At 38.2% G+C, this 72,089-nt stretch overlaps 1 pseudogene; it reads left to right on the top strand.

Moving 5' to 3' along the window:
• Positions 1-32,792: 32,792 nt before the first annotated feature.
• LOC101059384 (glyceraldehyde-3-phosphate dehydrogenase-like) lies at positions 32,793-59,337 on the top strand (annotated as a pseudogene).
• Positions 59,338-72,089: the final 12,752 nt, after the last annotated feature.

The following is a 72,089-nucleotide window of genomic DNA, read 5'->3' as shown; positions in this document are numbered from 1 at the left end:
TTACACAAACTCTTTACTAAAATTAGCTTTGATTTAATAATGCAATAAAACAGAAAATTTAATATTCTTTTTTAAACAAGATTTTTGGCCAGGTTCAGTGGCTCACGCCTATAATCCCAGCACTTTGGGAGGCTGAGGTGGGCAGATCGTGAGGTCAGGAATTTGAGACCAGCCTGGCCAACATGGTGAAACCCTGTCTCTACTAAAAATACAAAAATTCACTGGACATCATGGTGGGCATCTGTAATCCCAGCTACTTAGGAAGCTGAGGCAGGAGAATAGCTTGAACCTGGGACACGGAAGTTGTAGTGAGCCAGGATCATTCCATTGCACTCCAGTATGGGTGACAGAGCAAGATTCCAACTCAAAACAAAACAAAACAAAACAAAAAATACAAAAATTAGCTGGACATGGTGGCACACATGTAATCTCAGCTACTCAGAAAGCTAAGACAGGAAAATCACTTGAACCTGGGAGGCGGAGGTTCTAGTGAGCCACAATAGTGCCACTGCACTCTAGCCTGGGTGGCAGAACAAGACTCTATCTTAGGAAAAAAAAGATTTATATAAAGTATTCACAAGCAATAATAAAGGACTTTGATTCATCTTTTGAGTGAAATGTGGAAAATAAAAATGACCAAATATCTTTGTTAATTGAATTTTTAATCATGACCATTTTAAATATTGATCAATTTTTTTGTGGGGTACATCTTTCTGAGCTTCTGAGCTTCACAGAGACAAACACATTTTACTGGGCAAATAGTTTATTCTAGTTTTACATATGGGTTTTTTTTTTTTTCAAAAAAAAAAACACTTTCATCCTGCGTACCTCTGTTTTCTAGATTGGCAAAATGCACAAATGGATTAATTTAAAAAATTGAAAATTTGCAGAAATTTTAAGCTTCCTGGCCTAAGGCTCTTTTATTGGTATTATATAACCTATGTTGTGTCTAATTTGGAAAATACTAGGTTTCCCCCTTTAGAATAATAATAGCAAGTTCTATGCACCTGGATAAAGTAGCCTACAAAGCAGCTCTCCTTAAAGGTAATTTTTTTTTTTGCAAGACCTTATAAAGTTCCTTACTATAAATTTTAAATTGATTCAAGATTTTTTAAAAGCAATATTCCAGGAAAATAAACATAAAAAATAATAGCCTTTACCTGAAAATTCTGTTTATTGCAAATACCATCAAATAAAAAATCCTCTCTACTTCTGCTGGAGGAATCCAGATAAGCTATTTGTGGCCAATCCTCATGCTGTTAAATTGAAGAGCCATGTCTTTTAGGTTATTTCTCTAACTCTCTGTCTATACACAGCTCTGAAGTAACCCAACACTGGAATAGTTCTTTCAAAATTTTCTGTAGGCTTAACCACCGACAATTTCAGATAGAAATTCTCCTCAAAGAAAACTTCCTAATTATCTCTCTGGTCATCAAGTTAGTTAGTTTCTTCCACATTATTGGGAGAATGCTTTTATTTTTAAGTGATGTAACTTTCCATGATTGGAAATAATTTAATAGCCTTAGGAAAAATTGCTGATAAAGCTGAGATCTCCATTACAGTTTACAAAAAAAGTTATGGTTCACTGCCTGAGATAGCAGTAGACAATGACATTGCTTTACATTATGTGTTAGCTAAGCACAGAGGTGTACGTATGGTGACAAAAACTTCTTGTGTATACGTTAATACTTCTCATTATGTAAAAATTTATCCAGGAAAAATGAGAGAAGAAGCCACTTAGCTACCACAATTCTCTGAATATAAACCTGTCTTTAATCATGTTTGTAATGTTCTTAATTACCTTCTTAATGGATTAGGTTTTGGGTCTTGTTGTTCTGGTATAGAAACTACTTCTTCATAGTCTGAATGTGCATTGCATTTCTACTATTAATATTATTGATAATATGTATCTCTCATTGTTATACTTCTTCTGAAAGAAGTAAAATTATACTATTCCAAAGATGAGATAATAAAACAAGCAATAGAAACTATGTAAATAGATGACTTGACTGAAGTCTTATTTTTGCCACACTGTTATGACATCCCTATTTAAGTATTCAGGCACTCTTAAAATTTGTTGCTGAGACATCTCTTTCTTCCCATCTGACATGAGATAAACTTGTCAGAGAATGAGCCTTTTTGGACAGGGGAGATGCCTTGACACTTAGACTTAATTAATTATTTTTTCAAAAGTAAATTTTTGATCAAAAAAGGGGACACAAGAAAAAAATAAACTGTGTTATTTGAAGAGTGCAAAACTTTTCTAAATTACAGGTTCACAGAGGGAAAAGAATAATAAAACTGTGATGTACCATTTTCTATGTAGACCAATGGGTTGAGTAACTATTTTTTGAACTGGCTTGCTATGTTGGCTCTAGACTGACACAGCTATAATTAATCTAATAAATACACTTGCTGGCTACCATAAGTTATTACCGCAGAGTATAGCAATGTATAGCCAATCACTAATCAATGTTATTTCTGTGTAGTAATGAGAAGTCATGACACAAAACTTCTACTGGTTTAACCCTGTTTTTGTTTTTGCCTTTGAAAGCCTGCTTATAACAAAATTCAAACAGAGTTTACATCCAAGGATACACAGGTCTGAAACCTACAGGTACCTACCTTCACCTTATCTAGAGTAAACTCTATAATATTTCATTTTGTGTCTCAGTTTTTTTCTTAGATAAACAAATTTGTAAAAAAAAGACAAAAACAATGTCAGTAATAATATTGTCAACAAAAAAATTTAAAAAACACAAAAATTTAAACAACTCAAGTTCCAAAAAAGTAAAATTGGTGAGTAAATTGTATGACTCTCGGCCTCAAACCTCAGTATGTGTACAATAAACTGAGGCAAACAAACAATAAAATACAATTTCAGTGTAATAGTAGTAAAGTTTTTAAGACAATATAAGTTAATCAAAACTCAAATAGGAAAACCAAGCAAAACTCTTCTTCATGATAGTTAAGTTGCAAAAAATAATAAAAGTAATTAGTACTGTGGTCAACCCTGGGTACGAAAAGTAGATGAGATCAAAGAAACACTGTAACTGCTCAAGCCCTATTTATTTACCTGCTGAGTACATGGAAAGTTATATTCTTGTTATTTAAACTAAGAACAAGTTGATTTATGTTGAAATTATCTTTGTTTCCTCAAATTATATCACAAATTTACTCTTACTTTCAACCTAGAAAAAATAATTTTACAAAGTTATGAAATCAAATTATTGAATTGTGGAAATAAGCTGTACTTACATAGCAGTAAGATTTTATAGAGTAAAGAAAATGAAAGCAACTACGGGAAGTAGCTTATTTTATTGGAAGTTCGTAAGAATCCACATACTCAGCAGGTTAAACAGATTCCTAAGCTTGGTGGAGAAGTTGCTCAGTGTAATTTGCTCCTAAACAGTAAGTAAAAAACCCTGAGAAGCTGACAAATGTAATTCTGAGAGTCCCACACATTTCACCATTTCTGACATGATGAAAACACTTTCTTTGTCAGGGTCTTAATTCTCACTAGTGTCCAAATTCACTTGGAATCAGTTTAAGGTTATCGCCTGTGATGTCTTTTTTTTTCTTTTCCTAAAAATATGTCTGACACAAAATGTCTGAAGTTAGCTGTACATCAACTAATTCTTTAACACCAATTGACTGTCCAACAATTCAATTATGTTACATTCTAGATTAGCACAGAAACACAAGTTCAGGACTCAGTCCTACAAACCGCCCCTAGTATAGTTGCCAGTCACAAGCTTTGGGAGCCCATCATAATTCTGAGCAATTTTCTGTGAATTACAGGATCCCATAACCCATCAAGTCTAATAATTTGATAGAATTACTGACAGTAATAAAATAAATATTTGATTTATGTTCACCAGCTTATAACAAGTAATTCAACTCAGAAAGAGCCAGGTAACAGAGATGTATAAGACAAGAAAAAGTGGTGGAAGAAGATGGAAAAATTTGATAAATACTGGTTAAATAGCTCTGGTTTTTAAAATCTCTTAATTCTCAGTGTTCTGAAAGAGAAACTTACTGCAAAGAAACACCCTTCCATTATAACTTAAATAATAATCTCTTATTCATCTGTCACAACACTAGACAAAGAAACTGCAAATTCTCATTTATTTATTATAAACCATTAGCTTTTGTTTTCCATGGTCAGATCAAAATACTTGTTGACCAAATTTTACTTAAATTTATCTATTTTCTTCAGGCCCATGTACTCCGATCCATGCTCACAAAAACCAGCATTCAACCCTCTCATTCAACCTTTTAAGAGCAGGCTGACTTCTGGATGAAACAGTCTCTAATCTTAAATGTGATCTTGACACCCTCCATTCTTGTTTGCTTCCCATCCCAGACTCTGATAACCATGCTTTTATTCTCTATGCCCATCCATTTAATTGTATTGATTTCAAGTTTAATTGCTCTCAAAAAGTATTTACAAAAAATGTTTGTTTCTCTGTGCCTGGTTTATTTTCCTTAACATAATAATCTTCAGTTTTGTTCATGTTGTTGCAAATGACTGAGTCTCATTGTTTTTTATGGCTGACTCTATTGTTTACAGGTACCACATTTTCTTTGTCAGTTCATCTGTTGATGACCACAGGTTGCTCTCAAATTTTAGCTATTATTGCATATCATGCTGCAATAAACACAGAAGTGGAGACCTCTATTTTATATACTTTTTTTCTTTTGGGTATATACTTAGAAGTGGGATTTCTGGGTCATATGATAGCTTATTTTTAGTTTTAGGAGCAATCTTCAAACAGTTCTCCATAGTGCTTGTACAAATTTACATTTTCTCCAACAGTGTACAAAGGTTTCCTTTTCTCCACATCGTAGGCAGCAATTGTTATTGTTTGTCTTTTGGATGTTTTTAATTGGGGTTAGATAATACCTAATTGTAGTTTTAATTTGCATTCCTCTAACAGTCAATGATATTGAGCACTTTTTTATGCCATTAGCCATTTGCATATCTTTTTGAAAAAGGTATATTCAATTTTTTCTCATTTAATTTTCTGTGGGTTGTTCGAACTTATTACATATTCTGGTTACTAATGTCTTGTGAGGTATACAGTTTTTAAATATCTTTAAAGAGATGAAAAATAAAATGAATAGATTTCAAAGAGATTAAAGAATTCTTTAATTAAAGAATTCTCAAAGAATCTCTTCATTTTATTTATTGTATGGTTTTGTTTGCCAGAGCCTTTTAACTTGATGGTATTCTATTTGTTTATTTTTGGTTTAGTTTGCTGTGCTTGTGGGATATTCTTCAAAAAAATCTTTGCCCCAGTAAATATTGTACAGCTTTTTTCCAATGCTTTATTATAGTAGTCTTATAGATTTTTATCTTAGATTTAATTTTTAACTAATTTTGATTTCTTTTTTGTATATGGTGAGAGAAGGGATTTAGTTTTATTCTTCTGCATATGGATATCTGGTTGTTTGAGCATCATTAATTGAACAGACTGTCTTTTCTCAGTGTATGTTTTTGGCATTGTTGTCAAAATGAGCTTACTGTAGGTATGTTGGTTTGTTTCTAGGTTCTCTATTATTTTTCATTGGTCTATGTGTCTGTTTTTATTTTAGTACCATGCATTTTGTGTTACTGTAGATCTGTAGTGTAGTTAAAAGTAAAGTAATGTAATTTGTTGGTTTGTTCTCTTTGCTTAGGGCAGCTATAGCAATTCTAGATTATTGGTAGCTACATATTAATTGTAGGATTGTTTTTTCTACTTATGTAAAGATGTCATTGATATTTTGATAGAGCTTGCATTAAGTCTGTAGATTGCTTTTGGTGATATAGACATATTAACAATATTAATTCCTTCAATCCATGATTAGGGAATATTTTCCAATTTTTTATGTCCCCTTAAACTTTCTTTGTTATTGTTTTATAGTTTTTATTATAGAGCTCTTTCATTTTTTATCAGTTAATTTCTAAGTATTTATTTCTATATGTGGCTATTTTGAATATAATTAGTTTTTTAATTTCTTCTCAACACTGTTTACTGTTGGCATATACAAATGCTACTAATTTTTTTCTGTTGATTTTGTACCTCAACTTAGTAAATTAGTTAATATTTTCATATTTTTCTCACAAAATATTTACAATGTTTCCAAAGTCAAAATTATATGATCTAAAAACAAAGACAATTTTACTTTTCTCATTCTGATTTGAATGCTCTTGATATTATTCTTTGGTATGAATGATCTATCCAGGAATTCTACTTCTATGTTGAATGACAAATTATGTCAGTGGACATCCTTGCCATATTCCTGATCTTAGAAAAAAAGCCTTCAGTTTTTTTCATTCAGTATGGTACTAGTTGTTGGTCTGTCATATACAGTTTTTATTATGTTGATATATGTTCTTTTCATTGAAGTAGGATAATTTAGGAATCTGAGAGACTGAGGGGTTGAGGAGGATACTTATTATTTATTAGTTAGGTGCACTGGCCCAGTCAGATTAACATCTAAAGGACTGAGCCCCCAAAAAAGAGTCAAGCTACTTTTTAAGCATTTCATGGGGTTGGGGAAGATCTGCGCAGGGGAAAGCATATTACAGAAGAGAGAAACAAAGACAGTTATTCAATTGAGATATGCATTACATCATTTCTTACTTTTCAAGGAACAACATGTTTTACGACTTGAGATTATCTGCCTAGTGACTTTGCAGCTGCACAGCTAGAGAAACAGGGTCTTCACAATACCTGGGAAAGGGAGAGATAAGGCTCACTAGCCACAGAAAAACAGGCAGTTAATTTTTAAAAGACTTCAGCTCTTCCTCTTCCTCAGGGGGAATTGGGTTTTCTTACATACAACTGAGATTTTGCTTACACATTCTTTAATTTCTTTTAATTCCTGTTTCATTATTAAGAGATTTTTGAAGATTTTTGGCATAAATAAATGTTGAATTTTATCAAATGTTATATTCACATATGTTTACATGATTTGTACAGTTCCTGTTCTTTATTCTGTTGATATTTGATAAAGACAGGCTCCAGAGAAACTTTTGGCAGAAAATGTGGGCCTCTGGCAAAGCCCCACCCTCAAGTTTCAAAGCTTAAGACCACAGCTCCAAGTGAGAAATTATGTCCTCTTTTGTTTTGTTTTGTTTTTCCTCAAATTTTACCTTTTTCTAAACCATCCATTGCCCTTCCCCTCTCAATCCTGGGTCTATGGAGGCTGTGGCTTAATATTGGAGACGAGCAGATAGACTTCAGAGGGACTCCTCTCAAAAAACAAACAAACAACAACAACAACAACAAAACAACAGAAACCCTCAGTAAGATTTTCCTTTTAATGAAAGTAGCACACAAACTATTATTTTTCTAAGAAACAGCAGCCTGTAAAATTAAGCTGCAGACACAGATAAGCAAGTTGGAAGCTTGCAGAAGTGAATGCCAGCAGCTGTGTCAAAAGAAAAAGGTTACTTGGGGTCCAGGCATTTTTAACATGGTGACTCCATATTCACTTTTTTTTTTCCATTTTTGTCAACCATGTGTACAGTAAGAAACAGACCACAGTGTGCAGGCCAGGTAGAAACCCCATCTGAGTAATAAAACATTAGGGTGAGATGGCCAGTTACTTTGCATGCTATGCAAATATCACACCTGGTTTGACAAATCTACTGGTTCCTATATAAATCACACACCACCTCTTCAAGCTCATCTATAAAACCCTGTGCATTTCACCATGAAATCAGAAGAGTTGTTCCGGTGACCCTCTCTCTCTCTGAGATGGAGAACTATTCTCTTTTCTTATTCTTTTGCCGATTAAACCTTCACTCTTAAACTCATGTTTTGTGTATTCGTGTCTTTGACTTCCTTGGCGTGAGAAAACAAAACTCAGGTGTTTACCCCAGATGATAATGCCACCTGAAGTCCAACCGAGGAAGTTTCTCCTAAGAAGAAGATGACATCATTGGCATAGACATCTTTCTTATAAGATGATAAACCGCGACTTCTCTGCTACTATTAGATTTTAGCTTTTAGATTTTCCCTTGCTTATGGCTCTATAAACAACAGAAATAAAAACAAGTCTTGTGTACTCGTGGGGTGTATTTTTTATGTAGAGGATTCTGCAGCCAACCATGCATTGATAGATGAAAAATGAAGAGTCAACATGAGTGAGAAATTTTAATGAGATATGTGTTGTTTTATAATGTCAGAAACACAACACTGGGCCACCTCTTTTTTTTTTTTTTTTTTTTTTGAGTTGAAACCTTGCTCTGTCACCCAGGCTGGAGTGCAGTGGTGTAATCTTAGCTTACTGCAAGTTCCACCTCCCAGGTTCATGCCATTCTCCTGCCTCAGACTCCCGAGTAGCTGGGATCACAGGTGCCTGCCACAATGCCCGACTAATTTTTGTATTTTTAGTTGAGATGGGGTTTCACCATGTTAGCCAGGATGGTCTCAATCTCCTGACCTCCTGATCCACCTGCCTTGGACTCCCAAAGTGCTGGGATTACAGGTGTGAACCACCGCGTCTGGCCTGGGCCAGTTCTCTTAATCTACTGCATAGGTTAAGGAGAACATTGCAGGCATAGGTTAAAGAGCATTTCCAGGATGTCTTCACTCTTCTTAATGGATATAAATTATTATGTGTTTGTTTTCATGCTTTACAGTAAATCAAAAAGTTATTCATCATAATAGGTTCTATAAAAGATTCTACTGTAAAGGCTATGGTTACACAATAGACTTTAATTTTTTTTGCAAAAGTTTTACCAAATAATATAATTTCTCTAGATTACTTACTGAATAAGCAGAGAAATATCTGTGCAGTTGCTTACAGCTGCAGTTACACATAAAGGAATACATTGGGTATTATGGACATTTAGTTGCAGGGAATTAATGAACGGGCTGTTTAGATGAAATGAGTGGACACATTACCTATTTTATTCTTTAGACTAGGTTCCAAAAGATCAATCCATTCCAAAATTGAGTCAATTATGCTAAATACAGTGTAATCAAAATGAAAGTTTAAGGACATAAATACAAAAACAAACCATGTATTTCTTATTTTCTATAAAAATTAGATTCCAACACAAGGAGATCACCCTATTTAATTGTTTTAAAGAATATTAAGGTGAAGTTTGTCCTCAGTTTACAAAACCCACAGTTCTGCAATTTTACAGTGTCATTTGAGATCAAGTAAGCATAAATACTATGGAGACAGAGTAATATCAATGACTGAAGTTTGGGTCTACCTATCAAAATTGACAAGACGACCAAGGGAAATAAATTTTTTAATTATGCTGTACCTAAATCTGCCTCCTAACATGTTTAATTTTAGAAAATTGTTTTTGTGCACAGTAAACTATAACTGAATGTGTTGTCCATTGAATAAAATGGTGAGACCAGTAATAATCATGTTGGGAGATTTATTTGCCAAAGGACATGTCCAGAAGACAACTCTATGACATTCCCCAAGGACAATTTTGAGTACTCCAAATTTGAAGGGAAAAATGCAGGATATTGAGAAACACACAGCTTTCACAAAGATGAAAAAGGGCAGAGAAAAATATGAGGAATCTACATTTTACATAAGATGACACAGACAAAATGGGGTAGGGAAACAATCAGTTACACATTTGTGTCTGGCTCCCCAGGGTGACTGCACATGTAAAGAAAAGCTATCAATTTGCATTGCCATGGTAAAGTTTTAAGAGCTCATCAGAAATTTTCTTGTGGGAAAACTATGTCATCTGCAAACAGGGACAATTTGATTTCCTCTTTTCCTAATTGAATGCCCTTTACTTCCTTCTCCTGCCTGATTGCCCTGGCCAGAACTTCCAACACTATGTTGAATAGGAGTGGGAAGAGATGGCATCCCTGTCTTGTGCCAGTTTTCAAAGGGAATGCTTCCAGTTTTGTCCATTCAGTATGATATTGGCTGTGGGTTTGTCATAGATAGCTCTTATAATTTTGAGATACCTCCCATGAATACCTAATTTATTGAGAGTTTTTAGCATGAAGCATTGTTGAATTTTGTCAAAGGACGTTTCTGCATCTACTGAGATAATCCTGTGGTTTTTGTCTTTGGTTCTGTTTATATACTGGATTACGTTTATTGATTTCCATATGTTGAACCAGCCTTGCATCCCAGGGATGAAGCCCACTTGATCATGGTGGATAAGCTTTTTGATGTATTCCTGGATTCAGTTTGCTAGTATTTTACCGAGGATTTTTGCATCAATGTTCATCAAGGATATTGGTCTAAAATTCTCCTTTTTTGTTGTGTCTCTGCCTGGCTTTGGTATCAGAATGATGCTGGCCTCATAAAATGAGTTAGGGAGGTTTCCCTCTTTTCTATTGATTGGAATAGTTTCAGAAGGAATGGTACCAGCTGCTCCTTTTACCTCTGGTAGAATTTGGCTGTGAATCCATCTTGTCCTGGACTTTTTTTGGTTGGTAAGCTATCAATTATTGCCTCAATTTCAGAAGGTGTTATTGGTCTATTCAGAGATTCAACTTCTCCCTGGTGTAGTCTTGGGAGAGTGTATGTGTAGAGGAATTTACCCATTTCTTCTAGATTTTCTACTTTATTTGCATAGAGTTGTTTATAGTATTCTCTCATGGTAGTTTGTATTTCTGTGGGATCGGTGGTGATATCCCCTTTATCAGTTTTTATTGCGTCTATTTGATTCTTCTCTCTTTTCTTCTTTATTAGTCTTGCTAGCGGTCTATCAATTTTGTTGATCTTTTCAAAAAACTAGCTTCTGGATTCATTGATTTTTTTTGAAGGTTTTTTTGGTGCCTCTGTCTCCTTCAATTCCGCTCTGATCTTAGTTATTTCTTGCCTTCTGCTAGCTTTTGAATGTCTGCCTTTGCTTCTCTAGTTCTTTTAATCGTGATGTTAGGGTGTCAATTTTAGATCTTTTCTGCTTTCTGTTGTCAGCATTTAGTGCTATAAATTTCCTCTTCACACTCTCCTTAAGCAGATAAGCAACTTTAGCAAAGTCTCAGCATAGAAAATCAACGTGCAAAAATCACAAGTATTCTTATATGCCAATAACAGACAAACAGAGAACCAAATCATGAGTGAACTCCCATTCACAATTGCTTCAAATATAATAAAATACCTAGGAATCTGACTTACAAGGGATGTGAAGGACTTCTTCAAGGAGAACTACAAATCAATACTCAATGAAATAAAAGAGGATACAAACAAATGGAAGAACTTTCCATTTTCATGGGTAGGGAGAATCAATATCGTGAAAATGGCCATACTGACCAAGGTAATTGATAGATTCAATGCCATCCCCATCGAGCTAACAATGACTTTCTTCACAGAATTGGAAAAACTACTTTAAAGTTCATATGGAACCAAAAAAGAGCCCGCATTGCCAAGTCAATCCTAAGCCAAAAGAACAAAGCTGGAGGCATCATGCTACCTGACTTCAAACTATACTACAAGGCTACAGTAAACAAAACAGCATCCTACTGGTACCAAAACAGATATATAGACCAATGGAACAGAGCAGAGTCCTCAGAAATAAGGCTGCTTATCTACAGCTATCTAACCTTTGACAAACCTGACAAAAACAAGAAATGGGGAAAGGATTCCCTATTTAATAAATGGCACTGGGAAAACTGGCTAGCCATATGTAGAAAGCTGAAATTGGATCCCTTCCTTACACCTTATACAAAAATTAATTCACGATGGATTAAAGACTTACATGTTAGACCTAAAACCATAAAAACCCTAGGAGAAAACATAGGCAATACCATTCAGGCCATAGGCATGGGCAAGAACTTCATGTCCAAAACATCAAAAGCAATGGCAACAAAAGCCAAAACTGACAAATGGAATCTAATTAAACTAAAGAGCTTCTGCACAGCGAAAGAAACCACCATCAGAGTGAACAGTCAACCTAAAGAATGGGAGAAAATTTTTGCAATCTACTAATCTGACAAAGGGCTAATATCCAGAATCTACAATGAACTCAAACAAATTTACAAGAAAAAACAAACAACCCCATGAAAAAGTGGGTGAAGGATATGAACAGACACTTCTCAAAAGAAGACAGTTATGCACCAAAAAACACATGAAAAATGCTCATCATCACTGGCCATCAGAGAAATGCAAATCAAAACCACAATGAGATACCATCTCACACCAGTTAGAATGGCAATCATTAAAAAGTCAGGAAACAACAGGTGCTGGAGAGGACGTGGAGAAATAGGAACACTTTTACACTGTTGATGGGACTGTAAACTAGTTCAACCATTGTGGAAGTCAGTGTGGTGATTCCTCAGTAATCTAGAACTAGAAATACCATTTGACCCAGCCATCCCATTACTGGGTATATATCCAAAGAATTATAAATCATGCTTCTATAAAGACACATGCACACATGTGTTTATTGCGGCACTATTCACAATAGCAAAGACTTGGAACCAACCCAAATGTCCAACAATGATAGACTGGATTAAGAAAATGTGGCACATTTACACCATGGAATATTATGCAGCCATAAAAAATGATGAGTTCTTGTCCTTTATAAGGACATGGATGAAGGTGGAAATTATCATTCTCAGCAAACTATCGCAAGGACAAAAAACCAAACACCACATGTTCTCACTCATAGTTGGGAATTGAACAATGAGAACACATGGACACAGGAAGGGAACATCACACACTGGGGACTGTTGTGGGGTGGGGAGAGGGGGTAGGGATAGCATTAGGAGATATACCTAATGCTAAATGATGAGTTAATGGGTGCCGCACACCAACGAGGCACATGTATACATATGTAACAAACCTGCACGTTGTGCACATGTACCCTAAAATTTAAAGTATAATAATAATAAAATAAATAGATAAATAATAAATAAAAATAAAAAAATTGAAAAAAGAAAACTATGAAGAAGGTATGTAGCCTTTGATCGATGTAACCACCTTATTTAGGAACCAAAATGGGGAGACAGATTTGCATGTCCCAGTTTCTAGCTTGACTTTTTGGTTTGGCTTAATGAATATGGGGCCCCAAAATTGAATTTTCATTCACTTTTTTTTGTTTGTTTTTAAAAATCCTTTGGGTAAAAGCATTTTATAAAGAAATATGCGTTTCTGGCCTCAGGTTGATTTTTTCTCCCTTTTTATTTTCCTGCTGCTTTCTCATTGCAAGGAGGGTTTATTCCTGAAAGTTTAGGGCCTACATCCCTAGGAATGCTCATTCCTAGTAGGTCATATTTCACTATCCTATGAGGGTTCATTATTAGGAAATCTTTCACAAGTCACTAGAAAGACTCATTCTAAGGAAGTCATGTTCTATGAAGATAAAAATGGGGGAAGAAAGTAGAGAAAAAGAAAAAATATTGTGTGTGTGTATATATATGTATGTGTATATTTATATACACATATATACACATATATACATATATGTATGTGTATATTTATATACACATATATACACACATATACATGTATATGTATATGTGTGTATGTGTATATATATATGTATGTATATATATGGACTTAGGCAAGATTTACAGCAATAAAAGGAAAGAAAAACTGGGAGCTAAATCAGGCTATATTACTATATGCTCAATTAGAGCAATTCTCTGGGCAATTATTACCTTAGCCTTTTCAGATGTATATTTCCTTACTTACAACATGTACCATAAAAACATTGTAAGAAAAACAGGACAGAAGACAAATTGTTATCACTACTATGCCTATTATAAGCAATAATTTCTGCTACCAATTTCCACAGGATGCAAGCCGACCATACAACCATTAGATTAGTGAGGGTTTTGGCTCTAACAGGGTGGACCTTCACCATTATAAAAACTGGCTGCTGTGTGTATATTCCAGGTGAATTGAAGAACATAATCAGACTTATGACTGATGTTGAAATTCAGAAAACATGGTTTGCATGCTTTCAGTTGGGTTAAAGATTTTCCCTGCAGGCAAGCAATAGCCATGGCAGTTAAAAAAATTCATTTTTATTTCATAAGGAGACAGTTGATGTTTTCCAAAAGGGGTGGATTGGAATGTAAGCAGCATTAGGGAGAGTGCTTTGAACCAGGGGAGGTGAAACACCTCCATGAACTTAGCCAATTATGTTTTGATTATTCCCTTGGTCCTCTCCACTATGCCTGAGGATTGGGTATTGTAGAGACAATGGAAATGTTGAAATATGTCCAAATATTACAAATATTTTGACTAAGCTGGCCAGTAAAGTAAGTTCCCCATCACTGCGAAGTTCACAGGGGACTCCCCATGGTAGCATAATTTTTTCTCGTAGAATTTTTCTAGCTGCCATGGCTACTGCTTCCCTGCAGGGAAAAGCTTTAACCCAGTAGAAAACATGCAAATAATTACTGAAATATACTTGTAACCTTAAGATAATAGCAGCTGGATAAAATCAAGCTGTGATACCTCAGAAAGTTTAGCCACAAAAGGAAATTGACCCTGGGACCCTGGAGGAGCTTTCCTGGGCTATATTTGCGATGAATAACACATCAAGATTAAATCTTTCATGTCACTGTAAAGAATGGTTTTCAGTGACATTGTTTACATCAGGATAGGATATCATTTTATTTGGATTCTAATGGGATGATGAACATATTCCATAAAGAGCACCTGACATCCCTGTGGAATGTTTATTATTAGGTACACATTATATTTCAATTTTGAAAGAAAAGTATCCCCTGCCTGTTTCCAAGTAGATTTCTCTTTTTTAGGAGTTATTCTCTGGGTTCCTTTCAACATGTTTATAAGTGCTTTAGGTTTTATGGCCATTTCCCAGTTTGGAACTGGTGGCTTGGTTGCTGCTCTTTTAGCTGTAGCATCAGCCAATTGGTTACCCTGACTTTCTGTGTTGTCTGATTATAAGTGACCTGAAATTTTTATAATGCCACACATTTTGGCTTTAGAATACCTTCTAACAGGTCTGATGCTTTTCCATTTTTTATGGTTTGCCCTGAAACGGGTAAATATTCTGTCTCTTTTTAAAGCATTCCAAAGCCATCAGCAACCTCAAAAGCACAGCAGCTGTCAGTGTAAATGTTTGCAGTCTTTTCTTATGCCAATTGACAAGCTCAGGTCAGGGCAATCAGTTCAGCCCCTATAGCTGATCTGGCTTAAAGAAAAGGATGGATTTCATTTACCTGTAGAAATGAAACCACAGCATATCCTGCTCTAAAATTTTCATCTTCTTTTCTTAAATAACACCCATCTGTATACCATTCTATCTCAACATTATTCAGTGGTGTCTTTTGTAGGTCTGCCTTGGGGGATGAGAAGTCAGTCAGTTATCAGAACAGAGTTATGGGGCTTTGTCTGATAGGTCCAGCAAGAGAGTGGCCAATTTAAGATTGTAACAGTGGAAAATAGTAATATTAGGAGATGATAGAAGCCAAATTTTATAAGACACTAACCAGTTGATGAAAAGATGTTGACTATGATGAGATTAGAAGGGTCTCAAGAGAATGTGGCACAAAAATGTTAAGCAGGAAACCCATAATTATTTTTTCCACAGGCTTGTACAGAAGGGCCGTGGCTGCTATTACTGTCACACAAGGAGTCAATTCTCAATCGATAGGGTCCATCTGTTGACTATAATAGTGTACTGGTCTCTGAAGATCACCGTGTTTCTGGGTCAGTAATCTGGATTCAGTATCTCCAGTTTCTTGTATAAAAAGGGAGCAAGGTTATTTGTCATTTGGGTGCCCTGAGGCTGGGCCATAATTTGAGTTCTTTTCATTTATTGTACTGCTGATTATTCTTATAGGGTACACATGATGGAATGAAGCTGACCATTTTTAGATATGCATTCAAAAGTTTAACCATAAGGAAGAAATTTGACATTCAGTTTCTACAATAGCCTACCAGGCCCCCAAATTCTCTAAGTTGTTTCTTAGTGACAGTCATTAAGAAAGCTAAAATTCCTTTCACTCTGTCAGAGTTTATACTCAGTTCTTTGGCTGAGATAATACATCCCAAATATTTAACTTGCATTAAGCATAGCTGAAGTTTGTCTGTGATACTTTGGGTCTCTTGTTGGCTAACTGAACAAATATAAACTATCTTACTAAGAGAAAGATAATGAGTCTGAATAAAGGAGAAAGTAATCTATGTATTGAGTCCTGGGGAGAAATTCAATCCTTAATATTTGGGAAAAGTAAGTGGGACCTTCTGTATACCCTTGGGGCATTATCATTTATATATATTGCCATTGTTTCCAAATAAAGTCAAACAAAGACTGGATGGATAGATCTACAGGAATACAAAAAAAAAAAAAAAAAAAAAAAAAGTCACTGAGGCGATCCACAACTGAGAAATAGTGAATCGCAGTTGTTATAAGTGATAGAAGGGTATGGGTTTGGGGACTATTGGGTGCCTGAGTATTATAGTATTGTTTATTGCCCTCAAGTCCTGCACAAATCTTTATCCTCTTCTACTTGGTTTCTTTACTGTGAATATAGGACTGTTGCAGGGACTTGTGCAGTGAAAAATAAGCCCCTTTTTTCAGATTATCTTGTATGGTAGGGGCAGTTCCATCTATGGCTTCATGTTGTAGAGGATATTGTTTAAAGTTGGTAGGGATTTCTTTGGTTTTATCCCTGCCTTTTTTGGTGTGGCTACGAATATTTTCCCTATATCAGTATTTGACTGACCATAAATGGGAGGGAATATCCTTGAGCAAGTCTTCCATTTCTGGTGTTAATGAGAAAATTGGAAAAGCTAAAAGGAGTTTCATAGTTTCTTGTTCTTGATTGCGATAATTTCTCTTCTCTCCTAATATTTCCTCCTCTATCTTCATTTTATTTTCATAGTCACAAGATGATGTTTTACCATTACTAGTACTAAATTGTGGCACATTGTAAGGACATTTTTTAATTTGGTATCTTTGGACCCCTGGCTCTAATTCTAAAAGAGCTTCACCTTTTGATGAAACAGAGATATGGGCATTATGAATGTTGAGGAGATCATGACCCAAAATATTGTCAGGGGCCACAGTACACATAACAAACATATGGGACTCACTGAGTGTCACACTTAGATCCTGCAGTTGTGGAACTGGAACCTGATGAAATGATAAGTTATAAGTTTTGACTTAAGACATAAGATCATCTTATTAGACATAGCCACCATGTTAATTTCTTTATTGCTCCATTCATCTTTATATCTGTCTTCTGGATTTTTGGGTTCTGATTGTTATGGCTCTGTTGGGAACAGGACCCCCAGAATCTCACCATAAACTGGCCCCAAAACTGGCCATAAACAAAATTGCTGCAGCATTGTGACATGTTCATGATAGCCATGACGTCCACACTGAAGGTTGCAGGTTTACTGGAAAAAGGGCAAGGAATGCCTGGCCCACCCAGGGCAGAAAACTGCTTAAAGGCATTCTTAAACCACAAACAATAGCTGTAAGACCCCTGATTTCCCACTCCACACCTCTATATTTCTTTGTGTGTGTGTCTAATTCCTTTAGCTCCTTTGGGTTAGGGTTTCCCCAAGTAAACTGGTCTCAGCAAGCAGTGCCCATACATGGGGGCTCGAATCCAGGTTGAAGGGTCGCTGGAGCGATGGTTGGAGAATGTGGAGCTAAGCTGGAGGACACCAGAATACTCTTAAAGTAATCCCTGTGGTGAGTAAGAGAGGGAGATCGGAAGCATCAGGATGACAATAGGAACAAGTGTGAGCTCTGGTTCATTCCACCTTGGAACATTTTCTCACTGATGATGAGGGGAAAAGAGAGTATAACCAAGTAACAGAAGAGGTTACAGAGCAGTTTTTTTTGACAGCTAAAGCTAAAGTGGCAAAGGAGGGAGAGGTTCATCCCTACCCTTCTGCCCCCCCCTCATTTTTATTTTGAAGAAAAAGTCTTTTCTGACCCTCCACATCTTTCTTTTCCAGAGGACACTGGGCAAAAAGTAGTTGCCCCAGTTTCTGTTCAAGCAGCGCCTCTAGCGACCACTCTCAGTTCTATTCAGGCGGGAATTCAGCAAGCTAGATGAGAGGGTGATATAGAGGCTTGGCAGTTCCCTGTTAGAATACACTCCCCAGATCAAGAGGGAAATATTATAGCTACATATGAGCCTTTTCCCTTTAAATTACTCAAGGAATTCAAACAAGCTATTAATAAGTATGGACCAGGTTCTCCTTTTATAATGGGACTGTTAAAGAATGTTGCTATTTCCAGTCAGATGATTACTACTGACTGGGACACTCTTACTTGAGCTTGTCTAACTCCTGCTCAGTACTTAAAATTTAAAAATTAGTGGGCAGATTAAGCTTTCATTCAGGCTGCTGGCAACACCCAGGCCCAAACTCAAATTAATATAACTGCAGACCAACTTTTGGGGGTCAGTGGCTGGACTGGTTTAGATGCACAGTCATTATGGAGGATGATGCCATAGAACACCTTAGAGGAGTGTGCATTAGGGCTTGGGAACAAAAAATAACTTCAGATGGAGAATAATAGCCTTCCTTTAGTGCTGTAAAACAGCTGTATAAGTGCTGTAAAAAAGGTGATTGCACATTCAGCTGCTCAGATATAGTGTTGTGGTTATTACCTTTTGACAATACTAATTTTGACAGCCAGGCTGCTCTGCGACTTATTAGAGGGAAAGCACATTTAATTGATTATATCAAGCCACGTAATGGTATTGGAGGTAATCTGCATAAGGCTACTCTGCTTGCCCAGGCAATGGCAAGACTGAGAGTGGATAAATGAAATACTCCACTTCCTGGAGCTTGTTTTAACTGTAGGAAGCATGGCCATACTAAAAAAGAACATAGAAATAATCAGTGAGTTAGGCCGCCAGATAGGTGAAAAAAGAAAACTGCTGAGCCTGAAATATGTCCAAAATGTAAAAAAGGAAATCATTGACCTAATCAGTGTCACTCTAAGTTTAATAAAGTTGGGAACCGATTTTGGGAAACGCCATCAGGGGCCCATCCCAGGCCCCATTCCAAACCGGGGCATTTCCAGCTCTGGCCATTCCCTCACCCCTGTAAAATGTCTGTCTGATCCCACAGCCGATAGTGCTGCAGTAGATTTATGCTGCACAAAAGCTGTGAGCCTTCTACCTAGGGAAACCCTGCAAAAGTTCCCAACAGGAGCCTGTGGATCCTTGCCAATGGGGATGATAGGATTACTTCTAGGACGGTCTAGTTTAAATTTAAAATGGGGTACAAATACATACAGGAGTCATTGATTCAGATTATAATGAGATACTCAAATTGTTATACCTGCTTCTGTTCCCTGGAAAGCAGAGCCAGGAAAGCATATAGCACAGCTCCTGATTGTGCCGTATGTGGAAATGGAGAAAAGTGAATTAAACTAATGGGAAGATTTGGAAGCACAAATAAACAAAGCAAAGCAGCTTATTGGGTAAATCAAATTACTGATGAACATCCTACCCATGAAATAACTATTCAGGAAAGAAATTTAAAGATTTGGTAGATACCAGATTGGACATTAAAATCATTTCTCTACAGCACTGGCCGTCCACGTGGCCAATTCAACCTGCTCAATTTAACATAGTTGGAGTTGGTAACTCCCCTGAAGTATGTCAAAGTAGTTATATTTTGCATTATGAAGGGACCTGATGGACACCCTGGGACTATTCAACCAATTATGACGTCTTTACCTATAAATTTATGGGGAGAGATTTATTACAACCATGGGGAGCACAAGTTCTAATTCCAGAACAATTATATAGACCTCAAATTCAACATATGATGCCTGAAATGGAGTATGTCCCTGGCATGAGACTAGGAAAAAATTTGCAAGGTTTGAAATAACCATTTCAAGCGGAAAGACAATTTTCCCACCAAGGTTTAGGATATGAGTTTTGATGGTGACTATTGTTAAGACTCCAGAACCTATGCCTTTAAAATGGTTAATAGATACTCCAATTTGGATAGAACGAAGGCCGCTGAGTAAATAGAAAGGAGAGGCTTTGGAGAACTTAAAATTGACCTTTAATAGTCATAGATTTAAAAGACTGTTTCTTTACTATCCCCTTACCTAAGCAAGACTGTGAAAGGTTTGCATTTACAATTCCTGCAGTAAACAACGTGCAGCATGCTAAGCATTTTCATTGTTTTGCAGACGGGTCTAGTAATGGTAAAACTTCTTATTCTGGCTCAAAAAGTAAAGTTTTCCAGATGCTCTATACTTCAGCTCAAAAAGCAGAGCTTGTAGCTGTAATTGAGGTATTGAGTGTTTTTGATATGCCTATTAATTGATTTCTGATTCTTCATATGTGTTTCATTCCACACAGCTAATTTAAAATGCTCAGTTACAATTTCATACAGATAAACAACTGATGACAGAAACAAAAATGGGGGAGAAATAGGGACTATGGGATAGCCCATACACAACTGAAACTAACATTATTAATTTTAAATGAGCCTGCCCAAAGGCCAGATGTTATCAGCAGCTGAACAGCATCTACAGAAACCAGCTGCAAAGACAGAATCAGAACAACTGGTTCAATGGAGATATCCAATAACAAAAAGTTGGGAAATAGGTACAATAATAACTTGGGGTAGAGGTTATGCTTGTGTTTCTCCAGGCCAACATCAACAGCTGATCTGGATACCATCAAGACACCTGAAACCTTATCATGACACAGATACCAACGAAGAGATTCCAGGAGGATCCTGAGGACCCTGTGGTTGCAGCCATGTTGAGGGTGATGCTAAGGAGAACCCCAACTGTCATGAGCAATACCTATCAAACACAGCCACCCACCTGGGGACAGATCAAGAAGCTGTCACAGATGGTGGAAGAAAACCTGAGGAAAGTGGGACAACCAGTCACAAAGAGTAATTTAATGGTAGCTATGATCACTATGATCACCATTGCTGTGAGTATTCCTTCAACAAGAGCTGACACAGAGAACAATTATTAGGCATATTTATTAATCTTGGCTGGTAATAATGCCTGGATGTAATCACTCTATGACACAGTTACACATGCTTTCTGATCTCAGTATTTACCATAATAAATAAATAATAAATACCTAAAAAAACCTATTTGTAAACAAAATTGAACCCAGTTAGAAATAATTAACATGCTTGTTTAGGATGATTGCATTGCAGAACAAGTAGAGGTGCTGCACAATGATTCCTATGGAATCATTATTGTTTGGTCCCCTAAGGGGATATTTAGCTTGAATTGCTACTCTCAGTCTGTGTGCCATGGCCACACTATGTTTATCTGGTCTGAACAAAAGAGTCAGATGGTAGAAATGATAAGAAATATGGCATGAGTTCCTATTATCTGGAAACATGGCAGTATAGAGTCACCTCAACCTCAAATGATATGGACCATTGTAGGAGCTAAACACAAGAATTTGTGGAAAGTATTATAGCTCTTAAAAAGACCAAAATTTAGGAAAGAATAAAAAAGCATCTAGAAGGAGACTCTACAAACTTGTCTTTGGGTATTGCAAAATTAAAAGAACAAATATTTAAAACATCCCAGGCACACCTGACCTTAATGCCAGGAACTGGAGTGCTTGAAGGAGCTGCAGACAGATTAGCAGCTGGTAACCCATTAAAATGGATCAAAACACTTGGAAGCACTGTGACTTCAATGATGATTATGCTTTTAATCTGTGTTGTTTGTCTTTGTATACTCTGCACATGCAGATCCTGAATCCTGCAAGAAGTAGCTCACCGTGACAAAACTGCCTTTGCTTTCATTGCTTTGCAAATCAAAGAAGGGGGACATGTTGGGAATAGGCCCTGCAAAGTCTGGCCAAAAACTGGTCCCAAAACTGTCCATAACAAAATTTCTGCAGTACTGTGGCATGTTTTTGATGGCCATGATGCCCACACTGAAGTTTGTGTGTTTACTGGAATGAGGGCAAGGAACACCTGGCACACCCAGGCAGAAAACCACTTAAAGGCATTCTTAAACCACAAACAATAGCATGAGCTATCTGTGCCTTAACAACATGCTGCTGCTGCAGGTAACTAGCCAGACCCATCCCTCTATTTTGGCCCATCCATTTGCTTTCCATAAGGAATATTTTAGTTAATCTATAACCTACAGAAACAATGCTTATCACTGGCTTGCTGTCAATAAATACGTGGCTAAAATACGTGGCTAAATGTCTGTTTGGGGCTCTCAGCTCTGAAGGCTGTGAGACCTCTGATTTCCCACTCCACACCTCTATATTTCTGTGTGTGTGTGTCTCTAGTTCCTCTAGCACCACTGGGTTAGGGTTTCCCCAACCGAGCTTGTCTTGTCAGGGCTCCATTGTGTTTTTATGCTGTAAGGCCTGACTGTTGTGCTTTTTTAAGCAATTATTTACCTTTAGCTTCTGAGACTAACATGAGCCATTGACCAGAATTAGTAGACAATTGCCATTGTTTCCCCACTTGTTGCCAGTTTTTCCTGTAGGTCTTCCGCCTTTTCTATATCTTCCAGATGAGACAACTCCCATGATGCGGACACAGAATCCTCAGTCATAGGATCCTTGAAGTGATTCCCACCTGCTTTATATTGAGAGAGTGTTAAACATGCAGGAAAAGGGGAGCACAGGTCTGATCTGGGAAGTTCAGAGAGGTCAGGCCACAGTGGAGTTATAGGTGTGGGTGGTGGGGGTGCCAAGGAAGAAGTAAGGGATTCTGAAGATTTCTTTGAGATAAAAGATTAGAGAGCTTTTGATTAACATTTCTAAGTTGCTTTTTCACCTCTTGTAGGGAGATCACATGGTCTTCACCCCTTTTGCTACTCTCCAGGTACCACTGAAAATAACCGTTCCATTCTGGTTGCTTAGTTTCTGTGCCTGCATTTTCCATACTGGTTCAAAGGTACACTAATTTGAGAACCTGAAAATAACCCCATTTAGGCCATTGTAACTTAGAATCTGCTTTTGTTATTGTTGTCCACATAACTAAGTATTTCCATGATGATTCACTGTAAGTATTTTGCATATACCCTTTAGGAGTTTCTAAAAGGGGAATGTTATGTTCTGCATCTGCTGGGATCTTAGAGGCCTTTTTCCCCATAATTTAGGGTTTCTCTTTGGATTTTACCAAGTTGCGTCTTCTGTTGGATCAAAAATGTGTTGCTTGAAGACCTAGGTTTTCAAGGCTGTCCAAACCCCTGTACTGGTTTGGTTCACCCATGTTGCAGCTACCTGGCACAAATATGTCAGGGGATCAAAGTATGAGAGAGATTGGTTTCTTATATGCACCTGCCAGCTGAGATTAGTCCTTGAGTATGTTCTTCCGAGAAAGAAAAGCTATTTAGAACCACTGCATGTCTTAGGGCGCATTTCTCCCAAATGCCCTCACATGATTTTCAGTCACCTGAGAGTGCCCCAAATGGCTAAGGAAAGCAAGGTGTTTTATTTCTCTGGATTGGAAGAGTCCACACTTCTGAGCTGAGCTCAAGTGTTCAGAGTTGGTGAAATCTCATAGGAAAGGACTGAAACATACACACACTCACACACACACACACACACACAAAACAGAGACAAACAAAAACAATTAGGCAAAACTAACAATGATCACACAAAATATATTATTTCTGACCACTAAGTGTAAGCAGGAAACTAACACCAGATGGTTGTTAATGCTAATTTTAGTCATTTGAAAGAATCAGCAAGACAGAAGCCCAAACCAGTTTCTTACCTAGTGATGGGACCCAAGTTGGAAACCAATCTCCACAAATGCAGAAGCAGACCAGCTTGACTTCCTTGATGAAAGTAAGTGGAAAAACTCCCACAGAAAAGAAATGTTTTAACAGCAAATAAACTGACCCCCAACTGAAAAACTCTGGAAGATTCGGCATCCCTGGAGATAAGAGGTCCAGGAATTTAGCAAATTGTCCTGTCAGTTTAGGCTAAAAGGTGTCCCAGCCAATACCTAGCACTGAGAGGTGAAGTGCCACAGGCTGCAGGCCACAGGCCAGGTAACTTTCACTCAGGATCCCTCTATGGTTAGCAGATATCAGTAAAGAAAAATGACAAGAAAAAAATCTCAATTATTTTAGGAGGTTTATTCGCTGAAGTTAAGGATGTGCCCAGGAGACAAGTTCTTGCCTTTTTCCAAAGATAACTTTAAGAACTCCCAATTTAAAGAAAAAGATCCTAAGAAGCACGCCGTTTTCACATAACCACAAGAGAGTATAAGAAAAATTTGGGGAATCTGAATTATAAGTCAGATAACACAAACAAAATGGGGTAGGGGAACAATCAGACAAGAATTTGTTTCCGGTGGGCTGGGGTGACTGTACCTGTCAAGATAAGCTATAATTTTGAATTGCCATGGTGAAATTTTAAGAGCTCACTAGGAATTTCCTTGTGGGAAAAATAAGGGGGAGGAATGTAGCCTTTCACCTATTTAGGGACCAAAAGGAAGAGGCAGGTTTGTGTGGCCTAGTTACCAGCTTGACTTCTCCCTCTGGCTAATGAGTTTGGGGTCCCAAGTGTGTGTGTGTGTGTGTGTGTGTGTGTGTGTGTATGTGTGTGTGTGTGTGTGTGTATATATATATATAGGAACACATATATATACACACACATAAACACACATATATATACACATATATATGTATACAGATATACACATATATACATACATATATGTATGTTTATATAATTTATATATAATTTTATTTATTTATTTATTTTGAGATGGAGTCTTGCTCTGTCACCTGGGCTAAAGTGCAGTCATACAATCCCAGCTCACTGCAACCTCCACCTCCTGGGTTCAAGCAATTCTCCAGGCTCAGCCTCCCAAGTAGCTGGGATTATGGGTGTACACCACAGCGTTCAGCTAATTTTTGTATTTTTAGTGAAGACAGGGTTTCACCATGTTGGCCAGGCTGATCTTGAACTCCTGACCTCAGGTGATCCACTTACTTGGCCTCCCAAAGTGCTGGGATTACAGACATGAGCCACCATGCCCAGCCATTCCAAAACTGAATTTCCATTCACAGTGTAAACAGACTGTAACCCACTTCTGTGCCAATCAATGAATTTAGTCCAAAAAATAAGTGGTTCTACTGATAAAACTGTGTTTAAATAAAATCACTCTTGAGGTGTAAGTGATCTGGATGTATCTGCATCTCACTTCTGTTTTCTGTATGTCATTTTGCTTTATTTCTACATATATCTTATGCTACTCCACATTAGAAAACTACTACCAAATTTGAGTCATTTTTTCCCAATTATGCTTTGTTAAATTTCAGTTTTTAATCATTTTGAACACTTTTTGCATTTCTTTATTGATAAAAAATAATGTTGAGCTTTGATTTCCTAAACTCGTCCCTCAGTCATTTCCTTAAATCGTTGTTTTTCCAAGATGTTTCTGCAATTTGTTAAAGAAATTATTACCACCAGTAAACAATACTATATAGGCAAATATTAAAAAGGAGTCTGGCTTTTATTTCAGAAGTGTAAGTGACCGGGACTTCAAAAATTTAGAAAAGCTACCTAAGTAGTATGCTCTATGGAGGTTTATTATCTTTGAAGTCAGGCAGAGTTAAGCCTGAGTTCTAGTTCAGCCACTTATTAGCTGTGGGTCATAGAGCAAGTTTCTTGACTTGGAAAAGTTTTATAAATCTCACCCCCCACCCCCCCCAAAAAAAACAGCAGAATAATACTGATTACAGAAAAGGCAGGATTTTTTTTTTTTATTTTTTCTGTACCCATGCCTATTGAAAAGTACTCATACAGCTCTTTCCATTGAGAAGCTGTATCTGTTTTCCAAACCTTGTACCTGGCTATCCTTATTTGCTTAGAGCTATAGGAACACATGAACAGTGGTGTTTGGTGGCTCACACCTGTGATCCTACATGTTGACTGGCTGAGATGAGAGAATTACTTGAGCTATAAGTTAAAAACCAGCCTAGAGAACATGGAAAGACCCTCTCTACATAAAAATATTATTTTAAGAAATCATTAGATAGGCATGGTGGCAAAAATCTGTAGTGCCAGTTCCTTAGGATACAAAAGTGAGAGAATTGCTTAAACTTTGGAAGTTAAGGCTGCCATTAGCCATGATCATGTGACTTCACTGAAGCCTGTGTGGTTGAGCAAGACCCATTTTTTAAAAAGAAACAAATAAAGAAAGGAAGAAAAATGAAAGGAATGAAGAAAGGAAGAAAGGGAGAAATGAATGAATAAGAATGAAAAAGACAGAAAAAAGAAAGAAAGACAAGAAGGAGAGAAAGAAAGAAAAAAGAAAACAAGATAGAAAGAGAAAGAAGGACAAGAAAGGACAAGAAAGAAAGAAGGAAAGAAAGAAAGAAAAGAACAAAGAGAAAGAGAAGTATAAAAATGGCCAGGTGCAGTGGCTCACGGCTGTAATCCCAACACTTTAAGAGGCTGAGATGGAAGATCACAAATCCAGAAGTTTGAGACCAGCCTGACCGACATGATGAAACTCATTTCCACTAAAAATACAAAAAAATTAGCCTACCATGGTGGCACATGCCTGTAATCCCAGCTACTCAGGAGGCTGAGCCAAGAGAATCACTACAGGCACAGGTTGCAGTGAGCCAAGATTGTGCCACTGTAATCCAGGCTGCATGACAGAGAAAGACTCTGTCTCAAAAAAAAAAAAAAAAAAAAAAAAAAAAAAAAAAAAGATAAAGACAAAAAAGAAAGAGAGAGAAAGAAAGGAAAGAAAGAATGACAAGAAACAAATGTGTGAACATGAGTGTATGCTAATGCTAGTTTGGGGACTGAATTCAAAAGTTGTTGAATCCTTCTTCACCTTGCTTCTTTTCCTTTCTTCTTCTTCTTCTTCTTCTTCTTCTTCCTCCTCTTCCTCCTCTTCTTCCTCCTCCTCCTCCTTCTTCTTCTTTTCTTTCTCCCTCTTCTTTTCAGAATACTGCCATTGTTCTGAGAGAAAACTCATTTTACCAGCTGGGGCATGAGATATAATGTGGAAATCCAGCAAGGCACCCATGTTAATAGCCAGGTCACTCTCAGGATTACAGCTGTCTAGTCAATCAGCAGCTGATTATGCATGCCTGAAGGTATTCAGCTCAGACCAAAATGATCCAGCTGAGTCCACCCTATATGTCTGAGTAGCTCAACAATGAGCTAATGTAATAAATTTGGGTTGTTCTTTTGTTCTTTTATGGAACAGTAGCTAACTAAAATGTGCACTCAATGCAGATAGAATGCCAGGATTCAGTAATAAGTTAATTGCTGGTTACCTGCAAACAATGGCTGTCTTATAGAAGTTGATTTCCTTTTCCCATTATTTAAAGTTGAATGTCTTATAAGATAATATTGAGTAATACAGAAATGTATGCAGACATGTATACAGATAATTGATGCTTACATTCTTATAATCCCCCACACAACATCAGGAAACTGACAACCACAGCCTGACAACTAGGGCCAAGGCCACATAGCAAAATAGAATTGTTTCTAGTCTATTTTACTCCATATCTAAACATTGGAGATCAAAGCTGTTAAGAAATATGAAGATACAGCATTCCTTTATTTTATGGCCTCATCATTGTTTGTTTACTCTCAGATCTCTGAAAGGAATGTGGACCGCAGGTGGGCAGCAATGTTCTACCCGTAGATATTTTATTCTTGCAGCCATCTTTTGTCTGTAAGGGTGCTTCCTCTTCCACCATTTTACTTGAGGGAAGATGCTCCTTGAGAGAGGCTGTCTCATCACCTCTAGCAGAAATGGAATGTTCAGGCCATTCACCTCTTTGATGTCAGAACTATACTGCAATGTCCTGGCTACTGGCTATGTGTGACTACTGAGTTCCTGTTGCTCATCCAACCCAAGGTGTACTAAAAAAGGGAAAAGACAGAGTTTCAAAACATCAGTAACACACACATACAGAGACACATTTTGTTAAGAATTAAAAGTTAATTACATATTTGAAGAATAGTATTTAGGATATATTCAGTTAAATACATTGTTGCAATCAATTTCACCTTTTTTAAAGAAAACTTTAAAAAACTGTGGCTACTAGAAAACTTAAAAGTCATACGTTACTCATATTTTACATCAGAGAATTGCCTGTTTTTTGAAATAGCAGGCAGCCCACTCAAAAGACCAGAAGCCAGAAATGTCATAAAATCTGAAATTTAAAATAATTGCCATTATATATAATTTTCAATGTGCGAATAACATAATATTTATAAATTGATAGGACCTTATACTCATGGTCAAATGCAAATATTCTGTGAGCTATGCTCCTGTCAGTGCAACGAATAAGCCCTATGTAAAAAGACTGTAGCCTAGGCTGTCATTCTTGCCTCATTGTGCCCAGTACCTGATAACAATGACAGAAGTGTCATTCAAGGTCTGAGGGAATGGAGGCTGAAGCCTTATCTAATCAGGACAGAGACCTGGATTATAAGGTTATGGTTCTAGGAAATCTGGCAGGGATATCCACACACCTGAATACAGGGCTCTGTGGGTGGGCTGCCAGGACACACTGGTTGTTAAGAAAGGGCCATGGAGACAGTTACAATCACAGGCAGCATTCAAAGCTGGATTCTTCAAATACCTAATTGCTCCTAACAAAATGACATGTCCATCAGCCACCCACACATGCCCTCTGAAATTTCTTTGCCTAGGACCTGTTATGCCCAGACCGTTTGTTCCCCAAAGAAGACCACCAGAGTCCAGAGTCAAAGCCAAGCGGCAAGGATCTTTACTACAAGTTCGAACCTGGTCCCTCCATTCCACCGCATACAAGAGGGCCCCGAACAATGCGAGTGTTTGCTTTTTTATAGCCTGAAAGTTACAGGGGAACAAAGGAATTCTTTTGGTTACCGCTCTTTTAGTAAAACTTTGAACGGCTGTCCCTTCATCTGTCCCCTTATCGGAGACTTTCCTGGTGGTGTTTGTACTGGGCTTGTTTGTTTTGAGCCCGGGGGAAGTTTAAGAGATATATGGTGATATGTGGTGGGATGGGAGGATGGGATGTGTTTGTACTGGGCTTGTTTGTTTTGAGCCCACGGCAAGTTTAAGAGATATATGGTGATATGTGGTGGGATGGGAGGATGGGATGTGTTTGTACTGGGCTTGTTTGTTTTGAGCCCGGGGCTGAGGAATGTGCCTGGCTCTTTTCATTCCCCCCTTTTCTTTTCAGGTATTTTTTTAGAGCCAATCTTGGGTCTTATAAGTCTGATTCTGTTTCAGTGTTTACAGGTTGGTATTGGGCTCTGAGGACCATGAGTTGTACAGTGTTAAACCTTTCTTTAACCGCAAAATTCTGTTAACAACACAAGGTCCTACGGTAAGCAGAAATAGTAGACTCAGCAGGGGTCCAAGGAAGGGGGCTAACAGAGAAAACATAGATGAGTTCCACCATTGGTCTGCAGCTGAAGCAAACTGCCATGTTCTTACTTCTGTGCTTAACTTGTGTAACTGTTGGACTCGGTCTTCCACGAGTCCTGATTTATTTATGTAGAAACAACAGTCTTCCTTTAGAAACATACACGTTCCCCCTTTTTCAGCAGTGAGTAGGTCTAAGGCCCTCCGGTTCTGCAAGGTTACCTGTGCTAGGGACGTGAGCTGCCACTAGAGGGAGGCAAGGGACTCAGCTGACTCCTCCATAGCAACGGCAAATTGTTGGTACAGCTCGTTACTTTCTATAAGGGTGTGACCTAGGGCTCCCCCAGCTAGTCCGGCTGCCATGAAGGATGCGGTGAGGGAGATTCCTGCAATGAGGGGGAGAAATATGGCTCGTGCAGGTCTCGGTCTAGGGTCTGGGTGAATAACAGCACTAGTCCAGTTACCGGTGTACCCTAGGAACTCGCCGGCAGTAAGTAGAGTTAACCGGGGAACTAATGTGACAGGAAGACACAGTAGGTTGGTAACAGAGGGGCTTGATAGGTTTTTAGATAATGTTCCATTACACCAGAAGAATATGCCTGACGGAGCCCTTAAGGTGATATTAGGGGGCGTTGCAGTGATGCTGCAGAGGCTGGAATTAGTTCCTGAGAAGCAGTAGGGAAACTTTTCTTGACTGGGGTTTAGGTATAGTGGCACGTTAGGGATAGGGGCATATGAGAGGTTTCAGTGGTTGTTAGCTTGGGCAGAGGTGGAGGATCCCCATGGCAGGGGGCAGCGGTTAGTGGTGGACGCCCTAGAGTGGCACATAGAAAGCAGCCAGACAGGCTGTGAAGTCCTGTAAGGTTGGCAAGTTCTAATCCTTCTTGCAATAATTTTAACCAGGAAAATGGACGTAAATCTTGTGTCAGGCGGTTTTCCTGTCGTTGGATATTTCCATGGACCAGGGGCTGTACCTGCACTAGACCCCGTCACAGATAGAGGTGACTGCTAGGCCATGTGGAGGCGGAGGAGTAGTATACAGCCCCGTGTTGAGGCGTGGTCCAGCGGGAGTTCCAGGGGTCTCTAACTATCGGTGTATATGAAAGGTCTCTATCTCGTCTGCGATGGAAGGGCCATCTGGGATCTATCTGTTCTTCTCCACACCACTATTGGTATTTATGGATGTTACAATAGTTATAAGGGCAGCCGGCACTTTGGTGCCACCAATAGTGCTTACAATTGTATTCAGTCTGATCATACTAGAAGTATATTATTGGTGTCACTGGTTTGGCTACTGGGAAATTGGTAAAATTTAGTAAAATTGGGCTATTGCACCCTGAGGAGGGGCAATCTGCACTGGCCACTAATTTCCTGGGCTTATGAGGTTGCCCAGGGTGGGTTTGGTTTTCATAAAGCCAGAATCTCCAGACAAAGGGATTAGGAGCTGGCTTTATGTTTTCCCCAGCGGCCACTAGGGTGACTAATGTTAGAGTTAGACTACCTAACTGCATGTTTGCAGTGAGTTGTGCTGCCGGCGCAGGGTGAGTTTTAAGGGGTTGTTCTTAGCTCTGTCCACAGTCCACGTGTCTGGTGCTTCAGCCGCCGCCACCGTGATTGGCCCCAGAAGGTCGGAGTTTGGGTCCACTGGCTTGACGTGGGTGTAGTGGATCCACGACGCAATGCCTTCTACCTTAAGGGCGGTGGCTGTGGTCAGGAGTACTTGGAGTGGTCCTTTCCACCTGGGCTCTAGGGTCTCTTGTCGGTGTCACTTAACCAGGACCCAGTCTCCCGGCTGGTACGGATGGGGTGTCGGTGGGGGACTGGTCTCATATAGCTCTCTCAGCTTGGGCCAGATTTCTTGGTGAATTTTCTGTAAGGCTTGTAAGGAAAATAAGAATTCAGAGACATTTTCTGTTTCAGACTTAAGCAGGTCATCTTTTAAGCTAGGAACCAGGGGTGGAGGTCTGCCATACATGATTTTGTAAGGGGTGAGGCCCAGTTTGTAAGGGGTATTACGGGCCCGGAACAGAGCATAGGGGAGAAGGACTACCCAATTAGCGCCAGTCTCTATAGTCAATTTAGTTAAGGTCTCTTTTAAGGTCCGATTCATCCTTTCTACCTGTCCTGAACTCTGGGGCCTGTAAGCGCAATGTAGTTTCCAATTTGCCCCAAGGATGGAAGCCAAGTCCTGACTTACCTTAGCGACGAAAGCGGGCCCATTATCTGACCCTATCTGGACGGGGAAGCCATACCTGGGAAGGATATCTTCTAGAATTTTCTTTGCTACGACCTGAGCAGTTTCTCTTTTGGTTGGGAATGCTTCAGTCCACCCTGAAAAAGTATCTACAAAGACGAGTAAGTACCGGTACCCGTACTTTCCTGGCTTTATTTCAGTAAAATCTACTTCTCAGTAGATACCGGGCCTGGTTCCCCTGAGCCTTGTTCCTGCTGCAGCTTGAGATTGGGGGTATGCGTTGTTAAGCTGGCAGACTTTGCAACTTGTCACGATACTGCTGGCCATCTCAGCTATATGTCTGATTTTGAGCTTGGAGCGTCTGATCAGGTCTATCATCCGCCGGGCCCCCAGGTGGGTGGTTCAGTGGATGTGTTCTAACACCTGTTGTCCTAATTTTTCTGGTAGGATTGTTTGGTCATTAGTATCAGTCCACCACCCATTCTGGATTTGTTTCAGGGGAAGTTTGTCAATCCACTGGAGATCTTGTTCTGAATATTCAGGGAAATATGGCAAGTCCCGGGGGCCCGGGTCAGGGAGCTGGAGTGCAAGGAGTTGGCTGGGAGCCTTCGCCACATTTCTTGCAGTTTGGTCTGCCAGAAAGTTGCCTTGAGCAGTTGGAGTAGTTAGTTTCTGATGCCCTGGGCAATGTACAATGGCTAATTTTTCTGGCCTCCATAGGGCTGTTAGCAGGGCTAGGATCTCTTGCTTGTTTTTTATCTCTTTTCCTTCAGCCGTCAGTAACCCTCGCTCCCTGTAAATGGCCCCATGTATATGCGCCATTGCAAAAGCATATCGGCTGTCTGTATATACTGTCAGCTTTTTCCCCGCCCATAAGGTAAGAGCTTGGGTGAGCGCTATCAGTTCGGCCTTCTGGGCCGATGTCCCCAGGGGCAGGGGTTGCACCCAGATTACCTCAGTCTCTGAAGTTACTGCCGCCCCAGCGTACCTCTGGCCTTGATGCATGAAGCTGCTCCCATCAGTGAACCAGATGAGGTCGGCATCAGGAAGTGGGCGGTCCTGCAGGTCTTCTCGAACTCCGTGCACCTGAGCTAGTATCTTGGTGCAGTCATGGAGTGGGGCGTCCAGGTCCGGGTTGGGCAGCAGCGAGGCAGGGTTTAAGGTCATTGGGGGCAGGAAAATTATCCTGAGAGGATTTAGTAGTAGTCCTTTGTAGTGGGTGAGCCGGGCGTTACTCATCCATCGATTAGGTGGCTGTTTGAGTACACCTTCGATGGCATGTGGAGTAACGACCCGCAATTCTTGCCCCATGACAAGTTTATGAGCATCTTGCACCATGAGAGCCGTGGCCGCAATCATTCGGAGACAAGGGGGCCACCCGGCAGCTACTGGGTCTAACTTCTTTGACAGGTAGGCAACTGGCCTCCGCCAGGGGCCTAAGTTCTGAGTTATTACCGCCTTGGCGACACCCTTATTCCCATCCACGTATAAGTGGAAGGGCTTGGTAACATCAGGTAGTCCTAGTGCAGGCGCGGAGAGTAGGGTGGTTTTAATCTGTTGGAAGGCCAACTTGGCTTTGTCTGTCCAATTAAATGGCTGTTGCCCCCATGTTGCCTGATACAAGGGTTTAGCCAGTTCTGCGAAGCCAGGTATCCATAGTCTGCAAAATCCCACCGACCCCAGGAATTCTCTCACTTGTCGGGTGGATTGTGGCCTGGGGATCTGCAGAACAGTTTGTTTCCGGGCGTCTGTTAGCCAGCGCTGCCCTCCCTTAAGCAAGTACCCTAGATATGTTACCTCTGGCTGTAGATGCTCTTTCTGTACCACTGCTGCCAGGACCTTGGTCATTTTTTTTTAGTGGCCTTAAATTGCTTTTCCTCTGGAGTATCTCTGTTATTGTAAACCCGCTGGGCTATCTGAAGGAGGTCCTGAATCCGCTTTCCCTCCAAGTCTTCTAATTTCTGGAGTTTTCTCTTAATATCTGGGGCTGCCTGATTTACGAAAGACATTACAACAGCTGCCTGACTTCCTGGAGCCTCTGGATCTATGGGGGTGTACTGTCTAAAAGCTTCCATTAATCTTTCTAAGTAGGTAGCTGGGCTCTCTGTCTTTCCCTGCAGAATAGAATATACTTTAGCCAAATTAGTGGGCTTGCGAGCAGCTGCCCGGAGACCTGCCATTAGAGTCTGGCGATAAAGGTGTAGCCATCCCCTACCTTCTGCCGTGTTGTAGTCCCACGCCGGCCTGGTCAGAGGAAAAGTTGCATTTATGAGGTCGGGGTTGGCAGTCGGTTGACCGTCGTCCCCCGGGAACAGCTTTCTAGCTTCTATCTGTATTCTCTCTCACTCTTCCGTGGTGAACAAAATTCGGAGGAGCTGCTGACAATCATCCCAAGTGGGCTGGTGGGTGAACATGACACTATCTAGTAAAGCCAGTAAATCTTTGGGGTTGTCTGAAAACCGAGCACTCTGAGTTTTCCAGTTATACAGATCACTGGTGGAGAATGGCCAGTACTGGAGCCTGGGGATTCCTGTGTCATCTGGGGGTCCTATTTCCTGAAGGGGTAAAGCCACCATGGAGTCAGGCGACTGAGGGGGGCTAGTCCGCGAAGTGCCCTCGTGTCCTCCCCGCCGGCCCTTCAAAGTTACTTTCCCTTTCAGCGGGCCCGTGTGTGCCGGCCGCCTCCCGTCCGCCTGCTCCCTCCCGCAGCTCAGCCAGGGAGGCTGGGGCCTGGGGCCCGGAGGGGTACGGAGGGGGTTCTGTGAACAGTGGGTCCCCGCTGTCAGGTAGAACAGGATGGGGGGGCAGTTGGTTGCTTGGATTTTAGTGGTCGAGCAACCAGTGCCTTACAGGGTTCAGAGGCCAATTGGAAAGGGGACAGCCAAGGAGGTGGGTTCTCAACAAGGTCCTGCCATATGAGGATATATGGGATTTGATCTAAGTGGCCCGCACGCCCAGGTAGGAAAATCTTGGACTTTACCCTAGTGATGACAGCAAGTCGGAAGGTCCCTTCGGGCGGCCACCCCACATCAAAGGCAGGCCATTCAGAGCGACACAGAGTAATTAGCTTTCCTTTCCTGATTTCTATACCAAGATCATGGTCCCTTGCTCTAACTTCTTTGAAATTATTCGTAAGGAGAGATAGAGGAGTGCTCTGGGTATTACCCATCCTGTAATAATTTGTAGTCTCTTCCTGTAAAGGAATGTGGGTTTGAATCCCTGTAAAGGAAATCTGATCTGACTTATTAATGATATCTAATCGCAGGCACACTTTGGCAGCCCTGGTCAGAGGCAGCTGCTGCCCGCCAAACCGGGGCAGCTCAGATCAGAGACAGATGCTGCCCAATCAACCGGGCAGCTCAGATACGGCTGCTGCCCACCAAACCGGGGCAGCTCAGATCGCAATATAGATCAGATGAGAGCCAGGAGACGTCTCCCACCGGTCTCCGCTGGCCGTCCTATAGCGCGTCCACCAGGACTGTGCCTGCTCCAGTTTCAGACCTCGCGAGTCACAGATTCGGATTCAGAACAGACACAGACAGACAAATGGAGACGAGCCAGCTCACCTATCAGTAGATCGATCCTAGCAGATCCATTGACCAGGGGTCTGGTGGGCTTGGGGAATCCCAGACGAGCCCCCAGATGTTATGCCCAGACCGTTTGTTCCCCAAAGAAGACCACCAGAGTCCAGAGTCAAAGCCAAGCGGCAAGGATCTTTACTACAAGTTTGAACCTGGTCCCTCCATTCCACCGCATACAAGAGGGCCCCGAACAATGCGAGTGTTTGCTTTTTTATAGCCTGAAAGTTACAGGGGAACAAAGGAATTCTTTTGGTTCCCGCTCTTTTAGTAAAACTTTGAACGGCTGTCCCCTCATCTGTCCCCTTATCGGAGACTTTCCTGGTGGTGTTTGTACTGGGCTTGTTTGTTTTGAGCCCGGGGCAAGTTTAAGAGATATATGGTGATATGTGGTGGGATGGGAGGATGGGATGTGTTTGTACTGGGCTTGTTTGTTTTGAGCCTGGGGCTGAGGAATGTGCCTGGCTCTTTTCATTCCCTCACATTTGTTTACCCTGAATGTTTCACTGTCTGCCTCCAGAGATAAACTTAAATGAGTAACACAATAGACTTCAAACAAAAAGCAAACAACAAAAGTATTATAACAATTTCAGGAAAATAAAAAGGAGATTTTTTCCAAGACTTGTCTTACTTTTTAAAGAGCAATAGAAGAGAATGCTATTAGCTGCTACTGTTTGTTTTCCTCCTAAGACTCTGAGGCAACTACTGTTTGTTTTCCTCCTAAGACTCTGAGGCAACAAAAAACAAAATGAAACAAGCAAAAATCCATTAAGGGTAGAGCTTTCACATGCAGATGTAGTTGACAGGCAGAAAATTGAGACATTAAATACATTATTGAGTGATCTTTAATGCTTACTCAGGCAGCTGTTAATATCAAACCTCAAAGTATTATTTTGCTCTTTCTTCATTTTTCTATTCAAAATATCGAGTTTAAAATACATAAAGTACAAAGGGAAAAAATATCAGGTTCTCCAGAAATATCTTCATTTAGAAATATGACTTATGAAGGGTTGGTGGGATAGTCACTAGGATCCAAAAATGTTGAGTTTCATTTCTCAGCCCAACTTTCCATATTTAGAAGTACCAACATTTATCAACAAAGTCAACATCCACCAGAAATAATATTAAATAAAGCTTACAGTTTTGGAACATGACAATAATACACACAGACCTCACTCACCAATTCTTAATCGGCAGAAACAAATACTTGCATTTAAACTCTTCTAAAATGTCAAATTAGCATATCCTCTTCTTAATGTAAAGTTTAAATAAGCTTGATTCAATCTGCTTTTATTAAAATACCTATGGAAACCTGTATTTAATTGTTGAGAAAAGTTAATTGTGTGCTGTATTCAAAGATAAAATACTTTTACTGTATAGCCAAATACAGTTGTATGTTTTCTTTTAAAAATTAATTTAAGATGGATTAAAGACTTAAATATTAGACCTAGAACCATAAAATCCCTAGAAGAAAACCTAGGCAATACCATTCATGACATAGGCATGGGCGAAGACTTCATGTCTAAAACACCAAAAGCAATGGCAACAAAAGCGAAAATTATCAAATGGGATCTAATTAAACTAAACAGCTTCTGCACAGCAAAAGAAACTACCATCAGAGTGAACAGGCAACCTACAGAATGGGAGAAAAAAATTTTCAATCTACTCATCTGACAAAGGGCTAATATCCAGAATCTACAAATAACTCAAACAAATTCACAAGATAAAGCAACCCCATGAAAAAGTGGGCAAAGGATATGAACAGACACTTCTCAAAAGAAGACATTTATGCAGCCAACAGACACATGGAAAAATACTCATCATCACTGGACATCAGAGAAATGCAATTAAAAAAGCTTGGCATTAGAGTAGTTAATACATCACAGTTACACTGTTATAATATTCTGTGTTTTTCTGTTTACTTACAATTATCACTGAACTTTGTACCATCAGGCGATAATTTTTTTTCTAGTTAAAGTACTCTCTTTAGCATTTCTTGTAGGACAGATCTGGTATTGATAAAGTTCCTCAGCTTTTGCTTCCATGAAAAGTCTTTGTCTCTCTTTTATATTTAAATAATATTTTCATCAGATTATTTTATTCTAAAAGTTATTTTCTTTCTTCAAAACTATAAATACGTCATGTCACTTTTTCCTGACCTGTAAAGTTTCTACTAAAAATTCTGCTGCCAAATGTATTGGGTCTTCATTTTACACTCTTTGTTTTTTTGCTCTTGCTACTTTTAGAATTCTTTATTTATTCCATCCTTTTTTTTCTTCAACACTTTAAATATGTCATGTCACTCTTTCCTAGCCTGAAAGGTTTTCAGTAAAAAGTCTGCTGTGAAATATACAGGGTCTTCATTGCATGCTGTTTGTTCCTTTGTTCTTGTTACTTTTAGAATCTTTTTTTTTTTTTTTTTTTAATTCTAGCCTCAATGCCTCAAGATAGCCTTCTTTGGGTTGAAACTGCTTTGTGTTCCACAACTTTCTTATACTTGGGTGTTGATATCTTTCTCTAGGCCTTGGATGTTCTCTGTTATCACTTGGAATAACTCATAACCCCCATTTTCTATATCTTCCTTAAAGCCAGTATCTCTTAGAATAGCCTTTTTGAAGTTATTTTTAAAATATATTTTTGGCATGCTTTATTTTTTATTTTATTGACTTATCTGTGTATTTTGAATTAGCCTGTTTCCAAGCTCACTTCCTTTTCCTTCTGTTTGATCAATTAATCTGTAAAAAAACTCGATGCATTTTTAAGATATCAATTGCATTTTTTAGCTTCAGAATTTTGACTTGATTTTTAAAAACATTTTAATGTCTGTTAAATTTATCTGATGAAATTTTGACATTCCTCTCTGTGTTATCATAAATTTCTTTGAGTTTCCTTAACACTGTTGTTTTTTTTTTTTTTTAATTTTCTGTCTGAAAAGCCACATGTCTTTGTTTCTCCAGGATTGGTTTCTAGTAGCTTAGTTAGTTAATTTGTTTAGAACATGTTTTCCTAGGTGGTATGGATTCTAGTAGACGTTCTTCAGCTTCTGGATATTGATGAACTAAGTATCTTGTGTAGTCTTTACTCTCTACATTTACTCATAGCCATTATCCTGTGGACACATCAGATATTTGAAAGACTTTGGGTGTTACAATCCAAACTGAATCTGCTTTATGGGGCACCCCAATCTCAGTAACACTATTGTTCTTGTAGCCTTGTAGAGATACTTTTCTGATGGTCTTCAAAAAGATCTGAAATAATTCTCTGGACTGAAGAGACTCTTATTTCTCTCCTACTTTCTTCCAAATGTAAGAATCTTCCTCTCTGATATGAGCCACCTATAGCTGGGGGTTGAGTCGCACAGTAACCCCTGTGGCCACCATAACTATGACTGCACTGTTTCAGACCTTCCATCATCACAATGCTGGATCTCAGCCATGGCCTGCTATAATCTCTTTATGTCTATTGCCTATATTCACTCAAGGACTCAGGGCTTTATTAGCATCAAGTGTCAAAGAATCCAGGCCCATTAATTTAGGGTAGCAAGATTTCCCAAGCCCCAGATGGGTTCAGAAGTGCCATCAGCAATTAGGGACTAGTGTCATAAAACGTAGATGTCTACCTTGTTTTTTATTGTATTGTGGCTGAGCCAGCATGCAAACCACATAATGCAGTCTTTCCCTCTCTTTCCTCTTCTTTACAAAGGGAGAGAAACCTCACCCTGTAGTCAGCACCAAACCAGACCAAGACGTGTACTGCCTGACTACTGCTGATGTTATACGAAGGCCCAAGGTTCCTTAAGGCAGTTTGTTACAAATACTACCTGGTCTGGAACTCACCTTTCAGGGAAGCTGGGTTCTGTCTAGCTCAACGCAGGTTCAGCAATAGCATTGTTAAGTAAAATCCTGTAATTGGGGACCTTGATTTTCTTCTTAGTGCTCTACAATACTGTGGCTCTGCTGCTACTTAAGTTTCAAGTCAAAGTTTCCCTTACTTTTTTCCTCTGCTTTTCTAAAGCAGGAGTTTTAGCCACATAGACACAACAGCTGGTTACTTGGAGAGGATCACAGAAAGACAAAAATTCTGTTTTATCCAGCTTCTCGATCTTGTAACAGGGCATTGCTGCTGCTTATTCAGAGCCCATGGGGTTGTGGTCCTGGTAAATTTCAGGTGGTATAGGCGATTCATGACATTCTTTAAAATCTCTGTATTGCCTTATTTTCAGTGATATGAAATTACACTAGGCACTTTTGGCGCTCATTTATTTTTGTTTCTTATGAATGGGCAGATAGTTGTCAACCTTGTGTTTTTGCAGTGGAGGGATTATCAGTGGACCATTCTATTCTGCCAGCTTACTCTGCCCTTCCCATTTAATTTCTTTTGAGTGTGTAGCAGCCAATGTGATTGCTGAGTTTATTGATAGTTTTGTTTTCAGTTTCTTGAGAAATCTTTAGACTACTTTCTTAGTAGCTGCCTTAATTTCCACTTCCACCATCAGTGCCTGTTTTATTATTACTATCAGAAGATTTGTTATCTTCTAATGTTTTTCTGATTTTTCGATAGTAGCCATTCTAATTCGTGTGAGGTGGTATCTAATTTTGGTTTTTATATTTCTTATAGACACCACAAAAACCAGATATTCAGGTAGCCAGAGTGGATCCTTCCCTCCAAGTGCCTCCAAGTGAGCAAACTACCTCCCCAGAAATGGTAAACTGGTTTAAATTTTCTGAAATGACACATGTATAATTAACTATCTGAGTGTCAAATAAGCTACTTGAGATTAAGAAAAATTTTAACATTTAATCCAAGAATTTCAAGTCATATGATAAAATAATTCTTAGGCAGAAAATAAAGATTCCATTTTAAGAAAGATCCAAATTGAGCTCATTGAGACGAAAATGTACAAGCATCACATAATACAATCAGAGTTAATAACAGATAAAAGACTAAGCTAAGCAAATAATTTCAGAGCAGGTAATTCAAATCAGTAAAATTTGACAAAAATTAAAATGGAAACATATCAGGAAATGAAAACTTCTTATTAATGAGGGATTATGTACAGCAATGAAATCCATGACTTACAAACATAGTTGTTCTCAACATAACAATTATGCATTATCTATCAATGACATTAAGTAATGACTATGTAAAAAAATTTCAAAATCTCCCAGAGCTACTTCTCAATTCTATAGTGAAATAAATTCTTTCTTTATACTCTGATAGAGACCACTGTGAGTTTAATAAAGGATTATCAACAAATAAAAACCAACAAAGATGTATCATGAAAAAAATACAATGAACAGATATGCTTTCTTTCAGCTACCTGACAGTTTCTGTAAGCCAATATTTGGTAGGTGCCTCACTTCAAAATTATGTTGCCTTAAAAATGTAAGAAGATTTCTTTGTTGTTGTAGCTGGAGACAATTAGGTAACACAAATTGTCACCCTACATAACAGGGAAAATACACCTAAACTTTGTGGGAGATACATTCTTGTAAGTTCCTCTTAATTTAAAACTTATTGTAGTTTATCTGAAAAATATGTATATTCAAATAATTTCCTATAATTAACTATTGGTAAAATGAATTAATTTTTTTCTTTTTAATCTTAATAATGTGTTGCCAGAGTTGTGTATTCTAATTTGTAACTTATTTAATGATAAAATTATTTTCCTGATACACTATTATTTGAGAGACATTTTTGAATCAGTGGGAGGTTATAACAAAAATTTCTCTTACCAATGGTAGCCTAACTTCAGAAATAACTGCTTTCTGCATGCATGTTTTAGTCTGTTCTCACACTGCTGACAAAGACATACCTGAGATTGAGTAATTTATTAAAAAAAAATTTTAATGGACTCACAGTTTTACTTGATCAGAGAGAACTCACAATTATGGCAGAAGGTGAAAGGCATGTATTACTTGGTGGTGGGCAAGAGAGAATAAGTGCCAAGCAAAAAGAAAAATCCATTATAAAACCATTAGATGTCATGAGACTTATTCACTACCAGGAAAACTGTATGGGGAAATCGCCCTCATGATTCAGTTGTCTCCCACTAGGAACCTCCCATAACGCATGGGAATTGTGGGAGCTAAAGCTGAAGCTGAGATTTGGGTGGAGACAAAGCCAAAGCATATTGTTTCAGCCCCGGCGCCTCCCAAATCTCATGTCTTCACTTACAAAACAAATCATGTCATAACTTATTTCAGGATTAACTCAAAAGTCCACAGTCTACAAATTTTCATATGAGACAAGGACAGTCTCTTCCACTATGCACCTGTAAAATCAAAAGCAAGACAGCTACTTCTTAGACAAAATGGTGGTACAAAAAGTAGATAAATACAACTATTTCAAATGAAAGAAATTGGGAAAAACAAAGGAACTACTGTGTACATGCAAGTTCAAAATCCAGCAAGGCAGTGAAATCTTATAGTTTCAAGATGATTTCCTTTGAGTCCATGTCTCAATTTCAAGGCATTCCAATGCAAGAGGCCAATTTCCATGGTTTGGGGCAACTCTGCCCTCATAGCTTTGCAGGATACAGCCTCCAGCCCAGCTGCTTTCATAGGCTGCCATTAAGTATCTGTGGATTATCTTGGCACATGGTGCAAAATGTTGGTGGGTTTACCATTCCGGAGTAGGGAGAATGGTGACCCTTTTTCCACAGCTCCATTAGGCTGTGTCCCAGTGGAGACTGTGTGTGCTGAGGGCTTCAAGTCTACATTTCCTGTGTGTACTGTCCTAGCAGAGGCTGTCAATGAGGGCTTTTCCCTGCATCAAACGTCTTCCTGGGCATCCAAGCATTTCTATTTATCGTCTAAAATCTAGGCAGAGTATCCCAAACCTCAATTATTGACGCCTCTGCCCAATACCACATGGAAGATCAAGGCTTGGAGGTTGAACCCTCTGAAGCAAGAGTCTGAGCTACATCATAGCCCCTTTTATTGATGGATAGAGTGGCTGAGATGCAGGGAACTGCGTACCTAGGCTACACAGAGCAAGGAAGTACTGCATCTGGCCCACAACCTTATTTCTTCCTCCTAGGCCTCAAGGCCTGTGATGCAAGTAGCTGGCATAAAGACTTCTGCTATGCCATGACCTGGAGACATTTTTTTGAATTGTCTTGGTGATTAATATTTGGATCTTCATTACTTATGCAAATTTCTGCAGCTGGCTTAAACTCCTTCTCAGAAATTTTTTTTCTTTTTTTTTATAGTCAAAATTTTAATGAAGAATTGGAGCAATTCAGTGGAGAAAGACAAATCTTTTTATTTTATTTTATTTTATTTTATTTTATTATTATTATACTTTAAGTATCAGGGTACATGTGCACAACATGCAGGTTTTATTCATATGTATACATGTGCCATGTTGATGTGCTTCACCCATTAACTCATCATTTAGCATTAGGTATATCTCCTAATGCCATCCCTCCCCCCTCCTCCCACTCCACAACAGTTCCTGGTGTGTGATGTTGCCCTTCCTGTGTCCATGTGCTCTCATTGTTCAATTCCCATCTAGGAGTGAGAATATGTGGTGTTTGGTTTTTTGTCCTTGTGATAATTTGCTGAGAATGGTGGTTTCCAGCTTCATCCATGTCCCCACAAAGGACATGAACTCATCATTTTTTATAACTGCATAGTATTCCATGGTGTATATGTGCCATATTTTCTTAATCCAGTCTATCATTGGTGGACATTTGGGATGGTTTCAAGTCTTTGTTATTGTGAATAGTGCCGCTATGAACATACATGTGCATGTGTCTTTATAGAAGCATGTTTTATAATCCTTTGAGTATATACCCAGTAATGGGATGGTTGGGTCAAATGGTATTTCTAATTCTAGATCCCTGAGGAATCATTACCACACTGACTTCCACAATGGTTGAACTAGTTTATAGTCCCAACAACAGTTTAAAAGTATTCCTATTTCTCCACATCCTCTCCAGCACCTGTTGTTTCCTGACTTTTTAATGATCACCATTCTAACTGGTGTGAGAGGATATCTCATTGTGGATTTGATTTGCATTTCTCTGATGGTCAGTGATGATGAGCATTTTTTTCATGTGTTTTTTGGCTGCATAAATGTCTTCTTTTGAGAAGTGTCTGTTCATATCCTTTGCCAACTTTTTCATGGGGTTGTTTGTTTTTTTTCCTGTAAATTTGTTTGAGTTCATTGTAGATTCTGGATATTAGCCCTTTGTCTGATGAGTAGATTGCAAAAATTTTCTCCCATTCTTTAGGTTGCCTCTTCACTCTGATGGTGGTTTATTTTGCTGTGCAGAAGCTCATGAGTTTAATTAGATCCCATTTGTCAATTTTCGCTTTTGTTACATTGCTTTTGATGTTTTAGACATGAAGTCCTTCCCCATGCCTATGTCCTGAATGGTATTGCCTATGTTTTCTTCTAGGGTTTTTATGGTTTTAGGTCTAACATATAAGTCTTTCATCCATCTTGAATTAATTTTTATAAGGTGTAATGAAGGGATCCAGTTTCAGCTTTCTACATATGGCTAGCAAGTTTTCCCAGCACCATTTATTAAATAGGGAATCCTTTCCCCATTTCTTGTTTTTGTCAGGTTTGTCAAAGATCAGATAGTTGTAGATATGCGGCCTTATTTCTGAGGGCTCTGTTCTGTTCCATTGATCTATATCTCCGTTTTGGTACAAGTACAATGCTGTTTTGGTTACTGTAGCCTTGTAGTATAGTTTGAAGTCATGTAGCATGATGCCTGCAGTTTTGTTCTTTTGACTTAGGATTGACTTGGCAAGGCAGGCTCTTTTTTTGGTTCCATTTGAACTTTAAAGTAGTTTTTTTCCAATTCTGTGAAGAAAGTCATTGTTAGCTTGATGGGGATGGCATTGAATCTGTAAATTACCTTGGGCAGTATGGCCATTTTCATGATATTGATTCTTCCTACCCATGAGCATGAAATGTTCTTCCATTTGTTTGTATCCTCTTTCATTTCATTGAGCAGTGGTTTGTAGTTCTCCTTGAAGAGGTCCTTCACATTCTTTTTAAGTTGGACTATTAGGTATTTAATTCTCTTTGAAGAAATTGTGAATCGGAGTTCACTCATGATTTGGCTGTCTGTTTGTCTGTTATTGAATAACAGACACTGTATAAGAATGCTTGTGATTTTTGCACATTGATTTTGTGCAGAAGATGGCTGATTTCTGCATTTCCAACTGAGGTACCAGGTTCATCTCACTGAGGAGTGCTGGATAGTGGGTGCAGGAGAGTGGATGCAGTGCACCATGCATGAGCCAAAGCAGGGCAAGATATTGCCTCACCCAGGAAGCACAAAGAGTCTGGGAATTCCCTTTTCTAGTCAGAGAAAGGGGTGACAGATGACACCTGGAAAATCAGGTCACTCCCACCCTAATACTGTGTTTTCCAATGGGCTTAACAAATAGCACACACGAGATTATATCCCATGACTGGTTCAGAGGGTCCTACACCCACAGAGTCTCACTCTGATAGCACAGCAGTCTGAGATCAAACTACAAGGTGACAGTGAGTTTGGGGGTGGGGCGCCCACAATTGCCGAGGCTTGAGTAGGTAAACAAAGCAGCTGGGAAGCTGGAACTTGGTGGAGCCCACCTCAGCTCAAGGAGGCCTGCCTGCCTTTCTAGACTCCACCTCTGGAGGCAGGGCACAGACAAACAAAAGGCAGCAGTAACCTCTGCAGACTTAAATGTTCCTGTCTGACAGGTTTGAAGAGAGTAGAGGTTCTCCCAGCATGCAGCTTGAGATCTGAGAACAGGCAGAATGTCTCATCAAGTTGGTCCCTGACCCCTGAGTAGCCTAACTGGGAGACACTCCCAAGTAGGGGTGGACTGACACCTCACACGGCCGGGTTCTCCTCTGAGATAAAACTTCCAGATGAACGATCAGGCAGCAGCATTTGCAGTTTACCAATATCCACTGTTCTGCAGCCACCACTCCTGAAACCCAGGCAAACAGGGTCTGGAATGGACCTCCAGCAAACTCCAACAGATCTGCAGCTGAGAGTCCTGATTCTTAGGAGGAAAACTAACAGAAAAGACATCCACACCAAAAACCCATCTGTACGTCACCATCATCAAAGACCAAAGGTAGATAAAACCACAAAGATGGGGAAAAAAACAGCAAAAAAGCTGGAAACTCTAAAAATCGGAGCTTCTCTCCTCCTCCAAAGGAACACAGCTCCTTACCAGCAATGGAAAAAAGCTGGATGGAGAATGACTCTGACGAGTTGAGAAATTTTTTTTTTCTATTGCATCATCAGGCTGAAAAATTTCCAAATTTGTATGCTCTGTTTTATTTTAAAAGGGAATTTAACAACACCCAAGTCACAGTTTGAATTATCTGCTGCTTAGACATTTTTTTTCAGCCAGATATTCTAAATCATCTTCCTCAAGTTCAAAATTCCAAAAATTGCTGGGGCAGAGGCAAAATGCCACCAGTCTTTTTGCTAAAATATAACAACAGTCATTTTTACCTGATTTCTCAAAAAGTTCCTCATCTCCATCTGAGGCCACCACAGCCTTGATTTTACTGTCCATGTCATTATAAATATTTTGGTCAAGTCATAAACAAGTCTCTAGGAATTTCCAAATTTTTGCACATCATCTTGTCTTCTGAGCCCTCAAAGTATTTAGGAAGTTCCAAACTTTTTCACATTTTCTTATCCTCCTCCTCCTCCTCCTTTCCTCCTCCTCATCATTCTTCTGCTGCTTCTTCTACTGCTTCTACTTCTGCTTCTTCTGCTTATTCTTCTCCTCCTCCTGCTTCTCCTTCTTATTCCTCTTTTTCTTCCTCTTCCTCCCCTTTTTCTTTTTCTTCTTCCTATTCCTCTCCTTCCTCTTCTTCTCCTCCTCCTCCTCTTTCTTTCTTCTCCTCCTCCTCCTCCTTCTTCTTCTTCTTCCTCTTCTTCTTCTTCATCATTGTCATCTTCCCCCAAACTATTGCAACTTCAAACTCTTACTCATTTCCAAAGTCACATTTACTTTTTAGTTATCTTTACAAAGCAGCACTTCAATACTTGTACCAATTTACCATATTAATGTCTGTTCTCAAACTGCTGATACACACTTACCCAGAACAGGTTGATTTATATAAAGAAAGAGGTTTGGCCTGGCATGCTGGGTCACACCTGTAATTCCATCACTTTGGGTGGTCGAGGTGGGAAGGTCATGAGGTCAAGAGATCAAGACCATCCTGGCTAACACGGCAAAACCCGTCTCTACTAAAAATATAAAAAAATTAGCCAGGTGTGGTGGTGGGTGCCTGTAGTCCCAGCTACTTGGGAGGCTGAGGCAGGAGAATGGTGTGAACCCAGGAGGCAGAGCTTGCAGTGAGCTGAGATCATGCCATGCACTCCAGCCTTTGGACAGAGAAAGACTCCACCTTGAAAGAAAGAAAGAAAGAAAGAAAGAAAGAAAGAAAGAAAGAAAGAGAGAAAAAGAAAGAAAGAAAGAAAGAAAGAAAGAAAGAAAGAAAGAAAGAAAGAAAGAAAAAGAAGTTTATGGAACTCACAGCTTTCCATGGCTGGGAAGTCCTCACAATCTTGGTAGAAGGAAAAAGGCAGTTCTTACATGGCAGCAGCCAATAGACAAAGGGAACCAAGTGTAAAAGCTTTTTTTCTTATAATACCATCAGATATAGTGAAACTTATTCACTACCACAAGAACAGTATGGGGACAACCACCCCCCTGATTCAATTATCCTTTGTTGGGTCCCTCCAAAATCACAAGGAAATTTAGGAGCTACAATTCAAGATGAGATTTGGGTGGGGACATATCCAAACCATATCAATGAACAAAAGCTTTGGTTGAGGTGAAGTCTCCTGTAAGAGATACATTGATCTAGAACTACAAGGTATCAAAAAATAGGAAAATATGACATCAGCTACACTGTATTCCTTGCAATACTAAATGATAGATTTCTCATATCTACAACATTTGATTGTCACTTTATCTGCAGACAGAAATTTTAACCAGAAAAACTAAGTAAAATGACATTAGATAGACTGATTTCAACCTAATAGTATTGTGTCTTTATAAGTACAAAAGAATAAAACTCAGTGGGAGGGGCTGAGATGACCAAATAGAAATGTCTTCAATCTGCAGCTCCCATTAAGAGAAAGGTAAACAGTGAGTGAATTCTTCATTTTCAGCTGTAGTACATAGATTCTCTCATTGGGACTGACTAGACATTGTGAGAAATCCAGAGAGAGCAAGGAAAAGCTGAGTGGGTGACAGTCCATCCAGAAGCTGCACGGGACAAAAGGACTCCCTCTCTTAAACAAAGGAGGTCATGAGGGATTGTGCTATCCATCCGGGAAACTATGTATTTTCCACAGACTTTGCAATCCATGGATTAGGAGATTCCCTTCTCGGCCCACACCACAAGGGCCTTGGGTCCTCAGCATAAACCTGTGAAGATTCATGGTAGCCACTTAAGTCAGTAGTGACTTGGGGAGCTCCCAAAAGCACAGTGAGACAGGAGATCCATACTTCCTTGGAAAGGGGGATAAAGCCAGGAATCCAAGTGGCCTCAGTCACTGGGTCCCATGGAAACTCACTACCTAAGATCTGCTGGCTTGGAATGCCCACTGGACAGAAGAGCAGCCTGGATTCTGCCTAATATGACCAAGTTTCTGAGGAGAAAGTTGATAGCCATTACTGTGCTCTAGTTGGTGGTTTTTCTCTGCAAGTGCTAGAGAATCTGGATGATTTAAACTGGACCGAATTCACCATTGTGCAGCACAGCAGCTGGGGAAAATCAAGGGCAGACTTTTTCTTTATTTGGAACCCAGATTTATCCTTCTAGAATCAGTTAGTTAACTTGTCTTAGGTAGATAGCAAAAAAAGGTCCCCAGAGGGACCCCAGCCTACAAGTTAGTGCCTCATCCCTACATAACACAAAAAGCAGCCTGTTAAAAAAAAAAAAAAATCAACCCACAGGCACCAATAAAGAAAGTAGCACATGTGTTGAGCCTCAAGACATGCCCACAGCTGCACAGATGAAAGAACATCTTCCCCCTTTGAGTAAAAACTGGAAAAAACCTCCAGGTCACTCAGATAAGAGGACTAGACCTGACATGGAAATGTCTTTGTCCTTTTGTAGTCGACAAGCTCCTAGGAAATTGTTTCTCTTCCTTCTGTGGGCATGGGCACAGTGGGCTTTGGTGGGTTCTGGTGGGCACTTTTATTTTCTTTTTTTGAACTGCTAGCATAGCCTCTATGAATCATTATTACAGCCCCAGATTAGTTGCAGACGAAGATTAGTTGTAGACCACAAGTTCTCCAAGACAGCCCACAGGCTGAGCTCATTTCTTCCCCTTTCCAGTCCGTAAACCCCTCAGAACTGACTTCATATTTGGTGCCTTTTCTGGGCCTCCCTCTCTGCTGGCAGAGAACTATCTTTTGCTTATTAAACTTTTGCTGCAACCTCATCTTTGTGTCTATATTCCTTAATTATCTTAGAGATAAGACATAGAACTCTGGATATTATCTCAGACAATCAGAGACACATCTTGGTGCACTGGTGAGACTGCATTATATTTTGGTACATTGATGAGGAGGAAAGAAATTCATCCAAAATGTGAATAACAGTGGACCTTTAACTTTGCAAATATTTACTTTCATTTCTGAGACTTCTTGTCTATTCGAATCCAGTTTTCTTTCATGGTGGGCCAACCTGTTGTGCAGGATTGAAAGAAACTCCCAGGGCAACTATAAATTTCTGGCTAAAATTACACCTCAGTGTTATCTGAAGGTCACTGGACTAACTCCAGTCCACAATAACTTATCAGCAAAAGGAGCACTAGTCTTTTTCTATCACTTTTTTTGATTCTCATGGCTATCATGCCTCATGTGCCTTCTTTGAATGCAAAGTTGTGGGTGTTTATGTAACCTAAATATATAATCTTGCTGGCTAGTTAGTCAGTGTCTTAGTAATCAGTGATGGAATTTAAAGAGTTGTTTTTATGATTTTCTGGGAAGAGGGGAAGTTCAAGATTTCAGTCTACATTTCTACCTTATAAGGATGCTTCTATCCCTTAATAATAGATATTCATGGCACCATATGGAAAGATATTTCACCCCAAGTGATTTGCCTCATCTCTATTTCATCTTTAATATAGTTGTTCAGCATTGTCCAATGAATTTAAACAGCTCATTTGTATGACAAATTAATTTTCTTTTGCTGGGGGCAATGCTATGCGGACAGCCTATCAAACCCCAGATGTTTCATTCTAACTTTTGCTTTAAAAAATTCTGGATCAGAGTTTTACATAACATTTTTAACCCTACAGCTTCATCTAGTGGAATGGGATTTATTTTCTGAATGGGTATTTTTTCAGTCCTCTTCCCCAAACCTCTAGTTTCCCAATTATTTTTTTCTTCCATACTCACCTACCAGTGAAAAGGCCCAATATTCTATATGTAGACAAAAACCCCTCCACTTTCAAGAGCTGAGAGGAAGCCATTCTGATAAGACAGGTCTTAGCTGAAATACTGTTCCCATCAAAAGAGGGGCAGCCATTTAATTTTTATGCTCTGTGAGCCAGGGGTTCTTCATTCAACTACATTGGGATTTAAACAAAAAAGAAATTATATGTTTCAAAGTTAATTAGTTCAATTATGTGAAATTTTGATTTTTCACTGGAGCCATAGCAAAGGAAACCAGAGATGATGTTAGAATACTCCTTGTGCTAATGAGTCTTGGCTAAGTTCTACTACTACATAATCTCTCCCATGTCTCTGGGAGTATTTTGGAAGTTTGAGTCCGAATAGGTCTAGGAATCCAGCAGAGTGGATAGTTGAGTCTTCTACAGAAGAGCATGACTGGTCCTACCTACTAATATCTGTAGATCCATGGGTGAAAGTCATGCTTGCATATGTGTGGTGGCACTTATGACCGTTGCTAGGATCCAGTGGAAAGGAGAAAGGGAATGCCCTTTCTCTGGTTCCATTTACCCTGAGTCACACTAAAAGGAGGAATGATACTAAGGGACACCTTGTCTTTCCCTCTTTTCTTAATGGTAACAAACAATCTGTAATCCTTTCTCCTCTCCTGGCATGCATTCCAAATAGCTATAACACCTTTAACCCTGAGGCTCTGAAAAGAAAATTACTTTTCTATTGCACAAGGGCCTTGTTACCATCTTGGGGATGAAAAAAAAAAATCTGGCTTTCTGAGGAAAGCCTTGATTCCTATAATCTTCAACAACCAGATCTTTTCTATTGGTGGGAGGACAAATAAACTGAGATTCCCTAGATACAATCTTTCTTTGTCCTGTGAAACAACCCAAATCTTAGTAAATGTTGTAAAGTTGACCCTACCCTCTTTGCAGCCAGGTCAGTGAAGCCTACAAAGTATGGTTCCCCAAAATCATAGAAAAAATTCTGTATTTTACAAAACAGACTGGAAGGAGGCCCAGGAGAAGGAGAGAAAACATAAGAAGGTAATGGAGGCTCTAGTGGCTGCATTATAGGCTTATAAAATCATGAACCCCTGAAGTGCATTTATCAATGGTACCAATGTGGCAAAGCAAAACACTCTAAAAGGGATTGACCACAGAGCATGGCGAAGCCATCTCAACCCTGTCCAGCATTTAATGGAGACTGCTGGAAGTCAAACTCTCTCCAAACATGTAGGTAACCAGGTCAAGAGCCAGTTTTTCAGATGGTCCAGCAGGACTGATAGGGCCCTGCACTCAATTCATCAGCTTCAGTGGCTCAAATTGCCATCACTATCCAGGAGCTTTGGGTATGAGGAAGGAAGATAGGCTTCCTTCTAGAAACCAGATCTAGCCTCTCTGTTCTCTTCCCCAGTCCAGGCCTTCTCTCCTCCTATAACATGACCATGGTAGGCATCTTGAAAAAGTCTTTAACCCAATACATTTTTTACAGCCTTTGTGTTGTACGTGGCAGGACTTTCCATTTACTCATGCTTCTTAAATTATGCCTGAAAGTCCCACCTCTTTACTAGGAACAGATATTCTAGTCTCTATGGGACCCTCCATTCTTATGGCTCAAGGACAGAGTCTCTATCTTCCCTTAGTGAAAATCAACATTAACCCAGAGGTGTGAGCAGGTCAGGAAAAGTTGACCAGGCTACAACTGCTATATCATTCCAGATTCACCCTAAGGATTCCACCTCGTTTGCTAACCAGAAGCAGTATCCCCTAAAGCCAGAAGCTAGAGAAGAACTAGAAACTATCATTAATAATTAAAAAACCCAGAGCCTCTTCACGTCTTGCAACAGCCCTTGCAAAACTGCAATATTAGTGGTACAGAAACTCATGAGGAAGAGGGGCTAGTTCAGGACCTCCATCTCACTGATAAAGCTGTAGTTTCAATTCATAATTTAGTTTCTTTTTCTTTTCTTACTTTCTTTCTTTTTTTTTTTTTTTTTTGAGATGGAGTCACACTCTGTGGCCTGGCTGGAGTGCAGTGGCACAATCTCAATTCACTGCAACCTCCACCTCCCAGGTTCAACTAGTTCTCCTGCCTCAGTCTCCTGAGTAGCTGGGACTATAGGTGCGTGAAACCATGCCCAGCTAATTTTTGTATTTTTTGGTAGAGAAGAGGTTCACCATGTTTGGCAGGATGGTCTCAATCTCCTGACCTTGAGATCCACCCACTTCAACCTTCCAAGGTGCTAGATTATAGATATGAGCCATCACAGGCACCATATTGGTTTCCAATCCTTATGTGTCCATAGTTTGTTCCTTCCATTGTATTCTTTGTCTCACTGAATTCAAGAATGAAGCCGTGGACCTTCTCCATGATTATTACAGCTTTTAAAGTTGGCATGGACCAAGAGAGTGAGAAGCAGCAAGATTTACTGTAGAAAATGAAAGAACAAAGATTCCACAATGTGGACAGGGACCCAAGTGGGTTGCTGCTGCTGGCTAGTGGGTGGCCAGCTTTTATTCCCTTATTTGTCTTTAGCCACGTCCTGCTGATTGGTCCATTTTGCAGAGTGCTGATTGGTACATTTTACAGAGCACTGATTGGTCCATTTTACAAAATTCTAGCTTGCCGCAGAGTGCTGATTTGTGCGTTTTAAAGAGCATTGATTGGCGCAGTTTACAAACCTCTAGCTAGCCACAGAGTACTCATTGGTGTGTTTTACAATCCACTTGTAAGACAGAAGAGTTCTCCCAGTCCCCACTCGACCAAGGAAATCCAGCTAGCTTCACCTCTCACTAATACTTTGCTAACTCAAATATCTGAGACAATTAAGTGGTTCACAATTTTAGACTTAAAAATTGACTTTTTTCCTGCATACCACGGCACCCTGACTTTTAATATTCATTTGCCTTGAAAGATTCCACCAACCAGTCTGACCAGTTTACATGGGCAGTACTGACTCACGGGTTCTAAGGAAACTCCTCCTTGTTTAGGCAAACATCCAACTAACTCTCTGAGTAATCTAATACTCAGGCTAAAGTTTTACGGTATGTAGATATCGTTCTCCTCTGTGCCTCATCTCAGGGGGGTTCTCAAAAAGGCACTGGAGCTCTTTTTAATTTTTAGCAGGCAGAGAATAAAAAGTTTCTAACTGTAAATCACAGCTGTGTCAAGCTTCTGCATGGTACCTAGGCCTAGCTTTGTCAGAAGGGACCAAAACATTAGTTGTGGAGTCAATTAAGTCTATTTTTCTATTTTTTTCCAAAATCCTTGAACCAGTAAGAGAATTTTGGGGAATTACAGGTTTTTCTTAGATTGCGAATAGCTGAGTACATTGAAACAGCTCACCCTTTATATCACCATTCAAAAGAAACTTAAGCCACTAAAACTCACTCACTGACATGGGAAACTGAGGCTCAAAATGTCTTTAATCAGCTAAGGCAAGCTTTACTTAAAGTACCTGCCCTCAGTCTTCTGATAAAGAAGTCATTTAATCTTTATGTCTCAGAAAAAAAATTGATAGCCTTGGGAGTTTTAACTGTTTCCTAAAGTAAGCCCAGCAGCCAGCTGGTTACCTATGCAAGGAGCTCAACTTGGCAGCTAAAGAATTGGCAGCTAGCTGGCAAGCAGTTGCAGTTGTGGATTTGCTGATTCCAGAAGTCACTAATGCCCAGTCTTCATTTCTGAAGGGGGAATAAAATTAGTTATATAGCTTGTCTTCAGTAGATAGAAAGCAAAGGATCCCCAGAGACCCCCCAGCCCATAGGTAGGTGCCTCATCTCCACATAAAATAAAAAAAAAAGATTGGGAAATATCAAGCTACAGGAACCTATAGAAGAACAAGCACAGGCTGTTGTGCCTGGAGACATGCACATGGCTGCACAGATAAACAAATCTGTGACCCATTTAGATAAAAACTTTCACACAACTCCAGCTCACTTAGATAAGAGAATAAGGCCTGGCATAAAAAATGCTTTTTATTTTGTATAGTCAGAAAACGCCCTAGAAAATGCTTCTTCTCCCTTTGTGGGCATGGACACAGTGGGTTCTAGTGGGCACTTTTCTTCTATTTATTTGGACTGTGAGTCTAGCCTCTATGAATCGTCACTTCAGGCCCTGAATGGTCCTAAGCTGAAGTGCCAGGTCAAGCTATCTGTGACTTGAATGAATGAATCGTGACTTGAGCCCTGATTGGTCCCGGGCCAACGTGAGTGATGGGTTTCTCAAGGCAGCTGGCAGACTAATCACATTTTTTGCCATTTCCAGTCCATAAAAATCCCAGAAGTGAAAACAAAGTTGGCAATCTTTCTAAGCCTCCCTCTCTTCTGGCAGAGAGTTTTTCTCCCTTTGCTTATTAAACTATTGCTCAAACCTCAGCATTGTGTACGTGCTCCTTAATTTTCTTGCAGGTTGAAAAAAATAACTCTTTTCTTTTCTCAGAAATGGTTAATTTTCTCTGAAACTTAGAGACAGTAACATTTTTGTGCACTGGTAGGACTACAACACCTTCTCCTTAGGCACAGCCTCTTTGTAGAAATTTTGGTAACTCCAGGAAGCAGTTTATAGACCTAACTCTAATGTTTTAAAAAAATAACACTTGAGGGGAGGGGTGGCCACAGTCTCTGGTATAGTGGACTTAATATTTTTTTACCTGCTAACTCTGAAGTGTCTGGGCCATCAGACAAGATGGATTACCCTCAATGCAGCACATTTGATTTCACTAAGAGCAGCCAGAATTCTTCCTTCAGCAAGTCTCTAATTCCATGCCTCCTGACTGGGTAAGTCATTTGAAAAGGGGTCTCCAGACACATTATACGAGAGAGTTTCAGCTGGCATCAGTTCAGTGTCCTTCTGAAACAAACTTCCAGAGGAACAAGCAACTTCATCAAAGTCTCAGAATACAAAATAGATATGTGGACAAGAAAAGCATTTCTGTACACCAAAAACACACAAGCAAAGAGCCAAATTATGAATAAATTCTCATTTACAATTGTCAGAAAGAAAATAAAATACTTAAAAATACAGCTAAAAAGGGAAGTGACGAAATTCTTCAGTGAGAACTACAAACTATGAATAGAAAAAAAGTAAATATCATGAAAATGGCCATACTGCCAAAAGCAAGTGTAGACTTAATGCTATTTCTGTTAAACTACCATTGACATTCTTCAAAGAATTAGAAAGAAATATGGATTAAAAAGCTTTGGGGCTAAGTCATTCGGGTTTTCAAGATATAGGATTATATCATCTTCAGAAAAGAACAGTTTGACTCTCTCTCTCTTTTATTAAATACCTATTTTTTTCTCTTGTCTGATTACCCTTTCAACACTTCAACCTTATGTTGAATGAGGGTAGTGAGAGAGGGATTTTTGTCTTGTGACAGTTTTCAAGGGTTATGATTCTAGATTTTGCCATTTCTGTATAATATTGGCTGTCAGTTTATCATAAATGGCTTTATCAGTTTGATGTACATGTCTTTAATTCTTAGTTTATTGAGCGTTTTTAAAATGAATGGAAGTTGAATTTTATTTAAGGCCATTTTTATGTTTATTGAGATAATTATGTGATTTTTCTCTTTTTGAGATGAATTACATATCTTGATTTGCATTTATTGAACCAGGCTTGCATCCTTGGGATGTAGCCAACTAGATTATGGTGGACAAGCTTTTTGATGTGCTGGTGGATTCTGTTTGCCAGTATTTTATTGAAAATTTTTGCATCAATATACATCAGGGATATTGGCCTAAAGTTTACTTTTGTTATTGTATTTCTGCCAGGTTTTGTAACAGGATGATGCTGACCTCATAAAATGATTTCTGAAGGAGTCCCTACTTTTCAACTGTTGGAGATAGTTCTGGAAGAAATGATACGGACTCCTCTTTTTATCTGTGCTATATTGTAAATATAAATTGTAAATCCATCTTGTCTTTGGCTTTTTTTAAATTGGTAGAATATTCATTACTCTCTCAATTTCAGAAATTATTGTTGGCCTATTCAGTGATTCAACTTCTTCCTGGTTCTATCTTGGGAGACTGTATATGTCCAGGCATTTATTCATTTATATTAAGTTTTCTAGTTTATTTGCCTAGAGGAGTTTATGATATTCTCCGGTTGATTTTTTGTATTTTTGTGGGGTCAGTGTTGGTTTCTCCATTATCATTTCTGATTGTGCTTATTTGAATCTCCTACTTTCTTATTTGTTAGTTTATTAGTAATATATCTACTTTATTGATTTAAAAAAAAAAAACTTTGGGATTTGTTGATTAAAGAGGTTTTCATTTCTCTATCTCTTGCAGTTCCACTCTGTGCTTGGTTATCTCTTGCCTTCCACTAGCTCTAGAGTTAGTTTCCTCTTGGTTCTCCAGTTCTTACAGTTGTGATGTTAGGAAGTTGATTTGAGATACTTCTACCTTTTTGATTTGGGCCTGTAGTGCTATAAATTTAGTCCTATAAATAAATAAATTTTGTGCTATAAATTTGTCTTTTAACAGTGTTTTAGCTGAATTTCAGACACCCTGCTATGTTGCCTCTTTGTTCTCATAAGTTTCAAAGATCTTCTTGATTTCTGCCTTAATTTAATTATTTACCCAGAAGTCATTCAGGAGCAGATTGTTCCATTTTAATGTAGTTGTGTGGTTTTGAGTAAAATTCTTAACCTTGAGTTTTAATTGTATTGCACCATGACCTGAGAGACTGTTTTTATGATGTCAGTTCTTTTGCATTTGCTGAGGAGTGTTTTACTTCCAATTATGTAATCAATTTCAAGGTAAGTGTCAGTGGCACCTAAAAACATGTATATTGTTGTTTTGGGTGGAGAGTTCTGTTGCTGTTTCTCAGGGCAACTTGATACAGAGTCTTAAATGTTAATTTGCTGTCTCAATTATCTATTCAATATTGAACATGTGGCATTGATGTCTCCCTCTGCTATTTTGTGGGCATTTAAGTCTTTTTGTAGTCTTTTTTTTTTTTAAATCTCTGTTGGTTTACATTCTATTTTGTCAGAAACTAGGATGGTGATCTCTGCTTTCTTCTGCTTTCTATTTGTTTGGTAAATTTTTCTTCATCACTTTGTTTTGTGCATATACATGTCTTTGCATAATATGTATATCTTTAATACAGTACACTAGTGGATCTTGTCTTTTTACCCAGCTTACCATGTGGTGTCTTTTAATTGGGTCATTTAATCCATTTACATTTAAGGTTAATATTACTCTGCATTAGTTTGATTATGTCATTGTAATGCTGGCTGAATAATTTTGCAGATTGGTTAATGTAGTTGTTTCATAGTGTCATTTGTCTGTGTACTTCAGTGTGTTTTATTCAAACAGGAAGAGAGGAAGTCAAATTTTCTCTGTTTGCTGATGACATGATTTGATATTTAGAAAACCCCATTATCTCAGCCTAAGAACACCTTAGACTGATAAGCAACTTTGGCAAAATCTCAGGAAACAAAATTAATGTGCAATAATTACAAACTCTTTTTACATCAATAGTAGACAATCAGAGAGTCAAATTATGAATAAACTCCCATTCACAATCACTACAAAGAGAATAAAATTCCTAGGAATACATTTAACAAAGGATGTGAAGAGGGATTTTTTTTCAAAGAGGACTCCAAACCGGTGCTCAAGACAATAAGAGAGGACACAAACAAATAAAAAATAATTCCTTCCTCATTAATAGAAATAATCAATATCATGAAAATGGTCTTAATGCCCAAAGTGATTTATAGATTCAATGCTATTCCCATAAAACTACTATTGACATTCCTCACAGAATTAGAAAAATAAATAAATTTGATACAGTATCAAAGAAGACCCTGTTTATCCAAGACAATTCTAAGCAAGAAAAAAATAAAAAAGCTGGAGGCACCATGCTACCTGACTTCAAATTATTCTACAAGGCTGCAGTAACCAAAACAGCATAGTATTGGTACAACAACACATATATAAACCAATGGAACACAACAGAGACCTCAGAAATCACACCACAAATCTATAATCATCTGATTTTCAACAAACCTGAAAAAAACAAGCAAAGGGGAAAAATCTCCTATTCAGTAAATGATGCTGGGAAAACTGGCTAGCTATACATGGAAAACTGAAAGTTGGCCCATTTCTTAGACCTTATACACAAATTAACTCAAGATGGATTAAAGACTTAAATGTAAAACCCCAAACCATGGAGGCCCTAGAAGAAAACATAGGCAATACCATTTAGGACACAAGCATGGGCAAAGACTTAATGACAAAAACACCAAAAGCAATTGAAGCAAATTCCAAAATTAACAAATGGGATTTAATTAATCTAAAGAGCTTCTGCATAGCAAAAGAAACTATCATCAGAGTAAACAGGCAACCCACAAAATGGGAGAAACTTTCTGCAATCCACCCATCTGACAAAGGTGTAATATCTGGAATTAATAAGAAACTTATGTTAATTTTGAGAAAAAAACAACTCCATCAAAAAGTGGGAAAAGGATATAAACAGTCAATTCTCAGAAAAACACATTTATGTGGCCAAAAAACATATGAAAAATGGTTCAACATCACTGATCATCAGAGAAATTTAAATCAAAACCACAATGAATTACCATCTCACGCCATTAAGATGACGACTATTAAAAATTCAGAGGCCAGGCAAAGTGGCTCACATCTGTAATCCCAGCACTTGGGGAGGCCAAGATGGGCTGATCATCTGAGGTCAGCAGTTCCAGACCCAGCCTGGCCAGCATGGTGAAACTCTGACTAAATATTACAAAACTTAGCTGGGAGTGGTGGCATATGCCTATAGTTCCAGCTGCTTGGGAAGCTGAGACTGGAAGATTGCTTGAAATTTTGCTATTTGTCTGACAATGGTCTAATTTCCAGAATCTACAAGAAACATAAAGACATTTACAATAAATAAACAACCCCATTAAAAAGTGGACAAAAGACATGAACAGAAACTTATTAAAAGAAAACATACGTGCAGCCAAATAACATACCAAAAAAAGGCTCAACATCACTGATTATTAGAAAAATGCAAATTAAAACCACAATGAGGTACCATCTCAAAATAGTCACATGATTATTAAAGTCGGGAAACAGCAGGCTCTCTGCTCCTCCCATTTGACACACAGCAGCATCTTCTTGTGCTTTACCAGTTACATCCCTGAGATGCCATGATGAAGGTAAAGGCAAGAGTCAATGATTAGGCCATATTGGGCACCTCATTGTTAGGGCTGCTTTTAAGTATGGTAAAGTGAATATTGTTACCATCAGTGACCCCTTCGTTGACATCAACTATGTGGTCTACATATTCCGGTATGATTCTACCCATGGCAAATTCCATGGCACTGTCAAGGCTGAGAAAAGAAAGCCTGTCATCAATAGAAATCCCATCACCACTTCCAGGAGCGAGATCCCTCCCAAATCAAATGGGGCAATGCTGGCACTGAGTATGTTGTGGAATCCACTGGTATCTTCACCACCATAGAGAAGCCAGGGGCTCACTTTCAGGGAGGAGTCAAAGAGTCATCATCTCTGTCTCCTCTGCTGGCACCCCCATGTTTGTGATCAGCCCGAACCATGAGAAGCACAAAGGTTGTCAACAATGCCTCCTGTGCCACCAACTGCTTAGTGGCCCCATTGGCCAAGGTAATCCATGACAATTTTGGTATCATGGAAGGACCCATATTCACAGTAACTGCCATCACTGCTACCCAGAAGACTGTGGATGACCCCTCTGGGAAGCTGTGGTGTGACACCCATGGGGCTCTCCAAAACATTCTCTCTGTCTCTACAGACACTGCCAATGCTGTGGGCAAGATCATTTATAAGCTGAATGGGAAATTCACTAGCATGGTTTTTCGTGTCCCACCACCTACCTGTTGGTCATGGACCTAACCTGCCATATGTAAAAACCTACCAAATATGATAACATCAACAAGGTGGTGAAGCAGGTGCCAGAGGTCCCCCTCAAGGGCATCCTAAGCTACACTGAGCACCAAATTGCCTCCTTTTAATCCAAAAGTGACACCTTCTCTTCCACCTTTGATGCAGGGACTGGCATTGCTTTCAATAACCACTGTGCCAAGCTCATTTTTTTTTTTTTTTGGTATGACAATGAATTTGGATATACAAACAGCCTGATAGACCTCGTGACCTATATGGCCTCCAAGGAGTAAGATTCCCAGACCACCACCTCCAGTGAGAGAATGAGAGGAAGACAGGCCCTCACTGCTAAGGATTGCTTACCAATCTCAGTTCTCCACCACATGGAGAATCTCCCCTCATAAAAGTTTTCATGAAGACTCCTTGAAGAAGAAGAGGCCTAGTGAGCCCCCCCTTGTTGTGTTCCACCAATAAAATCTCCTGTATAAAAAAAAAGACATAAACAGTTGCTGGTGAAACTGTGGAGATATATGAACACTTCTACATTGTTGATGGGAATATAAACCAGTATATCCATTGTTTAGGACAATGTGATCATTCCTCAAGGATCTAAAACCAGAAATACCATTTGCCCAGCATGATTACTGGTTATACACCAAAAGATATAGATTATTCTATTATGATGATATATACACATATATGTTCATTGCAGAACTATTCACAATATCAAAGACATGGCATCAATGCAAATGCCCATCAATTATAGACTAGATAAAGAAAATGTAGTACATATCCACATGGTATATACTATGCAACCATAAGAAGGAATGAGGTAATGTCCTTTAGAGGGACACAGATGAACCTGGAAGTCATTATTTTCAGCAAACTAATACAAGAACAGAAGACCAAACACAGCATGTTCTCACCTATAAGTGGGAGCTGAGCAATGATGACAGATAAACATGGGGAGGGAAACAACACACACTGGGGCCTGTTGGGAGAGGACAATGTGGGGAGGGCATCAGAAAAAATATCTAATGGATGCTGAACTTAATACCTAGGTGATAGTTTGGTAACTGCAGAGAACCACCATTGTACATATGTAACAAATCTGCATATCCTGCACATGTACACTGGAAAATATAAATAAAATAAAATAAATAAGAATAAGACTTAAATAATAAAAAGGAGTGATCATTTGAAGAAATAGAAAGAATATACACATATCAATTATGAGAGTCACATAACAAAAATCTCAACCAGTCAACTTCATCATCCTGCCATTTTAGCCTCTAGAAGTGAGTTTCTGATGTTTAAGTCATCCAGTAAGAATTCCTTTACTATGAAAATATGATTACACTTATACCATTACTTATAAGTGGTCTTGCTTTTTAAATGTATTATTGCATCTCTCTTTCTTAATAATAGCCACAGAAAAACACAGCTGATAAATAATGTTTAGGTGTATTTTTACAAGTCACACAAACTTCTGATAATTTCTAAGATAATTATTGTCTACCTACCACTGATAGTCTTACAGCACTGATTTGTTTTACAGGGAACATAAATCTATACCCCAAAAACACTATGACTTATTCAAACAGTAAAGAATGGAAAGCGTGAATGATCAACACAATCTGTTGGAATAAAAAGACAAAGGCTGTGATATAAAATAACACTGTTGGTGCCTACAGCAGAAAATGGTCCCAGGTGGTAATGCAACAGGTGGAGATACAGAACATGAGGATAGTAAACTAGAACAAGATAGGATTCAGATATTTTGGATGGTGGTAATTCTAAACTGGCTTCATGTCATGGAGACATATTTTACTATGGAGTAAAGTAAAGAATTGTCCTACTTTGTACAGGTGGAAAATGCTTCCATTGTACTTAATATTGAGTAAATAGTTCAAGGAGGTAGGCAAGACTAACTTCAGTGTGGCTGCTGAGAAATTCAGAAAATACCATTGTTCACACGAATATATCTGTTTTTCATATTGTTAACATCAGCAGTAGCATTATATCTGAGGCCATAGTTATATGGACTTCATTGTTCATATTACTATTAGCATTTTAGTCACATCATTCAACCGGTTTCTAGAAAGTTCTAACCTTTCTCAAAAACTATTTCAATGTTCTTCTGAGCCCTCCATACTTTCTCAACTTTTGCCCATTATCCAGTTCCAAACTGGCTTTCACATTTTCACGTGTCTTTAGAGCAATACCCCCACTTCATTGGTAAAAATTTTCTGTATTAGCCTGTCCTCCCACTGTTGTAAAGAATGACCTGAGCCAAAAAAAGAATATAAATAATTATCTTATTAGTATAATAATGACTTCCACAGTTATTTCACCTTTAATTTTTAGAATCTGTAAATATGTTACCTTGCAGGGTAAAATATGCCTTGCAGATGTGATTATAGTTATGGCTTTCAGATGCAAAGGTGATTCAGATTTATCAAAGTGAAATCGATATAATCACAGAAATAATTATGTTTTTTTTTCTGCTGTTGTCAAAAAATAACAATAACCAAAGCTTAGTGAGATATAACATGAGAGGACATTTATACTTCATTTGTTGTTTAAACATAAAAATAGGCCTCAGTGTGTATTATTTTTCACCGTGTGTCCACATGTTCTTATAGTTCAGTGTCCACTTAAGAGTGAGAAGTTGCAGTGTTTGGGTTTCTATTTCTATGTTAGTTTGCCAAGAAGGATGGATTCCAGCTTCATTCATGTACCTGCAAACAATATGATATCATTCCTTTTTATAGCTGTGTAGTATTCAATGGTGTATATGTACCACATCTTCTTTATCCAGTCTATCATTGATGAGCATTTGGTTTGGTTTTATGTCTTTGCTATTGGGGATATTGCCGCAATAAACATACGTATACATGTATCTTTATAATAGAATGATTTATATTACATTAAGCATATACCCAGTAATGAGCTTTCTTGTTCTAGATCCTTGAGGAATCCTCACATTGTCTTTCACAATCGTTGAACTAATTTATGTTCCCACCAACAGTGTAAAACCTTCCTGTTTTTCTACAGCATTGTCAACATTGTTTTTTCTTACCTTTTTACAACTGCCATTTAGACTGGTATAAAATGGCATCTTACTGGTGACAGAATGGAGAGCATCAGGAAAAATAGCTAATGTGTGCCAGGCTTATTACCTAGCTGATGGGTTGATGGGTGCAGTAAACCACCATGGCACATGTTTACCTACGTAACAAACCTGCACATTCTGCACGTGTGTCTGAAACTTAAAGTAAAATTTAAAAAATATATATTTATTTTTTTAAAAAAGAAAAATGGAAATAAATGAATAAGGGATAAACAGGAGAAAATGAATATAGCAACATAATAATTAAGGGTGTGTTAAATAGGGAGACATTGAAATATAATACATTAAATAAGAAAAAAAAATTTGCATTGTTGACATAAAAGCAATCAATTATATAAAATTAACAGACTTTTTGAAGAAAGTATTTTCCTGTCTTCTGTCAAGGGTACACGAATCTTTTTTAAAAGTGACCATATTCTATATCACAAAATAAGTAGAACTCGAAGACATGCATGTATAGTTAAATAATTGCCTGTAAACTAATGTTTTTAAGAACAGACTATATAGTGTTTTAAATTGCTAATTTGTCTTTCTTTTGCAGTTTAGGCATCTTTACTTAATTTTAATTGTATAATTGTTTAATCATGCAATACATAGGAATAAAATAAAACTTCCACAAAAAAAGGGCCATAAGCCAAGAAATATAGCATGTCTACAAGCTGTAAAGAGCAAGAAAACTCATTAACAAAAGAAAAATCATAAACTGACAATACAATGAAATCTAGCTTAGACTTTTGATCTACAAAACTGTAAGATACAATTTTATGTTGTTTAAGCCACTAAGTTTGTGGCAATTTGTTAGGGCAACAATTAAAAAAAAATTATACCCATTACTTTTTGAGTAAAAGGAGTTTCTGCAGTCAAATCTGTCTGCTGCTTCACTTTTTCAAAATGATTTTGGAACATGATTATTTTCTATGTAGAATCCTAATGTGACAGTATTTTTATTACTAGATAAGTAAATGAAAACTTTTTGCCCAATTATATTAAGTATATACACTTAAAGTTTGGCTAGGTCGATTTTGAGGTAATAAAAAGTTGTTGTTCTAAATAACAGCCAACAAAGTCTTACAATTATACTGACAGAAGTTTGTTCTCAGCTGTGTTTTAATATAATATTGATTTTGATTTTGATTTTGATTTTCTTATTGCTTTATCCTATTTCTCAAAGCATCTCCCATTTGCTTTGTGGGATTTTCTTGTCTTAAACTGATAAGTTCGACTCCGTTTTGCCACCTAAGTCTCATGTCAAATTGTAATCTCCAGTGTTAAAGGAAGGGCCTCCTGGGAGGTGTTCAAATCATGAAGGTGGATTTCCCTTTGGCTCTTCTTATAATAAAATTCTCATGACCTCTGTTTATTTAAAACCTCTTTCTTTACTCTCTCTCTCTCTCTGCCTGCCATGTAAAGAAGTGCTTGCTTCCCCTTTACCTTGTGCAATGAGGGTAAGTGTCTTGAGGCCTTCTCAGAAAAAGAAGCTAGTACAACATGCAAAACCATGAGCCAATTAAACCTCTTTTTAAAATAAATTACCCAGTTGCAGTGGTGTCTTTATAACAGTGTGAGAATGGATTAATAATATATACCCACATCAACAAACAGTTTTGTTGACAAACTGAAAATTGAAATGCTTTTTATTTTTATAAATGGATCTTTATTTTTCTCTCTATATAAAAATTCATTGAAAATATATTAAATACTTAAATGTAAAACCTAAAACTGTAACACTTTTACAAAATAACATAGAAAAAAGCTTCATGATTTAGGAGTGCTAAATGAGAATTTGGAAGTAACCTCAAAAGCATGTGCAATAGAAACAAATAATCACATGAGATTTTGTTAGTTAAAAAACTTCAAAATAAATAAACAAAAGAAATAAATAATAGATTAAGGAGAGAATGCTCAGATTCCAAAAAAATATTTGCAAACCAACTCTAAGGTAAGGGAGAAATATTCAAGATATACAATAACTCAAACTACTCAAAAAGAAGAAATTTTTAAAAATATCAAAAACAGGCAAGAAACTTGAACTATTTCCAAAAAAATATAAATAAGCCACAAATGTATTTTTAAACATTCAACATCTATAATTATTACAAATATACAAATGAAATTTATTAAATATTAACTCATACTTGTTGAAATTATTGTTATAAAAAAGTGAAAGATAAAAGTGTTGGTGAAAATGTGAAGAAAAGGAAATGTTAATGCACTGTTAGAGTTATTGTAAATTAGTAAATATATTACAAAAATATAAAATACATAAAATTTGCTCAATAAACTAAAATAGATATTTTATATAATAGAGCAATGCTTTCAGTATATATTCCAAGAAATTAAAATCAGTATGCCAAAGAGATATTTGTACTATCATGTTGATTGGAGCATTATTTACAATACCTAAGATATAGAGACAATCTAATGTTTAACCACAGGTGAATAAATTTTTAGAAATTTGGTGTATATAAAACCAATAGAATATTTTTTAGCCTTCTAAAAATAGAAACTTCTGTTATTCATGACTACCTAGATAAATCTGGAGAAAATGCTAACTGAAACAAGACAAAAAGAGAGAAAAAGGCTGTAAAATCTCATTTTTTAAAAATTATACTTTAAATTCTGGGCTATATGTACAGAATGGACAGGTTTGTTATATAGGTATACATGTGCCAAGGTGGTTTGCTGCACCCATCAGCCTGTCATCAACATTAGGTATTTCTCCTAATACTATCCCTTCTCTAGTCCCTCACCCCCAAACAGGCCCCAGTGTGTGATGTTCCCATCCCTGTGTCCATGTATTCTCATTGTTCAACTCCCACTTATGAGTGAGAACATGTGGTGTTTGGTTTTCTCTTCTTGTGTTAGTTTGCTGAGAATGACGGTTTTCAGCTTCATCCATGTCCCTTCAAAGGACATGAATTCATCCTTTTTTATGGGAGCATAGTATTCCATGGTGTATATGTGCCAGATTTTTCCTATCCAGTCTATCACTGATGGATATTTGGGCGGGTTCCAAGTTTTTATTATTGTGAACAGTGCTGCAATAAACATACATATGCATGAATCTTTGTAGTAGAATAATATATAATCCTTTGGGTATATAACCAGTAATGGGATTTATGGGTGAAATGGTATCCGACGTTCTAGACCCTTGAGGAGGAATCGCTATACTGTCTTCCACAATGATTGAACTAATTTACACTCCCACTGTCAGTGTAAAAGCATTCCTATTTCTCCACATCCTCTCCAGCACCTGTTGTTTCCTGACATTTTTAATGATCACCATTCTAACTGGCATGAGATGGTATCTCATTGTGGTTTTGATTTGAATTTCTCTAATGACCACTGACGGTGAGCCTTTTTCATCTGTTTGTTGGCTGCATAATGTCTTCTTTTGAGAAGTGTCTGTTCATATCCTTTGCCCACTTTTTTATAGGGTTGTTTGTTTTGTTCTTGTAAAAGTTTGTTTAAGTTCCTTGTAGATTCTGGATATTAGCCCTTTGTCCGAAGGATACATTGCAAAAACTTTATCTCATTCTATAGGTTTCCTGCTCACTCTGATGATAGTTTTTTGCTGTTGTTTTGTTTTTTTGTTATTGTTTGTTTTTGTTTTTGCTGTGCAGAGCTCTTTACTTTAATTAGATCCCATTTGTCAATTCTGGCTTTGGTTGTCGTTGCTTTTGGTATTTTAGTCATGAACTCTTTGCCCATGCCTGTGTCCTGAATGGTATTGCCTGTTATCTTCTAGGGTTTTATGGTTTTAGATCTTAAGTTTAAGCCTTTAATTCATCTTGAGTTAATTTTTGTATAAGGTGGAAGGAAGCGGTCCAGTATAATTTTTTCCACATATGGGAAGCCACTTTATCAATACTATTTATTAAATAGGGAATCCTTTCCCCATTTGTTGTTTTTGTCAGGTTTGACAAAGATCAGATGGTTCTAGATGTGTGGTGTTATTTCTGAGGTTTCTGTTCTGTCCAGTTGGTCTATATATTTGTTTTGGTACCAGTACCATGCTGCATTGGTTACTGTAGCCTTGTAGTATAGTTTGAAGTAAGGTAGCATGATGCCTCAAACTTTGTGCTTTTTGCTTAGGATTGTCTTGGTAATATGAGGTCTTTTTTGGTTCCGTATGAAATTTAAAGTAGCTTTTTCTAATTCTCTGATGAAAGTCAGTAGTAGCCAGTTGGAGTTAGCATTAAATCTATAAATGTATAGCGTTAAATCTATAGTCTATGAACTTCGGGCAATATGGCCTTTTCACAATATTGATACTTCTAATTTATGAGCATAGAATGTTTTTCCATTTGCTTGTGTCCTCTTTTATTTCCTTGAACAGTGGTTTGAAGTTTTCCTTAAAGAGGTCCTTCACATCTTTTGTAAGTAGTATTGCTAAGTATTTTATTCTCTTTGTAGTATTCGTAAATAAGTGTACCACTCATGATTTGTCTATCTGTTTGTCTGTTATTGGTGTATAGAAATACTTGTGATTTTTTATTGAGAGTTTTTAGCATGAAGGGTTGTTGAATTTTGTCAAAGTACTTTCTGCATCTATTGAGATAATCATATGGTTTTTGTCATTGGTTCTGTTTGTATGCTGGATTACGTTTATTGATTTGCATATGTTGAACCAGCCTTGCATCTCAGGGATGAAGCCCACTTGATCATGGTGGATAAGCTTCTTGATGTGCTGTTGGATTCGGTTTGCCAGTAATTTATTGAGGACTTTTGCATCGATGTTCATCAGGGATATTGGTCTAAAATTCTCTTTTTTGTTGTTGTTGTGTCTCTGCCAGGCTTTGGTATCAGATGATGCTGGCTTTGTAAAATGAGATAGGGAGGACTCCCTCTTTCTCTATTATTGGAATAGTTTCAGGAGGAACGGTACCAGCTCCTCCTTGTACCTATGGTAGAATTAGCCTGTGAATCCATCTTGTCCTGGACTTTTTTTGGTTGGTAAGCTATTAATTATTGCCTCAATTTCAGAGCCTGTTATTGATCTATTCAGAGATTCAACTTCTTCCTGGTTTAGTCTTGGGAGGGTGTATGCGTTGAGGAATTTATTCATTTCTTCTAGATTTTCTAGTTTATTTTGTGTAGATGTGTTTATAGTATTCTCTGATGGTAGTTTGTATTTCTGTGGGATCGGTGGTGATATCCTCTCTATCATTTTTTATTGCATCTATTTGATTTTTCTCTTTTCTTCTTTATCAATCTTGCTAGCAGTCTATCAATTCTGTTGATGGGACATATCTCAAAATAATAAGAGCTATCTATGACAAACCCACAGCCAATATCATACTCAATGGGCAAAAACTGGAAGCATTCCCTTTGAAAACTGGCACAAGACAGGGATGCCCTCTCTCACCACTCCTATTCAACATAGTGTTGGAATTTCTGGCCAGGGCAATCAGGCAGGAGAAGGAAATAAAGGGTATTCAATTAGGAAAAGAGGAAGTCAAATTGTCCCTGTTTGCTGATAACATGACTGTACATCCAGAAAACCCCATCGTCTCAGCCCAAAGTCTCCTTAAGCTGGTAAGCAACTTCAGCAAAGTCTCAGGATACAAAATCAATGTACAAAAATCACAAGCATTCTTATACACCAAAAACAGACAAACAGAGAGCCAAATCATGAGTGAACTCCCATTCACAATTGCTTCAAAGAGAATAAAATACCTAGGAATCCAACTTACAAGAGACATGAAGGACCTCTTCAAGGAGAACTACAAACCACTGCTCAATGAAATAAAAAAAAAATACAAAGAAATGGAAGTACATCCCATGCTCATGCATAGGAAGAATCAATATCGTGAAAATGGCCATACTGCCCAAGGTTTGCTTGCTTTTCGACAGACTTTTTTGTTTTTTGTTTGTTGCTTTAAGTTTTTTATAGACGGTGGATTTGAGATTTGTGTCAAACATATAGTTTATAAACAATTTGTCCTATTTTATAGGTGGTCTATTTATTCTACACTTAAAGAAAACCCCAGTTGTCAAAGTTTGCTTTTGTTGTAATTGCCTTCAGAGTCTTTCTTATTTAATCTTTGCCTAAGCAAATGTCAATAATGGTATTTTCTAGGTATTCTGTTGTGATATCTTGAGTCTTTTATTGTAACATACATTTTAATTTTTTTAAATTTTAGTAGTTTTGGGGGAACAGGTGGTGTTTGATCATATGAATAATTTACTTAGTGGTGCTTTCTGAGATTGTAGTGTACCCAAGCAGTGTAACTATGTCCAATATGTAATCTTTTATTTCTTACCTCCCTCTCATACTTCCCCAAAGTCTCAAAAGTGCATTTTATGAATTTTTATTCCTTTGCGTCCTCATAGTTTAGCTCCCATTATAAGTGAGAACATACAATGTTTGGTTTCCATTTCTGAGTTGCTTCACTTAGAATAATGGCCTCCAAAACCACTGAGATTCCTGTGAGTGACATTGTTTCATTTCTTATTATTAATGAGTAATAGTTTATAGTATTTATATATACCACATTTTCCTTTTCCACTCCTTGATTGATGGTCATTTGGGCTGTTTAATTTTAGTTTTATTTCAATAGTTTTTTTTGGTGGGGGAAACAGGTGGCATTTGCTTACAAGAATAAGTTCTTTAGTAATGAATTATAAGATATATTAGTTCACCCAAGTAGTATACGTTGTACCTAAGGTGTAGTTTTTATATTTCTGTCTCCATCCACTTTTTACTTTCTGTGTCTCTAAATTTCATTATATTACTCTGCAAACCTTATGTACTTATAGGTTAGCTCCCACTTAAAAATGAGAACATACGCTCTTTGATTATTTACTCCTGTCTCATTTCTTTTTTCTTTTTTTTATTATACTTTAAGTTTTAGGGTATATCTGCACAAAGTGCAGGTTTGTTATATATGTATACATGTGCCATGTTGCTGTGCTGCATCCATTAACTTGTTATTTAACATTAGGTATATCTCCTAATGCTATCCCTTTCCCCTCCCCCTACCACACAACAGTCCTCAGTGTGTGATGTTCCCCTTCCTGTGTCCATGTGTTCTCATTGTTCAGTTCCCAACTATGAATAAGAACAAGTGGTGTTTGGTTTTTTGTCCTTGGGATAGTGTGCTGAGAATGATGGTTTCCAGATTTGTCCATGTCCCTACAAACGACATGAACTCATTATTTTTATGGCTGCATAGTATTCCATGGTGTATATGTGCCATATTTTCTTAATACACTCTATCATTGTTGGGCATTTGGGTTGGTTCCAAGTCTTTGCTATTGTGAATAGTGCTGCAATAAACATAGGTATGCATGTGTCTTTATAGCAGCATGATTTATAATCCCTTGGGTATATAAACAGTAATGGGATGGCTGAGTCAAATGGTATTTCTAACTTCAGATAGCTGAGAAATCACCACACTGACTTCCACAATTGTTGAACTAGTTTATAGTCCCAACAACAGTGTAAAAGTGTTCCTATTTCTCCACATCCTCTCCAGCACCTCTTGTTTCCTGACTTTTTAATGATCACCATTCTAACTGGTGTGAGATGGTATCTAATTGTTGTTCTGATTTGCATTCCTCTGATGGCCAGTGATGATGAGCATTTTTTCATGTGTCTGTTGGTTGCATAAATGTTTTCTTTTGAGAAGTGTCTGTTCATATCCTTCTCCCACTTTTTGTTGGGATTGTTTGCTTTTTTCTTGTAAATTTGTTTGAGTTCATTGTAGATTCTGGATATTAGCCCTTTGTCAAATGAGTAGATTGCAAAAATTTTCTCCCATTGTGTAGGTTGCCTGTTCATTGTGATGGTAGTTTCTTTTGCTGTGCAGAAGCTCTTTAGTTTAATTAGATTCCATTTGTCAATTTTGGCTTTTGTTGCCATTGCTTTTTGTGTTTCAGACATGAAGTCCTTGCCCATGCCTATGTCCTGAATGGTATTGCCTAAGTTTTCTTCTAGGGTTTTTATGGTTTTAGGTCTAACATGTAAGTCTTTAATACATTGTGAATTAATTTTTGTATAAGTTTTAAGGAAGGGATCCAGTTTCAGCTTTCTATATACGGCTAGCCAGTTTTCCCAGCATCATTTATTAAATAGGGAATCCTTTCCCCATTGCTTGTTTTTTTCAGGTTTGTCAAAGTTCAGATGGTTGTAGATATGTGGCATTATTTCTGAGGGCTCTGTTCTGTTCCATTGGTCTATATCTCTGGTTTGGTACCAGTACCATGTTGTTTTGGTTACTGTAGCCTTGTAGTATAGTTTGAAGTCAGGTAGTGTGATGTCTCCAGCTTTGTTGTTTTGGCTTAGGATTGACTTGGCAATGCGGGCTCTTTTTTGGTTCCAAATGAACTTTAAAGTAGTTTTTTCCAATTGTATGAAGAAAGTCATTGGTAGCTTGATGGGGATGGCATTGAATCTATATATTACCTTGGGCAATATGGCCATTTTCACGATATTGATTCTTCCTACCCATGAACCTGGAACGTTCTTCCATTTGTTTGTATCCTCTTTTATTTCATTGAGCAGTGATTTGTAGTTCTCCTTGAAGAGGTCCTTCACATCCCTTGTAAGTTGGATTCCTAGGTATTTTATTCTCTTTGAAACAAATGGAGTTCACTCATGATTTGGCTCTCTGTTTGTCTGTTATTGGTGTATAAGAATGCCTGTGATTTTTGCATATTGACTTTACATCCTGAGACTTTGCTGAAGTTGCTTATCAGCTTAAGGAGATTTTGGGCTGAGACAATGGGGTTTTCTAGATATACGATTATGTCATCAGAAAACAGGGATAATTTGACTTCCTCTTTTCCTAATTGAATACCCTTTATTTCCTTCTCCTGCCTAATTACCCTGGCCAGAACTTCCAGTGTCTCATTTTACTTAAAATGATGGCATACATCTCAATTCAAGTTGCTGCTAAAGGCATTATTTTGTTTCTTTATATGTCTAAGTAGTAGTCTTTGGTGTATATGTACCAGATTTTCTTTATCCACTTATTAGTCTATTGATGGTATATAGGTTGATTTCAGATATTTGCAACTGTGAGTGGTGCTGCTATAAACATACATATGCAAGAAACATACATATGCCAGGGTCTTTTTTATATAATGACCTTTTTCTTTCAGTAAATACCCAGTAGTGATATTGCTGAATCAAACTGTAGATCTACTGTTAGTTATTTAAGAAATTTCAACACTGTTTTTCATAGTGGTTTTGCTAGTTAAGATACCCACCAGCAGTGTAAAAGTTTTCCCATATCACCACTTCCATGCCAACATTTATTATTTCTTGAGTTTTAAAATTATGAACATTTTCACAGAAATAAGGTTGTATCATATTATTGTTTTAATTTATTTTTCCTTGATAATTAGTAATGTTGAGCAATTTTTGTATGCTTGTTGACCATTGGTATATATTCTTTTGAAATTTTCTATTCATGTTCTTTGTCAGCTTTTTAATGGGACTATTTGTTTTTTCTCTTTTTTTGTTGTTTTTTTGTTTCTTTTGAGATAGAGTCTCACTCTCTATCAGACTGACTGGAGTGCAGTGGTGCGATCTTGGCTCACTGAAACCTCCGCCTCCCTGGTTCATGTCATTCTCCTTCCTCAGCCTCCCAGTTAGCTGGGACTACAGTAGGTGCCAGCCACGCTGCCCGGATAATT

The sequence above is a fragment of the Pan troglodytes genome, chromosome Y, assembly GCF_028858775.2.
Source record: "Pan troglodytes isolate AG18354 chromosome Y, NHGRI_mPanTro3-v2.0_pri, whole genome shotgun sequence".
NCBI classification, from domain to species: domain Eukaryota; kingdom Metazoa; phylum Chordata; class Mammalia; order Primates; family Hominidae; genus Pan; species Pan troglodytes.
This window is presented reverse-complemented; position numbering and strand designations above follow the sequence as displayed.